The sequence below is a fragment of the Salvelinus fontinalis genome, chromosome 13 (genome assembly GCF_029448725.1).
Source record: "Salvelinus fontinalis isolate EN_2023a chromosome 13, ASM2944872v1, whole genome shotgun sequence".
NCBI classification, from domain to species: domain Eukaryota; kingdom Metazoa; phylum Chordata; class Actinopteri; order Salmoniformes; family Salmonidae; genus Salvelinus; species Salvelinus fontinalis.
In genome coordinates this window covers 26,185,907-26,246,854 of record NC_074677.1, presented here as the reverse complement: position 1 = coordinate 26,246,854, position 60,948 = coordinate 26,185,907, and the positions used below count along the sequence as shown (strand labels likewise).

The 60,948-nt window shown below is 41.2% G+C and overlaps 2 protein-coding genes, 2 long non-coding RNA genes and 1 pseudogene across 5 annotated transcripts; 1 reads left to right on the top strand and 4 right to left on the bottom strand.

Annotated features, from left to right (window-relative positions):
* Positions 1-5,059: 5,059 nt before the first annotated feature.
* On the bottom strand, positions 5,060-8,392 carry LOC129868321 (uncharacterized). The gene is made up of 2 exons (XR_008761746.1): positions 8,104-8,392; positions 5,060-6,356 (listed from the first exon to the last, which is right to left on the bottom strand). It is a non-coding gene; the product is annotated as an uncharacterized LOC129868321 (long non-coding RNA).
* Positions 8,393-8,496: 104 nt separating this feature from the next.
* Positions 8,497-9,705, top strand: LOC129868318 (ER membrane protein complex subunit 6). Of its 2 annotated transcripts, none has more exons than XM_055942189.1 (2): positions 8,497-8,732; positions 8,929-9,705. In XM_055942189.1, the coding sequence occupies exon 2, from the start codon at positions 8,968-8,970 to the stop codon at positions 9,298-9,300; it is 333 nt and encodes a 110-aa protein (XP_055798164.1). In that variant the 5' UTR covers positions 8,497-8,732; positions 8,929-8,967; the 3' UTR covers positions 9,301-9,705. The 2 variants fall into 2 exon arrangements, with proteins under 2 accessions (XP_055798164.1, XP_055798163.1); XM_055942188.1 differs by having other exon boundaries at positions 8,926-9,705.
* Positions 9,705-35,249, bottom strand: LOC129868316 (P2X purinoceptor 5-like; annotated as a pseudogene).
* A 4,186-nt stretch (positions 35,250-39,435) lies between these two features.
* On the bottom strand, positions 39,436-41,122 carry LOC129868317 (polyubiquitin-B-like). The gene is given in 3 exon segments (XM_055942187.1): positions 39,436-39,875; positions 39,877-40,448; positions 41,013-41,122. Coding segments are annotated over 2 exon segments (918 nt in total). The 5' UTR covers positions 40,441-40,448; positions 41,013-41,122; the 3' UTR covers positions 39,436-39,521.
* Positions 41,123-50,626: 9,504 nt separating this feature from the next.
* Positions 50,627-54,085, bottom strand: LOC129868319 (uncharacterized). The gene is made up of 2 exons (XR_008761744.1): positions 53,998-54,085; positions 50,627-53,844 (listed from the first exon to the last, which is right to left on the bottom strand). It is a non-coding gene; the product is annotated as an uncharacterized LOC129868319 (long non-coding RNA).
* Positions 54,086-60,948: the final 6,863 nt, after the last annotated feature.

Sequence of the window (60,948 nt, the reverse complement as noted above, 5' to 3'; positions counted from 1 at the left end):
TATAGATTTAATTTTGGATTGGAGATGCTTAATGTGAGTATGGAAGGAGAGTTTACAGTCTAACCAGACACCTAGGTATTTGTAGTTGTCCACATATTCTAGGTCAGAACCGTCCAGAGTAGTGATGCTAGTCGGGCGGGAGGGTGCGGGCAGCAATCGGTTGAATGCACTTAGTTTTACTAGCATTTAAAAGCAGTTGGAGGCCACGGAAGGAGTGTTGTATGGCGTTGAAGCTCGTTTGGAGGTTTGTTAGCACAGTGTCCAAAGAAGGGTCAGATGTATACAGAATGGTGTCGTCTGCGTAGAGGTGGAACAGAGAAAGAATCACCAGCAGCAAGAGCAACATCATTGATATATACAGAGAAAAGAGTCAGCCAGAGAATTGAACCTTGTGGCACCCCCATAGAGACTCCCTGAGGTCCGGACAACAGGCCCTCCAATTTGACACACTGAACTCTATCTGAGAAGTAGTTGGTGAACCAGGCGAGGCAGTCATTTGAGAAGCCAAGGCTATTGAGTCTGCCGATAAGAATACGGTGATTGACAGAGTCGAAAGCCTTGGCCAGGTCGATGAATACGGCTGCACAGTACTGTCTTTTATCGATGGTGGTTATGACATCGTTTAGGACCTTTCAGAACATCAGCTGTCTGAATTTGGGTGAAGGAGAAGCAGGGGGGGGGGGGGGGGCATGGGCAAGTTGCTGCACGGGGTGCTGAGATTTTGGTCGGGGTAGTGGTAGCCAGGTGGAAAGCATGGCCAGCCATAGAAAAATGCTTATTGAAATGATCGATTATCGTAGATTTATCGGTGGTGACAGTGTTTCCTATCCCCAGTGCAGTGGGCAGCTGGGAGAAGGTGCTCTCATTCTCCATGGACTTTACAGTATCCCAAAACTTTTGGGAATTAGTGCTACAGGAAGAAAATATCTGTTTGATAAAGCTAGCCTTAGCTTTCCTAACTGACTGAGTATTTTGGTTCCTGACTTCCCCGAAAGTTGCATATTGCGGGGGCTATTCGATGCTAATGAAGAACGCCACAGGATGTTTTTGTGCTGGTTAATGGCAGTCAAATCTGGGGTGAACCAAGGGCTGTATCTGTTCTTAGTTCTACATTTTTTGAATGGGGCATGCTTATTTAAGATTGTGAGGAAAGCACTTTTGAAGAGCAACCAGGGATCCTCTACTGATGGGATGAGGTCAATATCCTTCCAGGATACCCGGGCCAGGTCGGTTAGAAAGGCCTGCTCGCTGTTTTAGTGAGTGTTTGACAGTGATGCGGGGTGGACGTTTGACTGCGGACCCATCACGCACGCAGGCATTGAGGCAGTGATCGCTGAGATTCTGGTTGAAGACAGCAGAGGTGTATTTAGATGGCAAGTTGGTCCTGATGATATCTAAGAGGTTGCCTATGGTTACGGATTTAGGGTTGTACCTGGTAGGTTCCTTGATAATTTGTGTGAGATTGAGGGCAACTAGCTTAGATTGTAGGATGGCCGGGGTGTTAAGCATGTCCCAGTTTAGGTCACCTAACAGTACGAACTCTGAAGATAGATGGGGGGTGATCAATTCACATATGGTGTCCAGGGCACAGCTGGGGGCTAAAGGGGGTCTATAACAAGTGGCAACGGTGAGAGAATTGTTTCTGGAAAGTTGGATTTTTAAAAGTAGAAGCTCGAATTGTTTGGGCACAGACCTGGATAGTATGACAGAACTCTGCAGGCTATCTCTGCAGTAGATTGCAACTCCGCCCCCTTTGGCAGTTCTATCTTGTCAGAAAATATTATAGTTAGGGAAGGAAATTTCAGGATTTTTGGTGGCCTTCCTAAGCCAGCATTCAGACACGGCTAGGAGATCCGGGTTGGCGGAGTGTGCTAAAGCAGTGAATAAAACAAACTTAGGGAGGAGGCTTCTAATGTTAACATGCATGAAACCAAGGCTTTTACGGTTACAGAAGTCAACAAATGAGAGCGCCTGTGGAATGGAAGTGATGCTGGGGGCTGCAGGGCCTGGGTTAACCTCTACATCACCAGAGGAACTGAGGAGGAGTAGGATAAGAGTTAAAGGCTAAAGGCTATAAGAACTGGTCGTCTAGTGTATTCGGAACAGAGAGTAAAAGGAGCAGATATCTGGGCGTGGAATAATAGATTCAAGGCAAAATGTACAGACAAGGGTATGGTAGGATGTGAGTACTGTGGAGGTAAACCTAGGCATTGAGTGACGATGAGAGAGGTTTAGTCTCTAGAGCGGGGTGGAACAAAGAGGGGGTGGAACAAAAGGACTAGCTAAGGCATATTGAGCAGGGCTGGAGGCTCTACAGTGAAATAAGACAAAAATCACTAACCAAAACAGCAATAGACAAGGCATATTGACTAAAGGGAGAGGCGTGCGTTGTCAAGTGATCATAGGGTCCAATGAGTAGCTAGGCGAGCTGGAGACAAGGCGATTCAGACAGCTAGCAGGCCGGGGCTAGTAGGCTAGCAGATGGGCCTCAGGGGGACATCGCAACGGAAGACCCTGTTGAAACTCCCTCGGATGGTTACATCGGCAGACCAGTCGGGATGGATCGGCGGGGTTCCGTATCGGCAGCAAAGGGTCCAGGCCAATTGGCAAAAGATGTATTAAAACCCAGGAATTGTCTGATGGATCTTTTCGGCTAGCCGGGATATAGACCTAGCTCGATGCTTGCTTTGGGACAGAGACGTTAGCCAGGAGTAGCCATTCGGATAGCAGCTAGCTGTGATGATCCGGAGTAAAGGTTCAGAACTTGCGTAGGAATCCGGAGATGTGGTAGAGAAAAAGCAGTCCGATATGCTCTGGGTTGATATCGCGTTGTGCATACTGGCAGGAATTGGCCGGGCTGAGGCTGGCTGATGTCTAAAGTATAAAAAATAGCAGATCCATACCACATTGGGTGAGGCGAGTTGCAGGAGAGTATGTTCAGTCCGTAGATGGAAATTGAGATTACAAATATAAAAAATATGTAAGAAATATATACGAAGAAAGCAATATATACACGGGACAGGACAAGACAAACAAAACATACGCCCGACTGCTACGCCATCTTGGAATCTCATACAGGCTGGAGTCGCTCACCTCCACCTCTATAGGTAAAAAGATGAAATAGGTGTAATGACTCAGTAGCTCTGTCTCTCGTGGACTTAACAGGACTTAACAATCCTTCTGTAAGTGACACAAATTTACAGGGTTTGTGACTAAGTCAGTGACCGTATGTGAATGTTTATGAATCAATGTACCTAGCTCATTCATCCAGCCACTCAGCATGGCGACAAGAATGGCCACCACATTTCCTCCATTGAGCGATGCTGCCACCGCCAAGTAAGAGCCATCGAAGTAGAAGAAGTAGGAGATGGAGGAGGTGGGTTCAGGGATATTTGGCGGAGTGAAATCAAGTCAGCTGGGCTGAGTTGCTTATATTGACAAATGCAAATAGGGATAGAAATAGTTAGCTCAGTATAATCAATGGTCAAGTTGTGATTTTTTAAAATGTATTTAACCTTTATTTAACTATGTAGGTCAGTTAAGAACAAATTCTTATTTACAATGACGGCCTACACCAGGCAAACCCGGACAACGCTGGGCCAATTGTGTGCCCCCCTATGGGACTCCCAATCATGGCCGGTTGTAATACAGCCTGGAATTGAACCAGGGTGTCTGTAGTGACGCTTCTAGCACTGAGATGCAGTGCCTTAGACCGCTGCGCCCTCGACTCCCCCCTACCATTAGCAGTTAGGCACTACTGTAGATCTGAAAGATGGACAGGTGTAAACACAGAATGGTTCGTTTTCCACCTAGAATATTAGGAAGTGTAAGGTGGAGCTATTACCATATCGCTTAAACCTATCCAATCCTCGTTCAGCAATACTATTGACATTCAAAGGTCAGACCACCCCTCTTCCCCAGGCTTCAGCTTTGTCCGTCCTGTTAGTCATGCAGGAGTAGACAGAACACTGGAAGTCCCATAGGGCTTCCCCTACAGGTGTGTTGGCGTGGACACCATGCCACTCAGAGCACGTCTGCCCAGCCACGCAGCCAGATGGCACACACTCAGGGAGCAGGTGCACAGGAAAGACAGCATCGTTCAGATTAGAGCATGTACACACACACACAGTCTTGCGCAGCAAACCTTGTGGGTACATACAATTCAGTCACATTCAAAATCCTACTTTCCATAACCCCTAACCCTAACCCTAAACCTAACTCCAACCCTAACCTGTACCCTTACCCTAACTCTAACCCTGACCCTAACCCAAAAACCAAACTGTAAGCCTAACCCTAGCTCCTAACCCTAACCCTAAAACTAAACCTAGCTCGTAACCCTAACCCTAAAACTAAACCTAGCTCCTAACCCTAACCCTAACACTAACTCTAACTCTAACCTCAACCCTAAACCCCCTAGAAACAGCATTTGACCTTGTGGGGACCAATAAAATGTCCCCAGTTGGTAAATGTTTTGTTGGTTTACTATTCTTGTGCGGACTTCTGGTACCCACAGGTATAGTTAAATACATCCACAGCTGCATGTTAGCTAACCTACAACATAACACAACACATCCATTCATATAATGTTCAGTATGTAGTATGTTAGTGAAAACATCCTTCTGTACTAAAATAGAATTAGTGCTAAAAGAAGAAGAACAAGAAGAAGAACAAGAAGAAGGAGGCCAGGATATTGTGCTCACATATCTATGTTCCAATGGTTGGTAGCAGTTTTGAAGTAGCCCCAGCTGGCTGCATACTGGCCAGTCATCATGGCACAGCTCTCCGAACCACAAAGCATGGACACCATATATTCATTGATGGTTCATGTCACAGTGAAGTCAGACAGGAACCCCGGCCTGCATTCAAATGCAAAGTGAAAAGCAGAATGTCCAAGCTTTCTGAATCTATCAGTATATATAGTAAACTCCTGCACATAGGATAAGTGTGAACTGGGTGCAATAGACATGCACTTATCAGGAGTCCACTGGCTGTATATGAAGTACACCTATTGCTCAAAATCAGCCCAGTCATGTAGACATGATATTATAGGCCTATCAAATCAATTCAAATCAAGTTTTATTGGTCACATACACGTGTTTAGCAGATGTTATTGAGTGTAGCGAAATGCTTGTGCTTCTAGTTCTGACAGTGCAGCAATACCTAACGAGTAATATCTAACAATTTCACAACAAATACCTGATACACACAAATCTAAGTTAAGGAATGGAATAAGAATATATAAATATATGGATGAGCAATTTCAGAGCGGCATAGGCTAAGATGCAATAGATAGTATAGAATACAGTATATACATATGAGATGAGTAATGCAAGATATGTAAACATTATTAAAGTGACATTATTAAAGTGACCAGTGTTCCATTTATTAAAGTGGCCAATGATTTCAAGTCTGTATGTAGGCAGCAGCCTCTCTGCGCTAGTGATGGCTATTTAACAGTCTGATGGCCTTGAGATAGAAGCTGTTTTTCAGTCTCTCGGTCCCAGCTCTGATGCACCTGTACTGACCTCGCCTTCTGGATGATAGCGGGGTGAACAGGCAGTGGCTCGGGTGGTTGTTGTCCTTGATGATCTTTTTGGCCTTCCTGTGACATTGGGTGCTGTAGGTGTCCTGGAGGGCAGGTAGTTTACCCCCGGTGATGCGTTGTGCAGACCGCACCACCCTCTGGAGAGCCCTGCAGTTGTCAGGTGCAGTTGCCGTACCAGGCGGTGATACAGCCCGGCAGGATGCTCTCAATTGTGCATCTGTAAAGGTTTATGAGGGTTTTAGGTGACAAGCCAACTTTTTTCAGCCTCTTGAGGTTGAAGAGCGCTGTTGCACCTTCTTCACCACACTGTCTGTGTGGGTGGACCATTTCAGCTTGTCAGTGATATATACGCTGGTATATGGCTCATGTACCAGAAGATAGTGACACAATCAAAGCCCGTGGCTATGATGAGATGTGAGTCTGGGTTTGGTCGAGTATACAGGAAATGACTGTTGCAGCACCCATCCTGCCGGGTGATCAGCTGACTGGTGTCTCTAGGTCTGAAGAGCTGATAGCTATCTACACCTGACCAATCACAGCCTGAGGGTATACAGTGATCATAAAGGACTTGTTTGGATAAAGAGATCTGGTGTTTTCTAAATCAGAAATCTATATCACATAGGCCTAATAGTGGGTGACACACTATTTATGACACAAAACATTTTTTACCTGTTTGGGCTTTCCAGAATATAACCGCATGCATTTGTCCAGACACCCCAATTCTACAGACATTCTGGAGCTTGACTCTAGGCAGAGATGTGATGCACTCATTCAGAGTTGTTATGATTTGTCAAGTGTTCTGCTTTTTGGCCTGCAAAATAAAACCCAATCATATATTTTTTTAAAGAAATCTATAAATCAACAGGATTATATACAATTTGAGAACAAACGCACAGCAGCTTAAACTGCTAAAAAGGCTGCACAATTAAAGCTAGAATCGTTCGTTTTTGTAGAATCCTTTAAGTGGCAGGTAGCCTAGCGGTTAAGAGTGTTGGGCCAGTAACTGAAAGGTTGCAGTTTGGACACACCTACTTATTCAAGGGTTTTTCTTAATTTTTTACTATTTTCTACATTGTAGAATAGTAGTGAAGACGCCATAACTATGAAATAACACATATGGAATCATGCAGTAACCAAAAAAGTGTTAAACAAATCAAAATATATTTTATATTTGAGATTCTTCAAAGTAGCTACCTTTGGCCTTGATGACATCTTTGCACACTCTTTCATTCAGCTCTTTCAATCAGCTTCATGAGGTAGTCACTTGGAATGCATTTCAATTGAGAGGCGTGCCTTGTTAAAAGTTAATTTGTGGAATTTCTTTCCTTCTTAATGCGTTTGAGCCAATCAGTTGTGCGGTGACAAGGTAAGGGTGGTATACAGAAGATACCCCTATTTGGTAAAAGACCAAGTCCATATTATGGCAAGAACAGCTCAAATAAGCAAAGAGAAACTATAGTCCATCATTACTTTAAGACATGGAGGTCAGTAAATCCAGAAAACGTCAAGAACATTGAAAGTTTCTTCAAGTGCAGTTGCAAAAAACCATCAAGCGCTATGATGAAACTGGCTCTCATGAGGACCCCCACAGAAAAGGAAGACCCAGAGTTACCTATACTGCAGAGGATAAGTCCATTAGAGTTACCAGCCTCAGAAATTGCAGCCCAAATAAATGCTTCACAGAGTTCAAGTAACAGACACATCTCAACATCAATTGTTCAGAGGAGACTGCTTAAATCAGGCTTTCTTGGTCGAATTGCTACAAAGAAACCACTACTAAAGGACACCAATAATAAGAAGAGACTTGCTTGGGCCAAGAAACACGAGCAATGGACATTAGACCGGTGGAAATCTGTCCTTTGGTCTGATGAATCCAAACTTGAGATTTTTGGTTCCAACCGCCGTGTCTTTGTGAGACGCAGAGTAGGTGAACGGATTATCTCCGCATGTGTAGTTCCCACCGTGAAGCATGGAGGAGGAGGTGTGATGGTGCTTTGCTGGTGACACTGTCAGTGATTTACTTTTAGTTCAAGGCACACTTAACCAGGATGGCTACCACAGCATTCTGCAGCGATATGCCATCCCATCTGGTTTGAGCTTAGTGGGACTATCATTTGTTTTTCAACAGGACAATGACCCAACACATCTCCAGGCTGTGTAAGGGTTATTTGACCAAGGAGAGTGATGGAGTGCTGCATTAGATGACCTGGCCTCCACAATCACCCGACCTCAACCCAATTAAGATGGTTTGGGATGAGTTGGACAGCAGAGTGAAAGGAAAAGCAGCCAACAAGTGCTCAGCATATGTGGGAACTCCTTCAAGACCGTTGGAAAAGCATTCCAGGTGAAGCTGGTTGAGAGAATGCCAAGAGTGTGCAAAGCTGTCATCAAGGCAAAGGGTGGCTACTTTGAAGAATCTAAAATATATTTGGATTTGTTCAATTTTTGGGGGTTATTACATGATTTCATGTGTGCTATTAGATGTAGAAAATAGTAAAATAAAGAAAACCCCTTGAATGAGTAGGCGTGTAAAATCTTTTGACTGGTACTCTACATACATGCGTTTCGTCGCTGCTGATAGCCGTCTTGGTTTGCAAAGATAAGCTATCCGTTACTGTTTTTGATCTAATATCAAGTAACACAACTTTGACTGAAGTAATTTCAATATCTATGTCCAGAACATAGTTCGCCATGGTTAGCTGCTTGATAGCTTCTGAGATTAGGCTCCTTAGCCTATTAATTATTGTACATTTTATCCAGAGCCCAGCGATTGTAAACAGAGGGCGCTACTAATTTGATCTAAGGCGGACACCATAGACCAAAGTTCGTTTTGGTCACAGGTCACAACAAATACAGTTTAAAGATATTACAAAATTGAAATAAAGAAAATGAATGTTTGATTAAATTGAATTGAAAAGCACATTCATCCATTGACTTCATCAAAAACGAGCAAAAATAAAAGTCCCAGAATGCATTTCGCAAAAAAAGGGCAGATTCAGAAAGACTGGTCGCATCGCAGTTACCTTTGCGCTATTTAGCTAGAATTAGCTTTATTTCTGTAATTACATTCCAGTAGTGAAGCGGTTAGTAAATCAATTGACATGGAATATTAAGTGTCACAAACTAGCTATGTGCCTTTGATGTGTTTGTGAAATAAACGAAGCACTTTATATTATTTTTTAATTCGGTGAGTAAACCGTTGGCTAGCTGCTAACGTTAGCTCCCAGTGTCCAGATGACAGCTGACAAGCCGGTTCGCTAGTGACAAAAATGCTTGCTTTAAACAAGTTTATGCAGAATTTGTACGATACAATAACGTATATGCAGCAATGTAATCATTCAATATTATGTAATGATTTTCTAATGACTTCTTGTTTGCAGCAGCAGCAGTCATCGCTGTAAAACAAACAAGGAGGTGCCGACATGGCCTCAGTCGTAGCGAAACGAGAAGGACCACAGTTCATCAGTGAGGTTGCTGTGAGGGGCAACGCCGCAGTGCTGGACTACTGCCGGACGTCGGTGTCAGCTCTGTCGGGGGCGACAGCGGGCATCCTTGGGCTCACAGGACTGTACGGATTTATCTTCTATTTCCTCGCCTCGTTCCTCCTCTCCCTTCTTCTCATCATCAAGGCCAGTCGCAGGTGGAACAAGTGCTTCAAGTCTCGGAGGATGCTCTTTACAGGAGGGCTTGTTGGAGGTCTTTTTACCTACGTCCTGTTCTGGACTTTCCTCTACGGAATGGTGCATGTGTACTAATAAAATTGACCATAATGTTGAGCAAGTTTTAAACCTAATGTCATGTAAATCCAATTATAATTGTCTAACTTCCCGCAAAACTTTGTAGATATAGGCGATTGATTAAATACCTTGTTAGATTAACTGTTTATTATACAGCTACGTGAAGTATGTCTGTCAGCAACTCTATTTATACATAAGAGAAAGCAGGACATGTTTTAGTTTATTTACTGAACTGTTAACTGCTGCAGTATGTTATTGTTTATCTCTGCTGTATCAACTGCTAGATGTTTGTCATCTAGCAGTTGATACATGTTATAATAAACATTGATCAGTAATGTGCCTGATGCAAAAATATTTTTCAAGTAGTGTAAATAGGATATAACGGCTCTGGTTGGATCCTTCAAAATAAATAACTCCATACAACCTGTTTGTATAATTTATTGATCATAAGATTTGGCAAACAACTGATATGATTGTTCTAAAAATGGCCATTAGCCCTAAAAATGCATTATCATACAATGTTTTGCATTTAAAGGAAATACATTCAACAACTTGCCTCATACTCTAGTTCTGACTTTGTATATACAGACATATTGAACAGGAGAAGGCAAGCAATCCCAAATGAGAAGTATTTATGATAGACAACCTTAGACCCAGTGTATTTTTCAATTGTGTTAAAAAGCAACCGTTCTCTCACGATGAGGTATTCCATCATATGACTCAAGGATTTCATTCTACTACAAGCGGTCTGTCAAGGTTTGAAGGAACACCGCTGCTAGCATAATAATGTAGTTGAGCACTGCAATGGTTTGATTGCATGGCCTAATTGACTCCTCAACAGATGGATTATGATTTGATCTTGGAACAAGTAAATAAGACGTCAGAAATAGAATAGTGCTTTTTCTCTTTGATAAATATCTCACTTCTTGGAGTGTCTGCATTGTCATTGCAGCAGTAAAGTGTAAGGAGAGGAGAGCAATGTCATTTCTATTTTCCAGCCCATCAGTCATCATGTCCAATCTGGACATGCATCACTCCTGAGAGACATAGGAAAACCAGAGCCATGTATCAGCATCAGTAACCTCTGCTGGAAGAGGAGAAGGAGGGTGGGCATCGGGATCAGGACCTCACCCACCCTCGTTTTACTTTCCACCTGCTACAGGACCCAGTCTAGACATCTTGACAATAGCAGAACTTCTTTGTTTCAGGTCTCTCTTGAAAAACAGGTCTTCTGACCTCAATGGGACAACCTGTGTTAATAAAGGATAAATAAAAATGTGTCTCACAGAGCCGCCTCTTGCCTTTAGGGAGCCCTAAGCGAGAATTTTAAAAATAACATTTCCTGCCTTGACAAATGCCATGTTAATACAATATCCGGGTGTATAAACAAAATCAATGGGGGCCTTCTGGAGGTAAAGGGCCCCTGGAGATCAGGGCCCATGGGCACGTTCCCTTCGAGCCCAGCAGGTAATTCAGGTTGAAGGTTTATTTTATTTATTCAACTAGGAAAATCAGTTAAGAACAAATTCTTGTTTAGATAGCTGGCTAGACTAACTTACCTAGCAATCTTATAAAGTGTTAGCTGACATGGGCTAATAGAGTTACTGTCAGTGACTGACAGAAGAACTGCTGATGCACTACCAAATGTTTTAATTGCACGTAAAATCAAAGTTTATTGGTTGTGTACACAAAGTTGTGTATTCTACTATGCTATCTCAACAGTAAGTTGTCCTACGTGCAGCTTCTAGTCTGGTGTCTCACGCTGAATTAATCGGTTAGTGTCGTGGAGGGTGAGTATTATACCGTTGCCCCACAGTTCGTGGAGAGAGAATGTGAACCTCGTTTTTCTCTCCGGTTTTAGGGTCCTGTTTCTCCTCGTTTTTCGTAGAGAGTGTGGTAAGCTCGTGTTGTTCCCCAGCATGTTTCCTGTGTTTTCTTGTGTCTCGGTTCACCAATGTCTTCGCAATCTCTTTGTGCTTCTTGATCCGTTCTTTCCTGTTAAAGGGATGTTTTATTTGTTTTACTGACAGACAGAGAGAAGTAGCAAGGCAAACAATCCAAGACTGTCGTTTATTCAGTAAAGTAAATAATTTCAAAGTGTCAATTCTGTAGTTAGTAGTAATACCATGTCATAGTGTCTTACTTGAGAATCTCAAATTTCCTGTCTCGGTAGAAGGAACTCGTGCTCAACATGTAGACAAATATCATATCACATGCAAATTTTCCCTGAAACAAAGGCAAGGTTCAAGTCAAGACATACAATAGTCACATTAATCATGATAGAAATAAGGCCAACACCCCCCAATAAAGCTTCAGGCAACTTCACAGGCCATAGTGAAAACAAAAATACAAAAAACACTAACTGTCCTGTGGATGTGTACAGCAGACTTCAAAGAGCTGTCTCCTCAGATAAATAAAACTGAAATAGGGCACTATTTATAGGGGCAGAGGGCTTCTGAATGCCAAATTGACCCCTATACACCCAAGGTACTCCTGTAGATATGACAGGTTTAGACAGTGAAAAGAAAATGTAGCGATATTGCTTAGACCTACCCAAATGTTTCAGATCTACAAACAAGGGGATAGTGATAGATTTGGAATGAAGAAGATTAGTATATTGTATGAAAAATGATAGGGGATCGCCCTCTTGTGGTGAAACAGTGCATTCAGAAAGTATTCAGACCCCTTGACTTTTTACACATTTTGTTACATTACAGCCTTACTATAAAATGGATGAAATTAAATACAAATCCTCATCAATCTACACACAATACCCCATAATGACAAAGCGAAAACAGGTTTTCAGAAATGTTCGCAAATGTATTACAAATAAAAAACAGAAATACCTTATTTACATAACTATTCACACCCTTGGCAATGAGACTTGAAATTGACCTAAGGTGTATCTTGTTTCCATGGATAATCCTTGAGATGTTTCTACAACTTGATTGGAGTCCACCTGTGGTAAATTCAATTGATTTGACATTATTTGGAAAGCCACACACCTGTCTATATAAAGGTCCCACAGTTGACAGTGCATGTCAGAGCAAAAACCAAGCCACAAGGTCGAAGGAAATGTCTGTAGAGCTCCGAGACAGGTTTGTGCTGAGGCACAGATCTGGGGAAGGGTACCAAAACATTTCTGCAGTGGCCTCCATCATTCTTAACTGGAAGAAGTTTGGATCCACCAAAATTTTTCAGAGAGCTGGCCACCCAGCCAAACTGAGCAATCAGGGGAGAAGGACCTTGGTCATGGAAATGACCAAGAACCCGATGGTCACTCTGAAAGAGCTCCAGAGTTCCTCTGTGGAGATGGGAGAACCTTCCAGAAGGACAACCATCTCTGCAGCACTCAACCAACCCAGCAGCATACCACCGCTGGCTTGCTTCTGAAGCTAAGCAGGGTTGGTCCTGGTCAGTCCCTGGATGGGAGACCAGATGCTGCTGGAAGTGGTGTTGGAGGGCCAGTAGGAGGCACTCTTTCCTCTGGTCTAAAAAATATCCCAATGCCCCAGGGCAGTGATTGGGGAGACTGTCCTGTATAGGGTGCCGTCTTTCGGATGGGACGTTAAACGGGTGTCCTGACTCTCTGAGGTCATTAAAGATCCCATGGCACTTATCGTAAGAGTAGGGGTGTTAACCCCGGTGTCCTGGCTAAATTCCCAATCTGGCCCTCAAACCATCATGGTCACCTAATAATCCCCAGTTTACAATTGGCTCATTCATCCCCCTGTAACTATTCCCCAGGTCGTTGCTGCAAATGAGAACGTGTTCTCAGTCAACTTACCTGGTAAAATAACGGTAAAATAAAATAAATAAATAAATGCCTTTATGGTAGAGTGGCCAGATGGAAGCCCCTCCTCAGTAAAAGGCATATGACAGCCCACTTGGAGTTTGCCAAAAAGGCATCTAAAGGGCTCTCAGACCATGAGAAACAAGATGCTTTGGTCTGATGAAACCAAGAAGAAACTTTTTGGCCTGAATGCCAAGCGTCACATCTGGAAGAAACCTAGCACCATCCCTACGGTGAAGAATGGTGGTAGCAGCATCATGCTGTGGGGATGTTGTTCAGCAGCAGGGACTGGGAGACTAGTCAGGATCAAGGGAAAGATGAACGGAGCAAAGTACAGCTAGATCCTTGATGAAAACCTGCTCCAGAGAGCCCAGGACCTCAGACTGGGGCGAAGGTTCGCCTTCCAACAGGACAACGACCATAAGCACACAGCCAAGACAACACAGGAGTGGCTTTGGGACAAGTCTCTGAATGTCTTTGAGGAGCCCAGCCAGAGCCCGGACTTGAACCCGATCGAACATCTCTGGAGAGACCTGAAAATAGCTGTGCAGCGATGCTCCCCATCCAACCTGACAGAGCTAGAGAGGATCTGCAGAGAAGAATGGGAGAAACGAGACTCGAGGCTGTAATCACTGACAAAGGTGCTTCAACAAAGTACTGAGTAAAGGGTCTGAATACTTATGTAAATGTGATATCAGTTTTACATTTTTTTAATACATTTGCAAAAAACTCTAAAAACCTGTTTTTGCTTTGTCATTATGGGGTATTGTGTGTGGATTGATGATGGATTTAAAAAAATAATCTATTTAGAATAAGGCTGTAACGTAACAAAATGTGGAAAAAGTCAAGAGGTCTGAATACTTTCCGAATGCATTGCATTTCAAAAGCATTTGATAGCATCCAACCTGGGCATGCTGCATAAAACAGAATTACAGGGAAGTATTTTTTTTTGGGGGGGGGGGGGGGGGGGATAGACATGCATGTGTATTGGAAACAAATTAAAACACAAATCTATTAAATAACTTACCATGCCCATAATAGCGAGCCCAGACCCAATAGCTATTACTGTGGGAATGATATTGAATTTTCCAGCCTGAAGAACACAATAAAGAACAAAGAACATTCGATCTGACACAGACTGTAATATTACCAACACATTCAATTAGACAAGTAAGTGTAGCTAGAATCACTGTCATACCCGTCCATTCACCATGATATCAAAGCGAATCCCATAGACTTTATACAAAGTCCGATAGCTCTCTCCAGCTTCATCTTTGTAATACCGGGCATATCTGGAAAACAAACAAATCAGCTGTTTGGAACAGAAATGTCAACAACTGCTTGGTAGAGATAGATCTGAGATTAAATACAGTACTTGGAGAGAGCTCAAGCTTTATTAGCTCAGGCTAATAACTTTTCAGAATAGTGCATGGATTATTATATCTGCATGAAGTAAAACATGCTTAAGATGCAGTACGGGGATCTTAAGCACAACAAATTTGTAACATGTTGTACCAATTGGATTCATAAAATATCATGCGAATTGCAACAACAACAACAAAAAATGGGGACCCGTTTCAGGTCATGAGCACCACTTTCAAAACTACTGGCTGAAATTATACTTTAATGCATGTCAAGATGTACCTGAAGTTGTAGCCTGATGTGACAGAGCTGTTTAAGTTCATATCCAAACGAGTAAAGCTGTACTCTGGGTTACACTGTGAGTAGTCCTTATCCAAATCACAGTTCCACTCAATCAGAATTCCAACTGACCCACCCTGAGAGATGCGGAGAGAGAGAGAGAGAGAGAGAGAGAGAGGAGAGAGAGAGAGGAGAGAGAGAGAGAGAGGAGAGAGGAGAGAGGGAAGAGAGAGAGAGAAGAGAGAGAGAGAAGAGAGAGGAGAGAGGAGAGAGGAGAGAGAGAGAAGAGAGAGGAGAGAGGAGAGAGGAGAGAGGAGAGAGGAGAGAGGAGAGAGGAGAGAGGAGAGAGGAGAGAGGAGAGAGGAGAGAGGAGAGAGGAGAGAGAGAGAGAGAGAGAGAGAGATTACACTGTTTATGAATAAACACCTGTGCTTGACGTTGCTCTAAATATGGAGGATTACTCTATTGCCCTGCTATTCAAGATTTACTTTCTTAACCTTGACTATGAACTGTAGTCACATTTACATCAACTCCTCGTTAAACATTAACAACTAGGAACATAAATATACTGTACTTCACAACATTAAAACTGGCAACTCTAATGATAACACAGTAGCTACTACACTGCTGATCATCTTCGCCATATATGGTAAGAATGGCTCTGGTTAACCCATTGTCTTGTTCTATGCTGGGTGTTCGGCTATATTAACAACAAAAGTTAGTGTTTACTTGTAAATGTCTACCATGAGGTTACTAGGGAGTTGAGGTGAAAGCTCTTTATGCAGGGCTCTGACAGGCCACTTAATACAGATCTAGCAACTGCTATGTTTCATATTGTTGTTGTAATTATTGTTATTCATTTAAAATGTCAGGCCTAATGACTGCAACCTACATGGCAAATGTCCAATTAAATGTAATCAAAATTATGGTAATTACCTAACTGCCTGAAAGCAAGCATAATTATCAAATGGACTGGAGGAAAATAGAATTACACCACTCCCACACTGCTTGGATAGAATGATGAAAGCCTGAAAAGCCTAATTTGGATTCAGTGGACTTAGTGTTTAACAAGAAACCCAACCCTCTATGCCAGGTCTCTCTCTGCCAGGGAAAGTGGTCTCCTGACCTCAATGGGACAACTTGGTTAAATAAAGGATCAATTGAAAGATAAAAAAAAAATACATTTATGTACCACTACAGCCATGTTCTGAAAATCATGTCCAGTCCTGCTGACTAGGTCTCCCAGACGGAAGATGGGGCAGTAGGGATGTAGGTCGTTGTCATAGGAACATCTCTTTAGATAGGAGTCATTACCGGTGTCCAGGACATTTGACCTGCGGGAAAAATAGACAGAACAGGACATGTCATTTTTTTTATATGTGATTAGTAGTCCAGTATCATACTTTTCCTTGGCTAAATCCAAAAAAGGTCATAGGCCTAAACCAGTAAGAATGAACTGAACAATTAAGTTATCTTATCACCTTGAAATGACACGCTTTTCTCTGTAACCCTTAGATAAGGAATAGCACAGAGTTACATATATGATCTATAATTTCTTAAATAGCTCATATGGCACTGCAAATATATTATGCTATTTCAAGCTGCCCATCTAGTAAACTGTTCATTTTATTCATGCTGCTCATTCAAGGAACTTCAAATCTGTCGTTCTAAAAAAATAAATAAAAAAATAAAAAATAAGTAACTTCATAGTTCAAGCACTTCATAGTTTAGACACTTTCCATTCCATACACACAATGTAGGGGAGAGTGGGGTATGTTGAGACATTTTTTACATTCAGTATCACTACATCAAGGGAAATATAGTATTATTTCTAACAAATATATGTATATTTATTTCAGGATATTGTGTATCCCTGGAAATAATCTGAATTATTGTAAACATAAGTTTTGAAAACATAGTTTTTACAAAACAAGTGGTCTCTTGGCACAACTTACCCTGGGTATGGGGTAAATTGAGCATAGGGACAGGATAAGTTGAGTCACCTTGGGGTAAGTGGGTGATGGTGTCCTGTGCCAGTGGCGTGTGATGGTAGGTCAAAGTTTAATTAATGGAATGGGAGTGTGGTATAATTGTACATCTTCAATGTATGCCTACATTCAGCTATACACTGAGTATACAAAACATATTTCCATGACATAGACTGACCAAGTGAATCCAGATGAAAGCTATTATTGATGTCACTTGTTAAATCTAGTTCAAATCAGTGAAGAAGGGGAGGAGACAGGTTAAATAAGGATTTTTAAGCCTTGAGACACCGGAGACATGGATTGTGTATGTGTGCCATTCAGAGGGGGAATGGGCAAGCAAAAAGATTGAAGTGCCTTTGAACAGGTATGGTAGTATGTAGTATGGTAGTAGGTGCCAGGTGCACCGGTTTGTGTCAAGAAATGCAACGCTGCTGGGTTTTTCACGCTCAACAGTTTCCTGTGTGTATGAAGAATGGTCCCCCACCCAAAGGACATCCAGCCAACTTGACACAAAACTGTGGGAAGCATTGGACTCAACATTGGCCAGCATCCCTGTGGAACGCTTTTGACAACTTGTAGAGTCCAATCCCCGACAAATTGAGGCTGTTCTGGGGGTGGGGTTCCTAATGTTTGGTATACTCAAGATATCTCTGTTTAATATCACTTACTCTTCCATTTCTGGACCAGTGGTCTGGGCCAGGGATGATGTTTCGATATGCCAATTCATAGGAACGTTTTATGCATAAGCCCATGAAACTGGTCCACGAGATTCTTGGTATGTTTAGCAAGCTCAGACTCCATTGTCATCAGAGAAGACCGTGTGTACCTCTGCTACTCTAACATAGCCTCTCTTTCACACAGGTACATGTTCATTTTATTTTTGGTAATGTACCTCTTCAGTGTCATTCAGTAAATTTTCGCAGCCCTTACTGCTGATCGAATGGACTTCTTCGCTTCTCTGACTTCCTTGGCTGCTCTCTCAAGAACCTCAAGGGGGGCTAGACCCCTGCTTGTTTTACGTTTGTATACACAGGGCATGATGATGTCTGCTCTGTAACAATACAAATCTTGAGTTCATATGCATGACACATAGCAAAAATACTATGCATAAAAATGACAAAATGTAAACATCAACTTTACCCAAGGCAAACATTTTGACTATATTTGCCCACACAGCTTCAAGGATGCACTTTCATGCTAGGTTTAGGACCTCATATTGTAGCTTATAAGAGACCCCAACTGATGTACAAAACTATCTGCTTTGGTTTAGATAAACCTCTAACACAATACATTCATTTTTTTCCATGTGGTTTCAATCCTTCACAGACTCAATGCAATGATGACCTCTTCTTAAATATTTGGTCACATTATTAATTTTGTGTATGGTTTCCTAGAAACACGCTCCCCTAATCAAAATATCTACAACTGAAATTATGAATCATGAATTGGCAGAGGTCTGATGTCTCTGTGCTTTCCTATTAGGCATGGAAAGACACCACCGATGTTCTGGCTGATGAACCCTTCTACAACAACAGCCTTACTGACATGAGAGCACAGTGAGCCAATCAGATCTGTTCTGACACCTGTCCTGGACTAGGCCTGCGCTGTTGTCAAGGACGTCTCAGATGACCGCTCCACTGTCTCACTGAACACACACATACACACACGCACCCAGTATGCACGTGTACAGACACATTCACTGGGCCCTGGGCAATATGGCTATGGGTGTATATAAATAGAAGGGACTGTGCACCCTCATAGCTATCCAAAGCAGTTCTAGGACATGTATCCCCCACTGCCCTACTTACACATACTTAATGATCTATGTCACTGACACTGACTGTTTCCCTAGAGACAGATAGCCTCTACTACCCTGAAGTCTGCATGAACAAGCGCCACTTAACACCACACCACTTACTTGGAGAATTCAAACTTCGGAAACCTGACAGAGTTCTTGATGTAAATTGTGAAGATTTCTGCCTTGCTTAATAAAGCCTCCCTGGAAAGTAAGGGGGAAAGTGTTAAATCAAAGTGACTTCTGCATAATGGTAGATGATCAGGACAAGGTACTTCAGAATACTGAAGTACATAACATAGTGTATGTAGTGGGTACATTTATACTGAGACTCAATGCAAAAGTGACAATTTCATTATTTTCACAGCAAAAGAGGATGAATTCTCACAAGGGTTTACGTCCTGTCTCAACAGGACACCAGCCATGTATCTCACAGGTCCCTGTAGAGTTTAAACACAGGCCGGTCTTCACCCCTGCAAGGGAAGGTAAAGATCGCTGTCAACATCCTGGAAAGACATAATAATCTTGGGGAAAATTAGGGTGAAGGGTAATGCGTAGGAGTTACCAAAGTTGAATAATTTTGGCATGCAATATTTTTCTAAGGAATTTCCTAGAGAGACATTTGTCCAATTCCAACGCTGTGATTCTCATAAGCTTTCTACACATTAGCGGTATACATGTGCATCTAAGAGAAATGTGATCATAGCCAGTGTTTTAATCTGTAAATAAATGTGAATCTTGGAAATGTAAATAGAAATTAGATAAAGACTGCCCCAGTTGACTATATTAGTCCTTACCATTGCCAGCAACTACCGCCTCACCCTCAGCACAATCCTCATTGTTTACACATTGGCCATCTGGCACCTTAGGGCTCTGGAGAACATAGGACACGTTGCTGCAGTTAAAAATGCAAGCCTGTATTCAAAGCAGTGTATTGAAGAGCCTAGAGATTATGATTATTAACATACAATAGCATAGTGACCACAGTGGGGAGCACTATTTGAACGCTAAAGCAATTTAGGAAAACACAATGTTATTGGACCAGTTTAGGAAAACACACACACTTCATACTATGAAGTTTTTATCTTCATTAAACATAATGAATCAATCATTCATAACTTATCATAGCGGCACCGAAAGCGTACTTTAACATCAAATAAGCAATTATTGGAAGACAATGGCAAGGTCAAGCCATCTTTCTCTGAGGAAAGAACTGTTGGGCCTGAGGCATTACAAATAAAGCTCTAGGCAGTTTGGATTCTGACATCCGCCTCAAATTACTAGCCGTTTTTTTCTGCTTGCTTTGCCATATATGGTAAGAACCATAGCATCATCAATGCTGACTTAGTGGAGTTTAATTTCCTTGTTTAATTGGATCATTAAAGTATTGATATCTCAGCTGCACAGTCATCCAATCTCTATCTCAGGGGGATCTTTGAAAATAAATTCAATAAACAAGGTTTTGTCTAGATTATGGTAGTACGAAATTGCTTTTCACTCACCTCAGCACAGAACCCAAGGCTCTGATGCGGGGTCTCGATGTAATTTGTAACAATGAAGAAAACCTGTTCACCCTGAAAAACAACAACAAGCTAAAACTATACTTTCCTCAATCAGGTTAGTCAGGGGACTGATGGACTGTGTGTTGACTATACAAAATTAAATCCCTAAATACATATTCTTTTTTCAAAGCTTTTAATAAGCTTAAATATAAATAGCACAGTTTCTCACCACATATTAATATAGTTTTACAAAATACAAAATGAAGGAGATCCAGTGGTGACTGACTGGGCTCACCATGTGGACCAGAGCAGGCTTTTCTATTGAATCTGTTTATCATTGAGTAGCTAAAGGTTAAGTGAATTATACTGATTCGAGTTGAGAATCAACTCCCTATCTTTTATTTAACAAGACAGATGAAATTGAGTGTCTATTGAGGAAACAGACTCATAGCTAAAATGCATATAACGATTGTCCTGTTGCTCTACAGCCTGTACAGTATATCGTCCAATGATTCTAATCATCGTCATTTCCATGACCATACAAGATAAACATTATTTAAAAAGAGTTGAAGAGCACTCTAAACACATGTCAACTTCTCATATTCTAAAACAGTACCAAATGGATGTTCAAAATAGCTGACAAAGATGCTTATGCCAATGTTTCATAAAGTGCACTAATCTCATGCTATAGCCAGATATACTGCCAGATATACTGTCTCTATGGATGTGATGTAAAGCTGCATGTGGTGGCCTGTTACTTTAAAAATCAGTTGGGTGTGATTGAAAACTGATGAAAGTGAGTTAATGGAGAGACCTCATAAAAATTTTACTCATTGTACTTGAAAACATACAATATCAATGACATGCTGTATCACTGACTGAGCTTCGGCTTCAACTCAATAAGACTTGAATGAATCATTTAGCAGTAGCCTGTGTACTGTTTGTCGGCTCTACCTGTGTACATAAAACCTCCCAAAAAGTCCCTGAATCTCACCGTTGGAGGTATGACATAATCCTCAGGCCCCCACAGGCGAAGTCCAGTTTCCGTGTTGTTGGTCATGACTACTCCTTTCAGCTTGGTGATGACAGAGCTCTGGACGGTCTCCTCCCTCGATTGGTACCCCTTCTTAAACACTAAAACCCACCTGAGAATTTAAACACACTGATTATTGATTGATTGATTTTTTTCTGTAAATTCATTAATTTTAACTCTCGGTCACATATGAAAATAGATTAGTTGTCAGACACTTATAAAATTAACATTGATGGTTATTTGAACAAACTTGGATCCTTCATGTGCTGAGTGGTCATAAGACACATAAATGTCAAATGCATTCTATAACCCTGTTATAGAATACTGTAATACATGGTAATGAGATGAGGGAGAGGAGGCAGTCATGAAAGGATACTTTCATTTTGTGGAGGAATGATTTGTCTCTGTGACATGGGTGGATTATTTCGGGTCAAAAGTAATGTAACAAAAAAAATGCTTTATTTACATTTACCCGAACTGCAATTATTAATTTGATTTTTGTTGAGAATTTCTCTAATTGTATGAAGGAACATAGGAACAGATTGACAAGTTGAACTGGTAGCCTACCAGCCTAATACACACTTTTTTACAAGGGTACATGACGTTAAAAGTTAATGACGGTAGCCTCGTGAAGGGGAGGTATATATCCTTCTGGAATTCTAGGTCTCTGGAATTATTATTGCAAAAATATATTTAAAAAAGTATATTGTCTGTATACTCTCATAGTGCATCAATATAGCCACCTGAGGGTACCTTGGTAAAGCTGGTTTGAGATTCGATATTCACCAGACATTAGGACCTAAAAACGTCAATAGCTCCCAAATGATTTGAGCTACATACCTCAGGTTGAGTTATTTATGAAGGAAAAAAGGTGTACAACATTGCACAGTCTTATTTTCCAGATTCCGACCCAAGTTTCATAATCACATGGCAACAGTGTAGGCAGCCTGGTGCTGTGGTAATGCAAATAGTTAGGAACTGTCAAACAAAGTGCATGATCACAATATTCAAATTTCACCACGTGACTTTGTAACCTTATTTCTACTGTCCATTATTCCTTATATAGTGAAGCATGTTGCACACCCTTTAGTTTTCATACAATGAAAGGAAAGGGGGATACCTAGTCAATGATTCATACATAAAAAAAGAAATAACTTAAAAATCAATAGCTCCTTGACCATGTGACCAAGACACTTCAAACCAACTTTGGAATGTTGTCCCTACCACAGCGTAGGGACACACATCACACCCTTCGGTTATTTTACTGTAATTTATTCTTTCTAATCTTTTTTTACTTAGAAATTCAATATCTCCTTGATCACATGACCTAAGCACCTTAAACCAACTGTGTATTGTTCACATCATAGGGAAACACATTGAACACCGTTTGGTTTTCCTATAAAGTGTTTACACAATTTCTTTGTCAATATATGAAAATGTAAAAATTCAATAGCTCTTTAACCAGGTGACTTAGCAACCTTATTTCAACTGTCCATTATTCTCTATATAGAGAGTCATGTTGCACACACTTTGGGTTTCCTATAAAATACATGATTTAATATAAATATATGAAACTTTAACATGTCAATAGGTCTTCAACCACGTCACTTAGCAGCCTCATTTCAACTGTCCATTATTCATTGGTTTTTATATACTGTATATATTTATAAAAAATCTTTCCAAATTCAATAGAACCTTAACCATGTGACCTTGACACCCCAAATCAACTTTGGAAAATTCACATGATAGGAACACACATCACACCCCCATTGGTGGATTCATTTATTTGACCTTAATGTACTAGTAAACATGTTTTGTAGAATTTCTATAGCTCCTTGATCTAAGTGAGCAGTCGAATTGCAGTGGTAATGAAGCTGCCCCTGCCTCAGTTGGTCATGAACGTTGGTGTATGTACTGTATCTTAGACCAGAGGGCAGACTCTGGAAGAAGCCACACATATTGTGAATTGAGTCCCCTGCTCTTTGTGTTGCCTTCTTCGTTTGCCTGTGTGTCATACATCCTCTAAAGGCCTGAGCACTGCTGCTCTCAGACAGCAGAGCCCATACTGACTACCTTCCTCAGCTTGATGTAACATGTGGCAGGTGTAATAGCTCTGCAGGATTGTGGGAACTACATTGATGCGCCTCAGTCTCCATAGCAGGTAAGTGTGAAATGTACTGTGTTTTCAGTGAAGTTAAGGCATCTGCCTGTAATAGTCCCTAAATAATTGAAATTGATGCACCTCTCTACCTATTCTCAATTGAGGGTCAGCTGAAGTAATGAAATCAGCCTTCTTTCTGAAGTCAGAGGACCTCCTTCGCTTTCTCCACACAGTGATTTGTGAATGGTGCAGTCTTTAATAAACTCCATTGCTTATTACATGTCTATCACCAATTTGTTATGCATCTTTATTTCTTATTTTATTACATGTTTCCAGACACGGCTGATGATCATCTATTACCATGTCTACCTCCAGTTTCTAAATATAGCTTAAATCTCTACCCATAGCTAAAAGACTCCTGATATCTCCAGGAGTGAAAGTATAATTTTTTGTCTTAATCTGTTGTTGTCTGGTACGGCCGTTTTGCTAGCTAGGGCCATCTACTTAAAGGGCTGCCTGTCTTTCCAGTAGCCTACTTGGTATGTGAACTGCTGATTGCTCATAACTTGCAGCTGATTGTTGACACATCAACCAGGATTAAGGGGCAAAACTAAGACTGTCGCTGAAACAAAGACTGTTCTGCAGTGTTTTTCGAGGAATGAAGGTGAGGAAGGCTCCACAGCATTCGCGCACTTGATCTTACCTAGTTACTTTCAGATTCTCATTTTGCTCTTTTGTAGCTTTGTAAACTATGTGTATGTTTTCTATACCTATTTGCTCCTCTCACTGTGGACTTTACAGACAATCCCCACCCCTTGGCAGCAACCCTTCTATCAGAACAGGGCTGCAGGCAGCTGAGCCAAAATGGAGAAAAACTAAACTTCCTAGGATGACCTATCATCCTTTCACTCCCTCCTCTTTACCTGCTGCTAAAGCCACTTTCTATCACTCTACATTTCAAGCTTCTCTCTTTAACCGTAGGAAACTATTATCCACCTTCTCCTCCCTCCAGCCACTCAAGCCATAGACTGACAACAGGCTCCTGAACAGCTTCTATCCCCAAGCCATAAGACTGCTAAATACCTAACAGAATGGCTATACAGACAATTTTATTTTTATCTTTGCACTGTCTTTATGCACACTCACAGGAGTCTACAGTCATGGCCAAAAGTTTTGAGAATGACAGATATTAATTTCCACAAAGTCTGCTGCCTCATTGTCTTTAGATATTTTTGTCAGATGTTACTATGGAATCCGGAAGTATAATTACAATCATTTCATAAGTTTCATAGGCTATTACTGACAATTACATGAAGTTGATGCAAATAGTCAATATTTGCAGTGTTGACCCTTCTTTTTCAAGACCTCTGCAATCTGCCCTGGCATGCTGTCAATTAACTTCTGGACCACATCCTGACTGATGGCAGCCCATTCTTGCATAATCAATGCTTGGAGTTTGTCAGAATTTGTGGGTTTTTGTTTGTCCATGTTACGTTCCCCAGTTTCTGTGTTGTGGTTTTGTTTGTATGTGTGTGTTTCAGGAAATGGCTTCCTGAAATTCCCCCCAAGCAGCTGATTGGTCGGCCACATCGATGATTGGAGATCTGAACCCGCCCTCTTGTCAGGGGATACAGCTGTATCCCATTACAGACTCCTTCTCCAGCTATATAAGCCAGTGTTCTGTTGCTCAGAAGAGAGAATATTGATATGTCCTGTGTTTTTTGATCTCTCTCCCTCTCAAAAAAAAAAACAGGACATATCAATAATCTATATATATTTTTTGGTATGTCGTATGCTGGTTGTTGCAGAGAGAGAGAGCTGATGGGTAAATTCTGTGTTAGTTGTCGCTCAGAGTTTTTGGTTAAGTATTGTATAGCCGCTGCTTCTGAGGTATGTGTGTGCCATTAGGATGCAGTGGTTTTGATTATTGGTGTTATTCTGTTTAATTTGTTCCCAGGGGGGAAGGGGAAGGCACCTAGCGAGTGCTTAGGCAAGAGGCCTGCGGGCATACATAACCCGTAGTATTTACTGTCTATACATACTAGGTAAGACCTCGGCGGACCACCCCCTGTATTTTGGTTAGCGCACCAGGTGGTGCTAAGTTAGATAAGTAGTGGGTAGGCAGGTAAGGTAGGAGGGGGCTTTGACATTTACTTTCTTTGCTTTGGTTCTGTTCAGCCACTTTTTCCCAAATTTACCGTGTGAAGGAATAAATACCCAGTAAACGGTAAATTTTCTTCCTTTGTCATCCTTACTCACACCTACAATCCCATACCTCTTTAACTCCACGGGGAGTTGAGTTGGAGCAGGGTGTTACGTACGCCTTTTAGAGCGGGAACGCAAGTCCACCCGCCTCTTGAGGATTGACCACAAGTTCTCAATGGGATTTAGGTCTGGGCCATGATCCCAAAATATCGATGTTTTGTTCCCCGAGCCACTTAGTTATCACTTTTGCCTTATGGCAAGGTGCGCCATCATGCTGGAAAAGGCATTGTTCATCACCAAACTGTTCCTGGATGGTTGGGAGAAGTTGTTCTCGGGGGATGTGTTGGTACCATTCTTTATTCATGGCTGTGTTCTTAGGCAAAATTGTGAGTGAGCTCACTCCCTTGGCTGAGAAGCAATCCCACACAGACACAGAACTGATGGTAGCGATCACCTCGTCTTCTCCGGACAAGCTTTTTTCCAGATGCCCCAAACAATCGGAAAGGGGATTCATCAGAGAAAATGACTTTACCCCAGTCCTCAGCAGTCCAGTCCCTTACCTCTATACATACTGCATCTACCACTATCACTCCAGTATTCCTGCACATTGTAAATATGGTACTGGAACTGACCCTGTATATAACTTCTTACTTTCTCGTGTTCTTATTTCTTATTTCTTGTGTGTTTTAGTTCTACCTTACATTGATATTGATTACTGCATTGTTGGATTTGGAGCTTGCAAGAAAGGCATTTCACTTTACTTGTGCACACACAACTTGAACTTAACTAATCCTCCACCCCCTCCCTGTCTGCGGACGACTTTGTCAACCACTTTGAAAAGAAGGCTGATGACATCCGCTCCTCATTCACTCAGCCTATTGAGTCCACTGGTCCCACTCACACAGAACTATCCTACGCTGGCCTCTTTCTCTCCTCTCTCTCCAGATGAAATCATGCAACTCGTGAGGTCCAGCCGCCAAACAACCTTCCCTATCGACCCCATCCTCCCTTCTCCAGACCATCTCTGCTGACCTTCTCCCATTCCTTACTTCCTTCATCAACTGATCCCTAACCACTGTCTACGTCCCCTCTGACGTTAAAATGTCCAGAGTCCCTTCACTTCTCAAGAAACCAACCCTCGACCCCTCTGACATCAAACTACAGACTGGTATCTCTGATCACATGCTGTCTCTGATCACATCTCTCGTTATCACTCTCAGAATGTTCTTCTTGACCCTAATCAGTCAGGCTTCAAGACGGGTCACTCAAGTGAGACTCCTCTGTGTCACGGAGGCTCTCTGCACTGCCAAAGCTTACTCTCTCCTCTGTTCTCATCCTCCTAGATCTATCCACTGCCTTCGACATTGTGAACCATCAGATCTCCTCTCCACCTTCTCAGGGCTGGGCGTCTCAGGCTCAGGACATTCTTGGATTGTATTCTACCCTGCAGAGCGCTTCTACTAGGTAATGTGGAGAGGATCTGTGTCTGCATTACGTACTCACTACTGGTATCCCCCCAGGGCTCAGTTATAGGTCCTCTCCTCTTCTCTCTATACACCAAGTCACTCAGCTCTGTCATATCCTCAAATGGTCTCTCCTATCACTGCCATGCGGATGACACTCAAATACACTCCCCTTTTACTCTGTTCCGAACACACTAGACGACTAGTTCTTATAGACTTTAGCCATACCCTTATCCTACTCCTCTTCTGATCCTCTGGTGATGTAGAGGTTAACCCAGGCCCTGCAGCCCCCAGCATCACTCCCATTCCCCAGGCGCTCTCATTTGTTGACTTCTGTAACCGTAAAAGCCTTGGTTTCATGCATGTTAACATTAGAAGCCTCCTCCCTAAGTTTGTTTAATTCACTGTTTTAGCACACTCCGCCAACCCGGATGTCCTAGCCGTGTCTGAATCCTGGCTTAGGAAGGCCACCAAAAATCCTGAAATTTCCATCCCTAACTATAACATTTTCTGACAAGATAGAACTGCCAAAGGGGGCTGAGTTTCAATCTACTGTAGAGATAGTCTGCAGAGTTCTGCCATAGTATCCAGGTCTGTGCCCAAACAATTCGAGCTTCTACTTTTAAAAATCCAACTTTCCAGAAACAATTCTCTCACCGTTGCCGCTTGTTATTGTGACGACCCTCCCACTCTGTCTACCGTATTCTCTCTTTGTTCTTGTTTCCTTATTAGGATGTCGGTGGGCGGAGTTGGGAGGGTCGTCAGCTACATGGGAAACACCTGGGCCCACTGGCATAGGATAAATGCACCATTTCCCCATTCATAGGAAAGACTCTCTCCATGCAGACACCTTGATAGATTTTGTTGTGGTTTTTTGTGACTTTTTGGTTGTTTGTTTTAGCACCTTTCAACACCCCACATTATCACATTCATGCATGCCAAAACACTCACTTACACTACTGATTACTGCATACACACACCATTGTTAATTGCATTTAGGTTACTTTATTTAATAAATATATTTTGTTACTCCTTATCTCCACGTTGTCTCCCTTTTGTTACGGGCTTTGAGCCGGTTCGTGACAAGATAGACCCCCTTCAGCCCCCAGCTGTGCCCTGGACACCATATGTGAATTGATTGCCCCCATCTATTTTCAGAGTTCGTACTATTAGGTGACCTAAACTGGGATATGCTTAACACCCCAGCCGTCCTACAATCTAAGCTAGATGCCCTCAATCTCACACAAATTATCAAGGAACCTACCAGGTACAACCCTAAATCCGTAACCATGGGCACCCTCTTAGATATCATCCTGACGAACTTGTCCTATAAATACACCTCTGCTGTCTTCAACCAGGATCTCAGCGATCATTGCCTGCGTGCGTGATGGGTCCACGGTCAAACGACGACCCCGCATCACTGTCAAACGCTCCCTAAAACACTTCAGCGAGCAGGCCTTTTCTAATCGACCTGGCCCGGTATCCTGGAAGGATATTGACCTCATCCCATCAGAGGATGCCTGGTTGCTCTTCAAAAGTGCTTTCCTCGCCATCTTAAATAAGCATACCCCACTCAAAAACGTTGAACTAAGAACAGATACAGCCCTTGGTTCACCCCAGACTTGACTGCCCTTGACCAGCACAAAAACATCCTGTGGCGTTCTGCATTAGCATCGAATAGCCCCCGCGAAATGCAACTTTTTTTATTTACATTTTTTATTTTAAATTTTATCCCCTTTTCTCCACATTTTTCGTGGTATCCAATCGCTAGTAATTACTATCTTGTCTCATCGCTACAACTCCCGTACGGGCTCGGGAGAGACGAAGGTCGAAAGCCACGCGTCCTCCGAAGCACAACCCAACCAAGCCGCACTGCTTCTTAACACAGCGCGCCTCCAACCCGGAAGCCAGCCGCACCAATGTGTCGGAGGAAACACCGTACACCTGGCCCCCTTGGTTAGCGCGCACTGCGCCCGGCTCGCCACAGGAGTCGCTGGAGCGCGATGAGACAAGGATATCCCTACCTGCCAAACCCTCCCTAACCCGGACGACGCTAGCCCAATTGTGCGTCGCCCCACGGACCTCCCGGTCGCGGCCGGCTGCGACAGAGCCTGGGCGCGAACCCAGAGACTCTGGTGGCGCAGCTAGCACTGCGATGCAGTGCCCTAGACCACTGCGCCACCCGGGAGGCCCCTGAAATGCAACTTTTAAGGGAAGTCGGGAACCAATATACTCAGTCAGTTAGGAAAGCTAAGGCTAGCTTTTTCAAACAAATTTTCTTCCTGTAGCACTAATTCCAAAAAGTTCTGGGACACTAAAGTCCATGGAGAATAAGAGCACCTCCTCCCAGCTGCCCACTGCACTGAGGATAAGAAACACTGTCACCACCGATAAATCTACGATAATCAATCATTTCAATAAGCACCCCCTGCTTCTCCTTCACACAAATCCAGACAGCGGATGTTCTGAAATCCCTGCAAAATATGGATCCCTACAAATCAGCTGTCTGGACCCTCTCCTTCTAAAATTATCCACTGAAATTGGTGCAACCCCCATTACTAGCCTGTTCAACCTCTTTTCGTCTGAGATCCCCCTTTTCAAAGGGGGAGACACTCCAGACCCAAACCGTTAGACTTATATCCACACTGCCCCGCCTTTCTAAAATCTTCGAAAGCCAAGTTAACAAACAGATCAACAATCATTTCGAATCCCACCGTACCTTTTCCACTATGCAATCTGGTTTCTGAGCTGGTCATGGGTGCACCTCAGCCACGCTCAAGATCCTAAACAATATCATAATCACCATCGATCAAAGACAGTACTGTGCAGCTATCTTCATCGACCTGGCCAAGGCTTCGACTCTGTCAATTTTTATTTTACTAGGCAAGTCAGTTAAACCTCTACCGCTTCTCTCTCCCGAATCCGGGATCCTCCTCATCAAAAAAGCTGACTAGCATAGCCTAGCCTAACAGGACAGGGATATCATATAATATAATTTTCATGAAATCACAAGTCCAATACAGCAAATGAAAGAAACATCTTGTGAATCCAGCCATCATTTCCGATTTTTTAAATGTTTTACAGCGAAAACACAATATGTATTTCTATTAGCTAACCACAATAGCAAAAGACTCAACCGTATATTTCACCATTTTCTACCGCATAGGTAGCTATCACAAAACCGACCAAATAGAGATATAATTAGTCACTAACCAAGAAACAACTTCATCAGATGACAGTCTTATAACATGTTATACAATAAATTTATGTTTTGTTCGAAAATGTGCATATTTGAGGTATAAATCAGTTTTACATTGCAGCTACCATCACAGCTACCGTCACAAATAGGACCGAAGCAGACAGAGTAATTACAGACACCAACGTCAAATACCTAAATACTCATCATAAAACATTTCTGAAAAATCGATGGTATACAGCAAATTAAAGACAAACATCTTGTGAATCCAGCCAATATTTCCGATTTTTTAAGTGTTTTACAACGAAAACACAATATAGCATTATATTAGCTTACTACAATAGCCTACCACACTACCGCATTCATTCATCAAGGCACGTTAGCAATAGCAATAGGCACGTTAGCGATAGCGAATAAACCAGCAAAAGATATATAATTTTTGACTAACCTTGATAAGCTTCATCAGATGACAGTCCTATAACATCAGGTTATACATACATGTATGTTTTGTTCGAAAATGTGCATATTTAGAGCTGAAATCAGTGGTTATACATTGTGCTAACGTAGCATCTTTTTCCCAGAATGTGCGGATATTTTTATGACACTCAACTATTCTGACCAAATAACTATACATAAACGTTACTAAAAAATACATGTTGTATAGGAAGTGATAGATACACTAGTTCTTAATGCAATCGCCGTGTTAGAATTCTAAAAATAACTTCATTACGACATCCAGCTTAGTTATAGTGAGAGAGTGCCCAAACTCTGGGCGCAAACTACTAGTACAACATGTTCGACAGATATATGAAATAGCATCATAAAATGGGTCCTACTTTTGACGATCTTCCATCAGAATGTTGTACAAGGGGTCCTTTGTCGGGAACAATCGTTGTTTGGATTTAGAATGTCCTCTTCTCCAGTCAATTAGCACGGAAAGCTAGCAAAGTGGCGCGAAGCTCTCCTTCCTGAACAAAGGCACACAACGCAACACGCCTAACGTCCCGAAAAAGTTTCAATAATCGAATAAAACTATATTGAAAAAACATACTTTACGATGATATTGTCACATGTATCAAATAAAATCAAAGCCGGAGATATTAGTCGTCTATAACGACAGCTTATCAGAAGGCAATACCAGGTCCCTTCTCGCGCTCTCCAGAAAACAGGAAACTGGTGACACGTCATACAAAGAGCTTTTATTCGACCCCAGATCAAGTTATACACTCCATTTCTTCTCTCACTGCCTGACGACATCTCGTGGAAGACGTATGAAGTGCATGTATACTGATATATATCAAGGACATTTATAGGCAGGCCCTAGAACAGAGCATCGATTTCAGAATTTCCACTTCCTGTCAGGAAGTTTGCTGCAAAATGAGTTCTGTTTTACTCACAGATATAATTCAAACGGGTTTAGAAACGAGAGTGTTTTCTATCCAATAGTAATAATAATATGCATATTGTATGATCTAGAATAGAGTACGAGGCCGTTTAAATTGGGCACGATTTTTCCCCAAAGTGAAAACAGCGCCCCCTATTAAGAAGAAGTTTTAAGAACGAATTCTTATTTTCAATGACAGCCTAGGAACAGTGGGTTAACTGCCTTGTTCAGGGGCAGAACGATAGATTTGTACCTTGTCAGCTCGGGGATTTGATCTTGCAACCTTTCGGTTAGAAGTCCAACGCTCTAACCACTAGGCTATCTGCCACCCCAATCACCTCATTCTTATCGGCAGACTCAATAGCCTTGGTTTCTCAAATGACTGCCTCGCCTGGTTCACCAACTACGTCTCAGATAGAGTTCAGTGTGTCAAATTGGAGGGCCTGTTGTCCGGACCTCTGACAGTCTCTATGGGGGTGCCACAGGGTTAAATTCTCAGGCTGACTCTTTTCTCTGTATATATCAATGATGTCACTCTTGTTGCTGGTGATTCTCTGATCCACCTCTACGCAGACGACACCAATCTGTATACATCTGGCCCTTTGGACACTGTTAACAAACCTCCAAACGAGCTTCAATGCCATACAACACTTTCCGTGGCCTCCAACTGCTTATAAATGCTAGTAAAACTAAACGCATGCTCTTCAACCAATTTTCTACCCGCACCTGACTGCCCAACTAGCATCACTACTCTGGACAATTCTGACTTAGAATATGTGTCTGGTTAGACTGTGAACTCTCCTTCCAGACACACATTAAGCATCTCCAATCCTAACCTAAATCTAGAATTGGCTCCCTATTTCGCAACAAAACCTCCTTCAGTCATGCTGCCAAATATACCCTCGTAAAACTGACCATCTACCGATCCTTGACTTCGGCGATGTCTTTAAACAAAATAGCCTCCAACACTCTACTCAGCAAATTGGATGTAGTCTATCAGTGCCATCCGTTTTGTCACCAAAGCCCCATATATTACCCACCACTGCGACCTGTATGCTCTCGTTGGCTGGCCCTCACTACATATTCGTTGTCAAACCCATTGGCTCCAGGTCATCTATAAGTCTTTGCTAGGTAAAGCCCCACCTTATCTCAGCTCAATGGTCACGATAACAACACCCTCCAATAGCATGTGCTCCAACAGGTATATTTCACTGGTCATCTCCAAAGCCAACATTTCCTTTCGCCGACTTTCGTTCCAGTTCTCTGCTGTCAATGACTGTAAGGAATTGCAAAAATGACTGAAGCTGGAGTCTTATCTCCCTCCCTAACTTTAAGCATTAGCTGTCAGAGGAGCTTACCGATCACTGTACCTGTACACAGCCAATCTGTAAATAGCTCACCAACTACCTCATCCCCATATTGTTACTTATCCTCTTGCTCTTTTGCTCTCCAGTATCTCTACTTGCACATAATCTGCACATCTATCACTCCAGTATTAATGCTAAACTAATTATTTCGCCTCTGGCCTATTTATTGCCTACCTCCTCATGCCTTTTGCACACACTGTATAAAGACTTTCTTTTTTTCCTACTGTGTCATTGACTTGTTCATGGTGTTATTGGCTTGTTTATTGTTTATTCCATGTGTAACTCTGTCTGTGTCACACTGCTTTGCTTTATCTTGGCCAGGTTGCAGTTGTAAATGAGAACATGTTCTCAACTAGTCTACCTGGTTAAATAAAGGTAAAATAAATTGCCTTACCTCCCTACTCTTCTACATTTATACACACTACATATATTTATACACACTACATATACATATATACATTTATACACACTACATATATTTTTCTATTGTGTTATTGACTGTACGTTTGTTTGTAACTGTTGTTTTGGTCGCAGTGCTTTGCTTTATCTTGGCCAGGTCGCAGTTGTAAATGAGAACATGTTCTCAACTGGCCTACCTGGTTAAATAAAGGGGAAATAAAATACAAATGACCTGATGCACCCTCATAGGAATGGCATGGGAGAGCATGAGCAGGCCAGTGACTCGGCCTCCGTAATAGGGTCAGAGGCAGAGAATCCCAGGAGAGAGTGGGGACCCGGCAAGACAGAGACAGAAAGGGTGGTTCCTCTTGCCAGTGCCTTGCCGTTCAACTCAATCATAAGACCCACTGAAGAGATGAGTCTTCAGTAAAGACTTAAAAGGTAGAGACAGTCTGCTTCTCTCACACGGATCGGCAAACCATTCCATAATAAAGGAGCTCTAAAAGAGAAAGCCCTGCCTCTAGCTGTTTCCTTTGAAATTATTGGGACAATAAGGAGGCCTGCGTCTTGTGACCGTAGCGTACGTGTAGGTACGTTAAACCTTGAAATCAGCATTGGCCTTAACAGGAAGCAAGTGTAGAGAGGCTAGCACTGGAGAAATATGATACAATTTTGGCGTTCTAGTCAAAACATCTAACAAGAAATGTTGCTAAAATACCTGAAATGGTTCCAATTGTTTTTCCACCATTCCTTTTACCCATAGGGAATTTTAGAAATACTTAAAATAAGGGCAGTGTTTTGTGTAGGCTTACACTGGTGTTATGTTTTGGTAACCATGTAAATCTCTCTCGGACAAGGTGACGTCGATTAATATATTTGGCTCTATTTACACTCAGATTCGAAAATGCTAATTATCACCAAAGTGGACATCATGCAAGACTACAAATCACTGCAAGCTCCTCCACATCATCTCTAGCTGACACCTTTGCTAACAGGTATTGTGTCAATTTAAAACTTGCACAAGACTGTTCACAGAATTGTTAATTTAAAGAAATATTGCCAATTTATTAATTACTAAATTTAGCTAGCATTAGATCGTTAATCCAGAGATTCTTACATTTTCCTCAATTCCGCAGTCTCATCCAGATCATCATGGCATTTGTAGTTCTTTACGATAGCCACATGAACAGCTAATTAGCCTTACATTTTGGGGGGTAATTACAGGCAAATATATTGATAAAACTCACCTTGTCCTAGGGAGATTTATACTGTTATCAAAACGTCACACCAGGGTAAGCCTACACGAAACACAACCCTTAGTGTTTCTAAAATCCCCTATGGGTAAAATGAATGGTGGAAAAACGATTGGAACCATTTGCTTATTTGACCGCTAGGTTTTATGGGTATTATGACTCATACTGTGGTTCTCTATTGAAGGAGCGCCAGGCCACCTACACAATTAATGTATGATTATGAAACTCGAGTCTGAAAATAAGACATGTGCAGTGTTGCACACCTTTTTTTCCACCATAAAGAACCTAACTAGAGGTATGTAGCTCAACTCTTTCGTTAGCTATTGAAGTTTGAAGGTCCGAATATATGACGAATATCAAAACAACTTTACCACAGTCCTGAACCGTGAATATTATAGTCATGAGGGAAAAACACCCGAACTCCCTAGCCCCGTTTCATGATGACAGCTTGAACGACCTCAAAGACATCCACGATTGACAATGAAATCTATTTGCGACTTTGTATGGAAATAATTATTGCCATTTTAATACATTATTCATGCTGTAGTAGTGATTATTTCTACATTGCTAGCATGCAATAAAAAAAAAATACATACAACTCACCCGATCACGTATGCCAGCACACAGATCTGAAAAACTCTAAATGAGATTCCCAATTTTCTGTTTTCGGCGATGACATATTTTTCTGTCTTGAAATTAAGGAAACCCAGGAAAAATGATCCCCAAGTCAATTCGCCCATATTCCTGTCCCCAGAGTTCGACAGCTGGTGATCGCGCGTGTGAGACTGGCAGCACTGAAGTTAGTGTCACTGGCAACTGCATGGGCTTTCATTAGTCCAAGTAAATTGCTGCAATTCCAATGACTTGTGCCTCGGCTAACCTACCATGAACGCGGTTTTAGTTTCTGCTTTAAATTGATAATGAAACTGAGACTGTAATGAAACACAACAATAATGTGTATAAATTATCATTCTTAAATCAGATCTCTGGTCAGCTAATAATTAACAGCGAATTCTTTCAATTAATATATTTATTCCCATGACTGCCAATCTTAAACATTACCTTCACCCTATACCAGGGGTCGGCAACAGGAGCCCCAAGTGAGTTTTTTGAGGCATCAAAAAAGACTGTAAAATCACTAGGAATTCATTTAAAAAAAAATAATAATTTAGAAAATATTTTCAAAAGTATTCCCACAAAAAAAAAAAAAAGACATGTGATCGTGTATCAATGTAATCACAGTATGAAAGTAGTTATTTTCAAATGCAACCTCTCTTTGGATTCAGATGCGGTCAATTAGCAGTTTAGAAATTATTATAATTATTCGAGGACTGTAGTTGGGAAACACTGGACTAAAACAACAGTTTAATTTGTATGAGCTATCAAATATGGCAAGAGCAGCCTACAGGCAACTGGCTGGGCTGGCCTGCAAAAATACAATTGTTAAGTTGAGTAGCAAACTACAGCAAAGGTTAAAAAAATATTCTTACATTGGGAAATGTGGCCTGGACTGTCTGGGTAATAGACTAAATATTATGTCCATTATAACAAGCAATATGGTGTTAGGTCTAATAAATACCAAAACACATTGCGCTCATTAGGCGCGCGTGTGTGTGTGTGTGTGTGGCAGCATCATGTTGTGGGGGTGTTTTGCTGCATGAGGGACTGGTGCACTTCACAAAATAGATGGCATCAAAATTAGAGGCAGGAAAATTATGTGGATATATTGAAGCAACATCTCAAGACATCAGTCAGGAAGTTAAAGCTCGGTCGCAAATGGGTCTTCCAAATGAACAATGACCCCAAGCATACTTCCAAAGTTGTGGCAAAATGGCTTAAGGACAAAGTCAAGGTATTGGAGTGGCCATCACAAAGCCCTTACCTCAATCCTATAGAAAAAGCGTGTGCGAGCAAGAAGACCTACAAACCTGACTCAGTTACACCAGCTCTGTCAGGAGGAATGGGCCAAAATTCACCCAATTTATTGTAGGAAGCTTGTGGAAGGCTACCTGAAATGTTAGACCCAAGTTAAACAATTTAAAGGCAATGCTACCAAATACCAATTAAGTGTTTGTAAACTTCTGACCCACTGGGAATGTGATGAAAGAAATAAAAGCTGAAATAAATCATTCTCTCTACTATTATTCAGACATTTCACATTCTTAAAATAAAGTGGTGATCCTAACTGACCTAAGACACATAATTTTTACTAGGATTAAATGTCAGAAATTGTGAAAAACTGAGTTTAAATGTATTTGGCTAAGGTGTATGTAAACTTCTAACTTCAACTGTATAGGCTATAACACTTCACAACAATATTCTCACACAAAGTACTATGGTAAATCTCCCAGACAATCCTTATCTAAATACTGTTGAAGGGGGTCAGGGGTCACATGCTGCTTTTATCACGTTCTGTGGGTGTTCAGCTCTTCACCAGTTCTGGGTTCAGGTTCAGCTCATTAGTGTACTGTAGACATTTAGGGAGTTAAATTCTAATTCTATAGTATGTATGTACTACATGGGCTCCTCTTCAGGTTGAAAACACTTTGATTACAGAAGCTGGATAGGTCACTGCATATGAGAATCTTTTAGTCAGGCTGCTTGAGCCAGCTCATTTTTGTGTGTTAGTAATCCTGTTTTATGAGGGGAATGTAAATAGTGTTTACTTGATCCAATCCTATTTCAGATTCAGATGGGAAGATAAAACAGTCCTATGATATTTTCAGCGATCATATTTCAAATAACACCAGTCAGGTGTAAAGTAACAGGGATTTTTTTTTTTTAAGTACTGCTTCAGTAGTTTTTTGGGGGATATCTGTACTTTACTTGAGTATTTATAGTTTTGACAATTTTTCTCCACTACATTCCTAAAGAAAATGTGTACTTTTTACTTCCATACATGTTCCCTGACACCCAAAAGTAGTTGTTACATTTGGCAGGACAACAATATGGTCCAATTCACGTACCTATCAATATAACAAGTTGTCATCCCTACTGCCTCTGATCTGGCAGACTCACTAAACAAAAATTTAATTTGTGTTCATGTAATAGGTGTACTGTATGTGTGTCTATAGTTTAGTTCAATGTTGTGTTAGTGTATGTAAGTTGTTTTGTCTGAAACTTAAGTTCCCCCTGCTGCTGTTTGACCAGGTCTCTCTTGAAAAATAGATTTTATCTCAATGAGAAAAACCTGTATAAAGGTTAAATGGAAATAAAAAAACTTTGTAAATTGTTTCTGAATGTTGTGTGTGCCTCTGGCTGTCAGTGTAAAAAAAGAAGACAACCGTGCAGTCAGGTTTGCTTAATATAAGGTATTTGATGTATATATCTTACTTTAACTTTTTACCTTTACTCAAATATGACAATTGAGTTCACCCCCCAAGAGTGTGCAAAGCTGTCATCAAGGCAAGGGGTGGCTACTTTGAAGAATCTCAAATATAAAATATATTTTGATTTAACTATTTTTTGGTTACTACATGATTCAATGTGTTCTTTCATAGTTGTGATGTCTTTACTATTCTACAATGTAGAAAATAGTTTAAAGAAAAACCCTTGAATGAATGTGTCCAAACTTTTGACTGGTACTGTATATTTTGGATCAATTGTTGTGTGGTGAAAAATGTCTCCAAACAAAAAGCTTTGAATATAACATTTTCTACATTGCTAGTGTTACCAGTTTGGAGTTTTGTATAAAAAGTTTTAAATTCACCACATACACCAAAGCGATAGAAAATAACTTTAATGCTCCATTCCATACACTGCAGCGTTGGTTTGTTTTAATAAGTCAACAGGGGGCAGCAAAGGCCCATTAACAGGAATTCAGGTACAAAATAGTACTAACTGCCTGTGACCTTTGTTTTGGTGTTGGGGAGTATTGAACTACTACATATCTTTGAACTTGTAATTTAACAATGTTGCAGTAGCTTGGTTATTGAACTAAATGCAAATCTTGGTAGTGTTTTCAGTAGTGAATTACTTTCTTGCTTTGTAGCGAAGTACCGGAACTACACACTACTTTGCAAAATTTAAATATGGGTGAAGAAAGCAATTACGATTTTTATAACTAAACCAAGATAAACCACAGCCTGTCGTTTCCAATGGGAGCAAATTAATCCTAGTGTGAAGAGCCTATTGGCACGTTCTAGCATGTATTTGGATATTTCGGCAGGTGGCCTAGTGGTTAGAGCATTGGACTAGTACCCAAAAGGTTGCAAGATCAAATCCCAGAGTCGAAGGTAAAATATGTCCTTCTGCCCCTGAACACCGTTCCTAGACTGTTATTGAAATAATTTTAGACTTGTGCAGTTAAAAGGTAAAATAAAATTGTTAGAAAGGCTACTCTGAAGTGCACACCCATGCACTCCTAAAAGTTGTGGAAACTTTGGCAAAGGGTAGTCTCACTTGACTGGTGTCTAAATTACACATTCAGGTAGCATAACCCCAAAGTGATCTGTCTTGCAGTTTGACTTTGATTTATTATTTCACAAAGTACACTTAGTCAAGTCTATATAGCCCTCGAGGGTCACTGTACCTTAACTTCCAGTGGGAATTAATTAGTAGCATGGTATACTACATTTTCAGAGTAGCTTCCAACACGACATTTCACCCACCATTGAAAACTAAATCCCAGCGGAGTTTGACAGGAAAATACTCTGCTCCTTGCCATCAGTGTGGCATAGGTTAATTTGGAGCATAAGACTAGGAATATGGTGGCTACATTGTGAAATACATCCCATGTAGACCAGATGGGTTGAGTCTCTCCAGCTTAAAAACCAGTGAAGTAATACCGTGGTAGAATTAAATTTGACAAAAATCACTCAACCATCCTGCGATACACCGCCATAAATAGGGCCTTGGTAAGTACTAAGCGTGAAATGCTCCTGACCACTCATTATCTTATAGCATGCCTTCACTGCAAGTGTGAATTAATGTAACATCTTCCTATACTTCATGAATGACACCTCACGCAACCAACTTAAAATGAAGTTGCATTGTATCAGAACTCAGAAATCTATGAAAACAGAACAAATTAATTGCATTCATTTAGCCTTTAATGACTTCAATAAAAAAAAAAGTGAAAAACTGATAACATTTGTCAAAACAGAAGCAGGGGAAACTTTTACTGTCCTCCCCTGAGACGCAGCACAAGATGGAGGGTGGACTCTTTCTGGATGTTGTAGTCGGAGAGGGTGCGGCCATCTTCCAGCTGCTTGCCGGCGAAGATCAGACGCTGCTGGTCTGGGGGGATGCCCTCCTTGTCCTGGATCTTGGCCTTCACATTCTCAATGGTGTCACTGGGCTCCACTTCTAGTGTGATGGTTTTACCAGTGAGGGTCTTGACAAAGATCTGCATGCCTCCCCTGAGACGCAGCACTAGATGGAGGGTGGACTCTTTCTGGATGTTGTAGTCGGAGAGGGTGCGGCCATCTTCCAGCTGCTTGCCGGCGAAGATCAGACGCTGCTGGTCTGGGGGGGATGCCCTCCTTGTCCTGGATCTTGGCCTTCACATTCTCAATGGTGTCACTGGGCTCCACTTCTAGTGTGATGGTTTTACCAGTGAGGGTCTTGACAAAGATCTGCATGCCTCCCCTGAGACGCAGCACAAGATGGAGGGTGGACTCTTTCTGGATGTTGTAGTCGGAGAGGGTGCGGCCATCTTCCAGCTGCTTGCCGGCGAAGATCAGACGCTGCTGGTCTGGGGGGATGCCCTCCTTGTCCTGGATCTTGGCCTTCACATTCTCAATGGTGTCACTGGGCTCCACTTCTAGTGTGATGGTTTTACCAGTGAGGGTCTTGACGAAGATCTGCATGCCTCCCCTGAGACGCAGCACAAGATGGAGGGTGGACTCTTTCTGGATGTTGTAGTCGGAGAGGGTGCGGCCATCTTCCAGCTGCTTGCCAGCGAAGATCAGACGCTGCTGGTCTGGGGGGATGCCCTCCTTGTCCTGGATCTTGGCCTTCACATTCTCAATGGTATCACTGGGCTCCACCTCAAGGGTGATGGTCTTGCCTGTGAGGGTCTTCACGAAGATCTGCATCTTTACACCTGAATAGACAGTGAAACTTAAAATTACCAGACCAACTTAATTATTAAAGCGCACTACTGACGTCCATTTCCGCAAGATGAAAATGTTATACTTTGCTAGCTACTGGGGAAAAGGAATACAAACAGAAAAATATTTGTATTGCATGTATTATTTTCTTTCATGCAAGCCTGTTCAAAATCATACGTAACAATTGTTTGAAATGGGTAGCGTTCGTTTGGCTTCCGAATTCGATCGGGCGCCATTTTGTCAGTCCAATTTGCTCAGCCAGATAAAAATACGTTAAACTAAAGCAGCATAACAATTGGGGGAGAAAAAAAACGGACAACCATAGGCATGGATAGCAAACTTGTAAATGGTAAGCCATACGAGGCGTATAGTAACAAGCCTTTAATTTAATTATGGCACAAAATCAAAATATTTTTTAAGGGAAGGGTGAAAGACGACGGTTGGTGAACAAAACTAGGTCAAGCCGAATTCTAGTAAGTAACGTTAGCAACTCTAGCACAGTAGTTAACACATGAATAGCTGTAAAATACAAAAGTTCAACTAATATATCTACTTACGATTAACCTCGAAGTAAATTTCACCAACACGTCTTCTTAGAAACTCTTCTTGCTTCTGTGTTCAATATGATTCACGAAAGGCGCGGACACTTTATTTATACTAAGAAAACATTGCGACGTGGAAAAGCGTCATGTGACAATATCCATCCGCGATTGAAAATATAGTCCGTGCTTTAACCTTAAACTTACAATATACATTTAATTCATTAATTTTGATTCGAATAAATACACATATAACACATACACGAACTATCGATTAAGAAAATATGATTTTAAAACAATTACTCTCGGCGGAGTTACATGTAATTTAATGTGTGCTGAGATGTCTCTAGAAATTGCTAGATCACCCGTAAGTCTGTGATTGGACGCTTATATTGTTTGTCTGAACAACGATTGGTGGATACTGTGTTGGTAATGTGACTTTTTTCAAACCTGTCTGACTGTACCATGAACTGTGTCAACAACACTGATATGTTGGAAAAGCCAGCTACCGTACATAAAAAACAAACGTGGTTTGTGTCATTTGAGAAATGTTTGAGAATCTGTAAAAAACTGTTTTAGGCTCAAATGATTATTTCCTTTGTTTCCACGTCACAATGTTTTCTAGTTATAAATACAGTATCAGTGTTGAGGGATAATTAATGAAACAATGGAAACTTTTGACACTTGTGTGTTAAGCATTTTAACAATATGTACTGTCTGTCTCATCTCCTATTGATATAGGTCTACTCATATCAACACCAAGACACACCCTTCATTCACGCTATATGACAGTTGTCACATTTGTTTCATGTAAACATAATACATAGAGAGCAAATGTCATGGTATTTCCCAATCCTAAAAAATCCCAAAATACTTCTTAATGTAGAGCAGAAACGTGTAGCATGAGGTCCAGCCTCCAGCAGATGAGACCATGTTTCCCAGCTTTATCTGCACAAGTAAAGTATGTCAGGTTGAAGAGAAAGCTGACACTACTACCAGTAGTACCTTTCTTGCTCTACAGAGCACCTCCATGAGAAATGAATGAGAAATTCAGAGATATAAAGCAGAATGAGAAAAAAAAACACAGGCATGAAGGACCAAACTATTTTCAGACAGAACAACTTGAGGATTGTAATGTATAGGCTATTTACAGTGCATGGTAAATACAGGTTGCTTGGTAACACACCATAGTAACTAAATACTGGTTTGCCCCACAAGTAAGTGCATCTATTTTTTGAAGGCCAGATATATTAAAAAAAATATACGACTCCTTTGACTCCTGATTCAGGATGGGGTACAGATCAACCCAGTTCTAACCTTTATCATCCTTACCCAATAACAAATCATGTTTGGATTGAATTTACACTATTGATTCAGTTGGTGAATGATTGCACCGTTGGAGGTCAGGTCCAAAGTTATACATTTGTTTATTCAGAATGAACAAGGCAAAAAAAAAAATTTGTAAAACGGTGCTCTTTGGCTCTGCTTATCTGGATCCACTGCACTGTGAAAATGTTAACATTGTTGGGTCAGGGGCAGGGCTATGAAATTAATTCCACAGGCAGGGCCAACAGCTGCCTGAAACCAGATTGTTAAGCCAGTTAGGTCCTGTAACAGCAGCAACTACTAAAACACAAGGCTGACATTTTCCATAACCTTCACAGTCTTTTCTTTTCATACATTATTTAACACACTTTTCCTGTTGCTATAGTCCTTCTATTTTATTTCAAGAGGAGGCATAGAGATGGTCATACTGACCAAGCAGTTATCATCAGTTATTTTTAGGTGCACTGATTTTGCAGTGTGAAGGTTCCATTTATATCTGTCACATGTCCATACTGAGCACCATCTAGACTAAAGACTTGACCTGAGCGGGCCCACAGTAGTCCAAAACATGATTTTTCTGTGTTTTATATATATTTCCACACTATGAGGTTGGAATAATACTGTGAAATCGTGAAACTTATGATAATGCCCTTTTAGTGTAAGAGCTGTTTGAAAAGACTGCCTGAAATTTCAGCCTGTTTTGGAGGGATTGAGTTCTGACCTGCCAGACCACTCCCACAGTCCTAACAAAATTCTTGCTTTAGAAATTGTTCCATGCTAAGAAGCTATTTTAGTGTCTTTTTGACATTTTTAATTGAAAACATTCACAGTAAGGTACTTAATTGTTACCCAGAAATGTTTTGATATTGAGATAAAAAAACAGCTGCATTAATTATAATATAATATTTGTGACATTATTGAATTCAAGCATTTTCATTTAAGGTTGATGAACAGTGTACCAACAGTCATTGAGCTGCTGAGGGCCTAGTTTGATATTCTACTTCCTTCCAGGAACTCCGTAACTGACCAACTGTACAATATATTGAGGGCAAAGAGTGGTCTGGTCTGGTTTAGGTCAGTCACAGTATTCCTATGCGGATACACAGCAGCATTGTGGACTGTTGGTTCTTCATGTGACTCAATCCCAACGCGTGATCTCCACGTCACTCTTTCCTCAGGACTGGTTGAGCTTCACTGGAATGTGGTTGTGCAAGCCTCCTGTACTTTGCAACCCTGTCTGAGTGTTTATAATTATGGGAAGGAGGACAAGTTTTCATGCAAAACATGTTCCATAAGTCTCTGTTGAGCACTGCATATAAAGAGCTGCTTCAGCAGTGTTGTGATTTGAGAAAGTGTCAATTCTTTTAGAAAATATGAGAAATGATTTCAGACAGTCCGACATATGTCAATATACGTTTCTTGTGTGCTACAATAACCACAGCCCTTTTTACATAAGGTTATTTTATAATAACCCTCTACTCGATGTGATCATCTTTATAAAAGGGATAGTTGATCCAAATTACAAAATTACATATTGGTTTCCTTACTCTGAAAGCAGTCAATGGATAAGGTAAGACAGCAATCCATGATTTGGTTTTATTTCCCTGTCATGGTTTCCAAGACATATTAAAAATAAAATGTGATTTGTCACATGCTTTGTTATCAACAGGTGTAGACTAACAGTGAAATGCTTACTTTAAATCTTTATTTTTGGAAAATTGTAAGATAAAATAAGGCCAGCATCCCGGAGTCGCCTCTTCACTGTTGACGCTGAGACTGGTGTTTTGTGGGTACTATTTAATGAAGCTGCCAGTTGAGGACTTATGAGGCGTCTCTTTCTGAAACTAGACACTCTAATGTACTTGTCCTCTTACTCAGTTATGCACCGGGGCCTCCCACTCCTCTTTCTATTCTGGTTAGAGCCATTTTGCACTGTTCTGTGAAGGGAGTAGCGCACAGCGTTTTATTAGATCTTCAGTTTCGTGGCAATTTCTCACATGGGATAGCTTTCTTTTATCAGAACATGGATAGACTGACAAGTTTCAGAAAAAAGTGATTTGTTGTTTCTGGCCATTTTGAGCCTGTAATTCAACCCACAAATGCTGATGCTCCAGATACTCAACTAGTCTAAAGAAGGACAGTTTTATTGCTTCTCTAATCAGCACCACAGTTTTCAGCTGTGCTAACATAATTGAAAAATGATTTTCTAATGATCAATTAGCCTTTTAAAATGATAAACTTGGATTAGCTAACACAATGTGCCATTGGAACAAAGGAGTGATGGTTGCTGATAATGGGCCTCTGTACGCCTATGTAGATATTCCATAAAAAATCTGCCATTTCCAGCTACAATAGTCATTTACAACATTAACAATGTCTACACTGTATTTCTGATCAATTAGATGTTATTTTAATGGACCATTTTTTTGTTGTTGCTTTTCTTTCAAAAACAAGGACATTTCTAAGTGACCCCAAACTATTGAACGGTAGTGTACATTCAATACACACGCTGTCATGCACACCTGTGGAGTCCAAAGTTGACACACCACACTTCAATCCTGATGGAGATGTTAAGGATAACTACTAACAAACACAGTTACAGTCATGTTTACCTTTGCTTTCTATGTAAACCTGAAACGCGCCCTGTATTGTTGTTTGTGGTACAACAGGGAGGATAGCAACGTGTTGGAGTGTCTCACATGCATGAAACTGAACCGACAGGTTTGGGTGTGTGTGTTTGTTCCCACCAGGCATAGCTCAACACTGTTTGGACCCAGGTACGGTACGCAGTGTGACAATTGAGAAGTTCTGTGGGCAGAAGTATGAGGAGACCATGTAGAACTAACCAAATATCAGAGACTTGTCTAAGCCTGTAGCAGACACGCACACAGCGGAGATATAAAATGTACATACACCTTAGCCAAATACATTTAAACACAGTTTTTCACAATTCCTGACATTTAATCCTAGTAAAAATTCCCTGTCTTAGGTCAGTTAGGATCACCATGTTATTTTAAGAATGTGAAATGTTAGAATAATAGTAGAGAGAATTATTTATTTCAGCTTTTATTTCTTTCATCACATTCCCAGTGGGTCAGAAGTTTACATACACTTAATTATTATTTGGTATCATTGCCTTTAAATTGTTTAACTTGGATCAAACGTTTCAGGTAGCCTTCCACAAGCTTCCCACAATAAGTTGGGTGAATTTTGGCCCATTCCTCTTGACAGAGCTGGTGTAACTGAGTCAGGTTTGTAGGCCTCCTTGCTCGCACACGCTTTTTCAGTTCTGCCACATTTTATATAGGCTTGAGGTCAAGGCTTTGTGATGGCCACTCCAATACCTTGACTTTGTTGTCCTTAAGCCATTTTGCCACAACTTTGGAAGTATGCTTGGGATCATTGTCCATTTGGAAGAACCATTTGCGAACAAGCTTTAACTTCCTGACTGATGTCTTGAGATGTTGCTTCAATATATCCACATAATTTTCCTGCCTCATGATGCCATCTATTTTGTGAAGTGCACCAGTCCCTCCTGCAGCAAAGCACCCCCACAACATGATGCTGCCACCCGCGTGCTTCACGGTTGGGATGGTGTTCTTCGGCTTGCAAGCCTCCCCCTTTTTCCTCCAAACATAACGATGGTCATTATAGCCAAACAGTTCTATTTTTGTTTCATCAGACCAGAGGACATTTCTCCAAAAAGTACTATCTTTGTCTCCATGTGCAGTTGCAAACCGTAGTCTGGCTTTTTTATGGTGGTTTTGGAGCAGTGGCTTCTTCCTTGCTGAGTGGCCTTTCAGGTTATGTGAATATAGGACTCGTTTTACTGTGGATATAGATACTTTTGTACCTGTTTCCTCCAGAATCTTCACAAGGTCCTTTGCTGTTGTTCTGGGATTGATTTGCACTTTTCGCACCAAAGTACATTCATCTCTAGGAGACAGAACGCGTTTCCTTCCTGAGCAGTATGACGGCTGTGTGATCCCATGGTGTTTATACTTGTGTACTATTGTTTGTACAGATGAACGTGGTACCTTCAGGCGTTTGGAAACCAGACTTGTGGAGGTCTACAATATTTTTCTGAGGTCTTGGCTGATTTCTTTTGATTTTCCCATGATAGGCCTTGAAATACATCCACAGGTACCTCCAATTGACTCTATGTCAATTAGCCTAGCAGAAGCTTCTAAAGCCATGACATAATTTTCTGGAATTTTCCAAGGTATTTAAAAGGCACAGTCAACTTAGTGTGTTTTCTTTTAAAAAAATGCACCAAAAACGCATTTAAAGTATTTTACAGATATAAAGATGAAAAAAGTATTAGTTCACAATTTGCTCTGGACAAGTCCGGTCCTTGAGTGTTTTAACAAAACTAAACCAAAATAATTAGACTGACTTCATCCAGTTTCCCAAAAAATGAATTTGCGCTATGTAAATATGCACATATTTACAGTGCATTCGGAAAGTATTCAGACCCCTTCACTCTTTTCACATTTTGTTACGTTACAGCCTTATTCTAAAATGGATTAAATAGTTTTTTCCCTACACACAATACCCCATAACGACAAAGAATAAAAAAGAGAAATATCACATTTACATAAGTATTCAGACCCTTTACTCAGTACTTTGTTGAAGCACCTTTTGCAGTGATTACAGCCTTGAGTCTTCTTGGGTATGACGCTACAAGCTTGGCACACCTCTATTTGGGGAGTTTCTCCCATTCTTCTCTGCAGATCCTCTTAAGCTCTTTCAGGTTAGATGGGGAGCGTCGCTGCACAGCTATTTACAGGTCTCTCCAGAGATGTTTGATCAGGTTCAAGTCCGGGCTCTGGCTGGGCCACTCAATGACATTCAGAGACTTGTCCCGAAACTACTTCTGCGTTGTCTTGGCTGTGTGCTTGGGGTCGTTGTCCTGTTGGACGGTGAACCATTGCCCTAGAGGTCCGGAGCGCTCTGGAGCACTCAAGATCCGGGATCTTTCTGAACTTTGCTCCATTAATCTTTCCCTCGATCCTGACTAGTCTCCTGGTCCCCGCCACTAAAAAACACCACAACAGCATGATGCAGCCACCACCCTACTTCACCGTAGGGATGGTGCCAGGTTTCCTCCAGATGTGACGCTTGGCATTCAGGCCAAATAGTTCCATCTTGGTTTCATCAGACCAGAGAATCTTGTTTCTCATGGTCTGAAAGTCTTTAGGTGCCTTATGGCAAACTCCAAGCGGGCTGTTATGTGCCTTTTACTGAGGAGTGGCTTCCGTCTGGCCACTCTACCATAAAGGCCTGATTGGTGTAGTGCTGCAGAGACGGTTGTCCTTCTGGAAGGCTCTCTCATCTCCAAAAAGGAACTCTGGAGCTCTGTCAGAGTGACTATCGGGTTCTTGGTCACCTCCCTTACCAAGGCTCTTCCTCCCCGATTGCTCAGTTTAGCCGGCCGGCAGGCTCTAGGAAGAGTCTTGGTGGTTATAAACTTCTTCCATTTTGGAATGATGGAGGGCACTATGTTCTTGAGGACCTTCAATGCTGCATAAATTGTTTGGTACCCTTCCACAGATCTGTGCCTCGACACAATTCTGTCTCGAACCTCTAAGGACAATTCCTTCAATCTCATGGCTTGGTTTTTGCTCTGTGGGACCTTATATAGACAGGTGTGTGACTTTCCAAATCATGTCCAATCAATTTAATTATTACAAGTGGACTCCAATCAAGATGTAGAAACATCTCAAGGATGATCAATGGAAACAGGATGCACATGAGCTCAATTTCGATTCTCATAGCAAAGGGTCTGAATACTTATTTACATAAGGTTTCTTTTTAAAATATTTTATAAATTTGCTAAAATTTCTAAAAACCTGTTTTGGCTTTATCATTATAGGGACTTATTTGTAGATTGATCAGGATTTTTTATTTTATTTAATCCATTTTAGAATAAGGCTGTAATGTAACAAAATGTGGAAAAAGTGAAGGGGTCTGAATGCACTGTAAGTACATACTGTGCAATTTGCATTTTCGAATAAAATATTTCAGAGAATTTTTAATACAAAGAAGTATTATATTTTTGTCTACATTCAACTGGTAAAAGTTGATTATGGGAAAACCCTATGAGGGTGTGGTGGCTAGCCTTAAGCAACCTGTCTATGAAAAACACTGATCATTTACATACTTTAAGGAGACTGTGAAATGTGGATATCTACAGTAAATAGTTCATGGGGGAAAAGAGGCTTTAGGTAAGCTAGTGAAAATGAGAGGGGAGAATAGTATGCAGCTTTGCTAACAAGCTTTAGAATCACATTGAGGCTTATTTCTCCCGCTCAACACCGAACCCAGAGTACCAATGTGAAAGCACACTTGAAGGTCTGGGTGTGGCATGTTTACAGCTAATCAACTCGTGAAAAAACATCCCTCTCTCAACAATGCTCCTCATTAAATAAAAGGGTCCTGGCAGAAATCAGCTGTCAGAGCAGCTTACAGATCATTGCACCTGTACATAGCCCACCTGTAAATAGCTCATCCAACTACCTCATCCCCATATTGTTATTTTTTTTTCTTTCTCCTTTGCACCCCAGTATCTCTACTTGCACATTCATCTTCTGCACATCTATCACTCCAGTGTTTAGTTGCTAAATTGTAATTACTTCGCCACTACGGCCTATTTATTGCCTTACCTTCCTAATCTTACCTCATTTGCCCACACTGTATATAGACTTTTCTATTGTGTTATTAACTGTACGTTTGTTTATTCCATGTGTAACTCTGTATTGTTGTTTGTGTCGCACTACTTTGCTTTATCTTGGCCAGGTCGCAGTTGTAAATGAGAACTTGTTCTCAACTGGCCTACCTGGTTAAATAAAGGTGAAATTATATATATTTTTAAACATTCTAATGAACAGGTTGATCTCACATCCTATAGTAATAGAAATGTGACATCTCTCTCGTCTGTTGCCTAGATTAAGGGAAAGGATGACAGGGTGACAGAGTGGTAAATGGTCTTGTTTGTTCAAAACAGTGATCAAGAAAGTGTCACTCTATAGGTCTAATAACACTTAAAACATGCAATATTTTCTACTGTGAGCCATAATGTATCTAGTAATAGCAGTAACTACTTCATTTACAATTCATTCACAAATAAGAGTCAAGATCCAGACAGCTGGGTTCAAGGGTCTGAATATTATGTAAGAGGAAGGTTTGAATCAGATGTCAGGCAGATTAATCTTGGCCAAGATGGAGTTAATGAGAGAGAGAGAGATCTGCCCATCTGCTACATTAAGAGGAGTTTAAAAGTTGGACCCTGGCCTGAGCAGTGCAAAGCTTTAGGAGGGGCTATGATGATGTGGTTCCACTATCTTACAAAGGCCAAAGCCATAAAGTGTTGGCGGAAACACAAGTGTAACAGAGGAAGGAGGGGGTTGTTGTATGGGAATAGATTCACATCCAGTCAGGAGAAAGGGACAAATGGCGACAGGGATAAAGGGGAGTTATAGGTCCACTTGTAAAATGCCCTCTGTCTTTTATTGTTGTAATTGTGAATAGGCTGACTAAGAATAAAGTTCCTGCAGGATTTTTAGGTACTTCATTCATATTCAGTCTAATTACAATTACAGGAATATCACCCAGTTTGTTGTGTCCCCATCTACTCCCTACTGCCACCAGCTGACTAAGTGCAAGTGACACACACTAATTTCAACACTAGATGGCGGTCTTTTCTTAGGCTCCAGTTCCAACTACACTGCTTTAGATCAGTTCTCACTTGTTGTCCTTACGAGCTTATACTTGTACCAGTTTAGATTTGTAGTTCAAAACTCCATTTACCAACATGCAACATATCATGTAACTGATGCAAATGGTTTTAAATGTGTAATTTCTGATAAGGGCTCGGTCAAATAAAAAATACTCACCATCTGGTACTTCCCAGTGGAAGTGAGATAGCTGTTGGGAGGGGCAAGAAAAAAAACAATAGTTACTGAGGACTGAGCAGACAAACTTTGACTTGCAAGAAAATCTTACACATACGCTTACTTGCTTTCCCCAGGTTTTCCTATGAGACAAATAGTTAAATAAAATCTGGACTGGGAACTAATTACATTGCCAAAGTTCTGGGCAGTGAAAGACTTTGTATGAGTGAACAATACACAATAATTATCAGGACACAGTATGGCCCTTCCAGCCATATTAAACCCGAAGGTTCCGTTTCCCTGGCTGCAGCTCAAATGGGTAAAAGGTCAACATCTTTAAGCCTTCACAAGGGAAAGTAGCAAGGCAGCAAAGTAACCTCTGAAATGTTAGGAATAAGATAATATGCAATTGGGGATTGTTCAAATCAAATCAAATTTTATTTGTCACATACACATGGTTAGCAGATGTTAATGCGAGTGTAGCGAAATGCTTGTGCTTCTAGTTCCGACAATGCAGTAATAACCAACAAGTAATCTAACCTAACAATTCCACAACTACTACCTTATACACACAAGTGTAAAGGGATAAAGAATATGTACATAAAGATATATGAATGAGTGATGGTACAGAACGGCATAGGCAAGATGCAGTAGATGGTATAGAGTACAGTCTATACATATGAGATGAGTAATGTAGGGTATATAAACATAAAGTGGCATAGTTTAAAGTGGCTAGTGATACATGTATTACATAAAGATGGCAAGATGCAGTAGATGATATAGAGTACAGTGTATACATATACATATGAGATGAGTAATGTAGGGTATGTAAACATTATATTAAGTGGCAATGTTTAAAGTGGCTAGTGATACATTTTTACATCATTTCCATCAATTCCCATTATTAAAGTGGCTGGAGTTGAGTCAGTATGTTGGCAGCGGCCACTAAATGTTAGTGGTGGCTGTTTAACAGTCTGATGGCCTTGAGATAAAAGCTGTTTATCAGTCTCTCGGTCCCTGCTTTGATGCACCTGTACTGACCTCGCCTTCTGGATGATAGCGGGGTGAACAGGCAGTGGCTCGGGTGGTTGTTGTCCTTGATGATCTTTATGGCCTTCCTGTGACATCGGGTGGTGTAGTGTCCTGGAGGGCAGGTAGTTTGTTGTTGTTGTCAACCTGTTGATGTTTTCTAATGAATTGTCATGTGGTTCCTGGTAATTTATGGATGGATTATGGTCTCTGGATGTTCCATGTCATATTTCCCAGTCGCTACAGTAACTCTCCCTCTCCTCTACCACTCTCATCAGTGACTGAAAGCTAGAGAACGCTTCACTTCTCCTCTTCCCTGTTCAGTACAGGCTCTCATTGGAGACTTAATCCAAGTTGACGAAATACAGATGGCCTTATACATTCACTTCCACAATGTTTTTTTTAACCAAGAGACAAAAATAAAACTCCATACAGCAAATCCTGAGAATTTGGCATGGTGGAGAAAACAGTGTGCATCACTTGTGGGTCTATGTCTAATGGGAATCATGGGATGTGACCTGGACAACACAACACACTCATCTTCTCAGACAAGAGACGAGGTCTGGGTGTTGGAGGAGAGCCATGGAGGCTCAGCTCAGAACAACCTGGTCTTGGAGCATTTCATATTATTATGTACGTAAATCCGAGACACATGGCATGTATTAATTTCTGAATGTCCATCACCCATTTCGTATTATATGTTACGAATTTGCAAAAAGTACAATATGTTACAAATTTGCTAAACGTATGATATGTTACGAATTCTAGCTAGGTGGCTAACGTTACCTTTGGGTTGCTAGACATTCACGTTATACACCCACCCATTCACCCTTACCTTGCCTTAAGCAATCATCTGTCTTATATAACCATACCAAATGTAACATATCATACTAATTTCAGTGTTTTCTTCACTCACTGTGTAAACCTTACTACACTGTAATGTAGCTACGTACACATCACAATAATTGCTGAGGGAACCCAAAACCAAATCTCCTGTGCACGCTGGCCAGCTACTACATTTTTAACATCTATTAGTTTATCATCACGGGAGACTATGACACGACCAAACATTCTTCATTTCATTTCACAATAGTCTGATGCTACTGTTGGACTGGTGTCCTCTCCAGTTCTCCTCTCTCATTCGCTAGTTCTCCTCCCTACTCTCATTAGGAATTGATTTTATGTGGGTTTCTGAGAGCAGGGCCATCTGCAGATCCAGCATTGGAGTGTGGGTTTGGTCGACCTCTCAACTATGCAACAATGTGTTTTTGTATGTGTGTGTGCGTGTGTGTTTATAGTGGGGTGGGGGGAAGGGAGGTTAATGTGTGCCGAGATGTTTAGCATGTGGTGTGTGTATGCTTTATAATTATGGAGTCTAGGAATGTAGCCTACAGGGCTGGTTCCTGGCATAGGTCCTGGATCTGTGGACAATATGTGTTTCCTATCGATACAGTTACATATTGAGATATTGTTTTTTATGATATATCGTACTGTATCATTTTTGACTATATCGCAATATAATTTGTGCTTATTCAGAGCTTGTTCTCCATCGTTTTCAGCACTTTTATTTCCATGACTGATTAAAACTCGTTTTCTCATGGCTCTCTCTTGTTCCTCTGTAGAAGACATATGGTGAGCAATATGTTTGGAACATCGAATCGCAATAAAATCACAGTATAGAATCGCAATACATATCGTATCGGCACCTAAGTGTCGTGATAATTTCGTATCGTGAGGTTCCTGGCAATTCCCAGCCCTACTTGGAAGAGAAAATATATATATAATTACACATATAAACACCAGTTTCTAGAAATATTCGTTGTTGCCAAAGCAAACAGATAATAACGATGACTTCCAAAAGGGGAGAGAGGTGGATATCTGCTTTAACTCTTTCTTTGCTTATTCTAGGCTTGGACTTAACATGCTAAAAACTCTTAACAGCAGTAAACTAATAGGAGGAATAGGTTATATTATGGGAAAAGTGAAATATTATATTTCTGTAGTTTCTTTTATGATCTAGTTCATCTTTGTGCATTATCCTTAACAGGATGGGGAAGACATGACCATCCAATAGATTTTTGTCTTTGATAAAAAACACAGATCGGTGGGATAGCCTACACTGAGATGTTTGGTTCTTAAGTGAAATTGCTAGCATCCTGCTGTGCCCGCTCATGCATATTTATTTATCTGAGAAAGACTGCATTCAGCTTTTGTCAGAATACTAATGGTTGAGGACATAGATATATTTTTTGTTGAGATCTCAATTCCCAAATTCCTTTTGGTAAATGTCCTGTAACGACACATGCCAACAATGACCCGAGCTCCAACCAGCACCACAACCACATTCTGTTGCTGCAGACTGCAGCCATGTTGTTCCTGAGCGATGTTTACATGTAGCCAAGTCCCAGATCAATTTGCGCCGTCTTGCCAACTCCTATGCTCATTGCCATCATTTTGCATGACAATGACTATAGAAGTTGACAAGACAGACAGCACAAACCAATCTGGGATTAGGCTAATTTACATGTAATGTGGGGTTAATATAAAGAAAGAAAGAAAGACATGGCCCTCTTTCATTTCATTATCGGTGGATCTTGGGAAGCCTGTGAGAGACATACGCAGATACAAAACACTATTGACAATGATCAGAAAAATGTGGTGCAAAAACCGATACACACAACAGTCTACACAAATTTTCTAGCATTTTTCAGGATGAGAAATAATAGTGAGATTCAGTGATGAGTTGATCATCATACCAGGTTGATGGAGTGTGCTCTGATGTGCTTCAGGATTAGAGAGGAGGCCATTGAGATGCTCCATTCTACGTTGGGATCGTCTGGGAGATCTCTGAAAGATGAAGAGGGGAAAACGTTACGAGTTACACTGGGGCTCTGGTTGAAAGTACGAACAAATATGAAAATGTATGCACTCACTACTGTAAGTCGCTCTGGATAAGAGCGTCTGCTAAATGACTAAAATGTAAAATGAAAGTAGTGCATTATATAGGGAATAGGGTGCCATTTGGGACATATGCAGTATTAACAGAGGCCTATGCAGGCCCTTCTCTCCCTGACTAGAATACTGCAGCACACCAACCAACCAAAACAGTAACCTGACAACAATTTAACAAAATGGTGGCCTAGTTTTAGAACTAAAAGTTTGTTTTTGCCACTGAACCACACCGCTGGATTTACCAAATGTAGCCAACTTCTTACTATGCAGAAGATTCACACACTAGAAAATGTGTTCTTTCACATTTCACTTACCCCTACCTACATGTACAAATTACCTCGACTAACCTGTACCCCTCGACTAACCTGACTCATAGCGCACGGAGAGCTTTGACCACAGTGGTCTGGAAAGGAGGCCGTTTGTTAATGCAATATTTACTCAGAAATTGTGCAACAGGTTTGATTAGTTCTCTGAAATGTTTTTTTTTTTCTCAGGGGTTGAGACCTCTCGTTGTTTGGATTTGAAAATCCAACCATTGTAATTTAAACGGCCGGCGCTTGGGAGCTGTGTGTGGCTGGGTGTTTGAGTGATAAAGACACAGAGGCGAACCAAACAGTAAAAGCACAGCCCCCGTTATTGTCAACGCATTGTGCCGACAACATCATAGAGTCATTCCAGACTCTGAAGTCAGGAGCATAGAGTTTTAGGTGTTAGCTAGACTAGCCTTAGCATCCAATTATTTGAAACTACAGCCCAGCGAGAACGAAGACCATAACAGCTACATCACACACACAGCACTGGGTTCAAATAGTATTCAATCTTTTTCAAATACTTTAGATGTGCTTGATTGAGCCATAGAGTTTCTAAACCCAGGGGCGTAACATCACAAGACTTCCGGGAACGCTTGCAAAACAGACCAGGCCGGGGTTTGAGACGTCAATGAGAAGTGAAAAATTCTTCCTTAGTTGTTAATTTTCTAAAAATCTAAAGGCACAAGCTAGATTTGAGCCAATGTCTTAAGTAGTTGAACATATTACTCCAACCACGTGAAAGTGACAAATTCACATATTTTAATTTTTGTAAAAAAACAACAACTTTATATTGAAGGAGTGCCTTTGATTTGATGGCCTGTACATGCACATTTCGGTGCGAGACCACCCGTTAGTCCCGATGATGCATTTCTGCGCGTGAGGTTAGCTAGCCAACGTCGCCAACGTCGCCCAATGCATGGGCCCTGCCTGACACAATGGAACCAATGGAATAGATCCAAAAAGTGCAAACCCACCGAGGCAGAATCAATCAAGCAGTCATAGTATTTGAAAGATTTCAAATACTATTTGGACCCAGGTCTGCATCTCACACTTTCCTGAGCTACCCAAGTCTGTCCATCAGACAACCTGATCACTCAACACACCATCTATCTATGGGGGGGGGCACTCATTGGCTAAATGCTGATCACTCTCACAGCTTCCCCCCTCCCTCTTTCTCTCTTGCACACTTTCCCTCGCTCTCACTCCCGCTTTAATTCTCTCTCTTGCTCTCATGTAGTCTTTCATTCCTCTCTCTCCCTCCAGAGATATCAAACATTAAAAAGAGAGAGGGAGAGAGGCAGTGGAGCATGTCAAGAATGATTCCGACACACTCGGGTCGACGCAGTTCAGATGAAAATAAGGCGGGTGGAGGCAGTACAGTTTCTCTCTCTTGCTCTCTCTCTCTGGTTAGCCATTTCTCTGCTAGCAACATGTTGATCTGAACCACAAGAATAGGAGGTTTGACCGGTGCAAAATGGATGCACAGGGCTAATAGAACGCATGGTGACATTGGACGTACTTAGTTAAAAAACACAACCACAGCTCAACCTCGGGGAACCATATGAAAGAGAGAGTGAGAGGGCGGTTGTGTCGAGAAAGAAAGGGTAGACACTGGACAGACAGCAATGACCTGATGTCTTGTACCTTTTGAAATGAGGATGGGGGCAGAGCTGATTATATAAAAGAAAACACTGCAATATTGCATTTATTTACTTAGGAACCGTGGGAAGTCTAGTGTAGTCTAAATTGACTGTTACGCAATGTGTTTTGTTAAATGTTATCTTTTACAGAGGGGATGATAGGCTGTGATTTTACTTTCAATATTTCTACAATGTTTTATTTGTACCCTAATAGGCCTACATGTATTTAACCTTAAAAAAACAGCTGTAGCAAATACAGTGTTCAGTCAGATAAGGGCTGCGATGCAAAAACAACGCTTCTTCTCAATACACACACACATTATTTACTATAAGCTGAGCTCCATGTCACTTTATTTCCCCCATCCAAAATGGACAGGTGTACCCTTGAGATGATGAAGCGTTTCAACCATCGACAGACAATTTTTTACTCTGGGGAAATTCCATGGTAAGAGAGTGACACCGAGACAGAGATTTTATACTCTAAAATGTATGTCAAACAAAAACCAATGATTGCAAAGTTAAACCATACAACTACACACAAGGACTACTTTTAACAATTTCCACAGAACATTTTACAAAAACACATTAACTTAAAAGAGCAAAGTTTGGTAACAGAATGACTGCACAAACGGCACAAACCGTCATTGTGTTACCAAACTTTGCATTTGCACTGTTTTTCTGGTAAATGTGCTTTAAATGTGCTTTACTCTTAATGGATACCAAAACAACAAGTTGGCTAGGACACTTATATCCTACTGAACTATCAGGGTCATCTTCCTTAGCAAATACTGTATCTACTTGGTGCAGTGGAAAGATCAACATAAACACATGACGTATTTGAATTTGTGGAGAGACACTCAGGTCCAAATGAGGCTGTGATGGGGCCACGGAAGTTAGTCACCTCTGCAGAAGTTATAAAGTAATGAGGTGGGATGTATCTCAAATGGCTCCCCATTCCATATATAGTGCACCAATGACCATAGGCATCTTGTCAAATTTAATGCACTATATTTGGAATAGGGTGCCATTTGGGATGCATCTATGAAGTTGCTGCTGTAGTCAGCCAGAGGGAAGACTTCAGTACAGTCTGTTCCATGCCAATGCGGCAGGGTAGCCTAGTGGTTAGAGCGTTGGACTAGTAACCGGAAGGTTGCAAGTTCAAATCCCCGAGCTGACAAGGTACAAATCTGTCGTTCTGCCCCTGAACAGGCAGTTAACCCACTGTTCCTAGGCCGTCATTGAAAATAAGAATTTGTTCTTAACTGACTTGCCTAGTTAAATAAAGGTAAAAAAAAAAAAAAAAAAAAAATGCGGCGACCGACAAGTTCTCTCCCTCTCATGTTGTGCAGGGAGTGGACAGGGTGAACAGAGGTCACGCAAGTGAAGCGGCAGTTGAGCGTGCTCAGATTAGGGCTGATCACAAAGGCCATGCCATACAATGCACTGGGAACCTGCACAGAGACTGTCAACACAGCTGTCCTATTCAGCGGGCATTAAGGTCTGATGAGGACGAGGGGCCGGCCAGCCAGCCAGCCAGCCACCAGTACAACTGACTGACTGTTTAGAAGAGAGGCAGAACACTGACTGACTGACAAGAGAGCAATAGGTAGAAGATAAAAATAGAGAAAGGAACAGCATGCTTCACTTAGGATATGCAGGGGTGGTATATAATTTTTTCTAATGCCTGATTTTAGACGTTTTGCTTTACTTCAGTGGCTTCAGAAAGTATTCACACCCCTGGACTTTTTCTACATTTTATTGTGTTACAGCCTGGGATTTTGTGTCACTGGCCTACACGCGCCTTTCTTTTTCCCAACACAATTAAGACAAAACCACGGCCCGTTATTCAGAAGGGCGTTCTACTACGCTCCCATTGGCTAGCTAGCGTTGTCTCACTCACAGGCGACGAGCGCAGAGACAGTGACCTTCCAAGGTAACGCATGGATGGAAAGTGTAATTTAACAATTAGCTGCCTACCGTAATGCAGGCCTATAATTATCATGTTTGGTAACATTTGCCTATGTATTCGGTATTTTAAGTTGTTATATTATCATTAGTAGTCTATTATCAGGTAAAAGCATATGCTTATTATTCATAATTTCTCAAATATTTATTAGCTAATCATTCAGTCTAATACACAACGCTACAGCCATTGAATCTGTCTTTCAGCTTTAAGGGACGTTAATGCTAGCTCTGTCCACGACATTATGTTATTATATTTTTTCAATCTTGCAATACAAGGACAAATGTTATTAATCAGTTACTTAAATTTCGCGCTACGTGATATTCACTTCCGGACTTGAAGAGCGCTCAAAGCGTTGTAGAACGCCCTCTGAATAACGGGGAGTGGTTTTGGCTTAACTGCATTGGGATAAAGAAAGATACGGCTTATACACAATACCCCATAATGTCAAAGTGGAATTAGGTTTTTAGAATTGTTTATAAATTAACTAAATCTAAATGACAGAGTGAAAAGAAGGAAGCCTGTACAGAATAAAACATATTCCAAAACATGCATCCTGTTTGCAATAAGTCACTGCAAAAAAACAGCAAAACATGTGGCAAAGAAATGTACTTTATGTCCTGAATACAAAGCTTTATGTTTGGGGCAAATACAACACAGCACATCAGTGAGCACCACTCTACATATTTTCAAGGATGGTGGTGGCTGCATCATGTTATTGGTATGCTTGACATCCAGCAGGGACTAGGAAGTTTTTTTAGGATAAAAAGAAATGGGAAAGAGCTAAGCACAGGCAAAATCCTAAAGGAAAACCTGCTTCAGTCTACTTTCCACCAGACACTGGGAGATAAAAAAACACAAGGCCAAATCTACACTGGAGTTGCTTACCAAGACCGTGAATGTTTCTGAGCGACCAAGTTACAGTTTTGACTTAAAATCTACTTGAAAATCGATGGCAATACCTGAAAATGGTTGTCTAGCAATGATCAACAACCATGTTAACAGAGCGTGAAGAATTTTGAAAATAATAAATGGGCAAATGTAGCAAAATCCTGGTTTGTAAAGCTCTTAAGAGACTTACTCAGAAATACTCACACCTGTAACTGCTGCCAAAGGTGCTTCTACAAAATTATTGACTCGGAGGTGTGAATACTTATGTAAATGAGATTTTCTGTATTTCATTTGGAATAAATGTGCAAAAATGTCTAAAAACATGTTTTCACTTCGTCATTATGGGGTAGTGTGTGTAGATGGATGAGAAAGAAAACATTAATCCATTTTGAATTCAGGCTGTAACACAACAAAATGTCAAATAAGAATAAGGGGTATGAATATTTTCTTAAGGTACTGTACATCTGCACAAACTGGGCTCTAGAGACTGGGTAAACCATATTAATTAAATAACTTTTTGACAGCATCCCTTTTGATTTGAACAAAACTTTCCATACATGTTTGCCCATGGAAGAAGTGGTCAGAAAATTTATTTTTGGACATGAATGACAAAACATATATACACTGCTCAAAAAAATAAAGGGAACACTTAAACAACACAATGTAACTCCAAGTCAATCACACTTCTGTGAAATCAAACTGTCCAATTAGGAAGCAACACTGATTGACAATAAATTTCACATGCTGTTGTGCAAATGGAATAGACAAAAGGGGGAAATTATAGGCAATTAGCAAGACACCCCCAAAAAAGGAGTGACAACAGGCCCTCCGATTTGACACACTGAACTTTATCAGAGAATTAGTTGGTAAACCAGGCGAGGCAATCATTTGAGAAACCAAGGCTGTCGAGTCTGCCAATAAGAATGTGGTGATTGACAGAGTCGAAAGCCTTGGCCAGGTCGATGAATACGGCTGCGCAGTAATGTCTCTTATCGATGGCGGTTATGATGTCGTTTAGGACCTTGAGCGTGGCTGAGGTGCACCCATGACCAGCTCTGAAACCAGATTGCATAGCGGAGAAGGTATTGTGGGATTCAAAATGGTCGGTAATCTGTTTGTTAACGTGGCTTTCGAAGACCTTAGAAAGACAGGGTAGGATAGATATAGGTCTGTAACAGTTTGGGTCTAGAGTGTCACCCCCTTTGAAAATCTTTGGGAATCCCAGACGATACGAAAGAGAGGTTGAACAGGCTAGTAATAGGGGTTGCAACAATTTCGGCAGATCATTTTAGAAAGAGAGGGTCCAGATTGTCTAGCCCGGCTGATTTGTAGGGATCCAGATTTTGCAGCTCTTTCAGAACATCAGCTATCTGGATTTGGGTGAAGGAGAAATGGTGGGGGCTTTGGCGGGTTGCTGTGGAGAGTGCCGGGCAGTTGACCGGGGTAGGGATAGCCAGGAAGAATGGCCAGCCGTAGAGAAATGCTTATTGAAATTCTCAATTATAGTGGATTTATCGGTGGTGACAGTGTTTCCTAGCCTCAGAGCAGTGGGGAGCTGGGAGGAGGTGCTCTTATTCTCCATGGACTTTTTTGAGTTAGTACTACAGGATGCAAATTCCTGTTTGAAAAAGCTAGCCTTAGCTTTCCTAACTGCCTGTGTATATTTGTTCCTAACTTCCCTGAAAAGTTGCATATCACGGGGGAGAATGCAGAACGCCACAGGATGTTTTTGTGCTGGTCAAGGGCAGACAGGTCTGGAGTGAACCAAGGACTATATCTATTCCTAGTTCTACATTTTTTGAACGGGGCATGGTTATTTAAGATGGCGAGGAAGGCACTTTTAAAGAATACATTTTACATTTACATTTTAGTCATTTAGCAGACGCTCTTATCCAGAGCGACTTACAGTAGAGTGCATACATTTTAACATACTGAGACAAGGATATCCCT

Coding starts and splice junctions, on each gene's coding strand:
- LOC129868318 (XM_055942189.1), top strand. CDS start 8,968: ATGGCCTCAGTCGTAGCGAAACGAGAAGGACCACAGTTCATCAGTGAG.